Genomic DNA, 72,089 nt, shown 5'->3' with positions numbered 1-72,089 from the left:
GCTGATCACCCGTAGTCTTTATGGACAACATAATCACAATTACTGTATTTCAAACAAGGCCCTTTCAAAAATTAGAGGTGTTGATGACTTTAATGGGGACATAGACCATTTGTCTCTTCCATTATTGCAATTACTGTCTGGCTTGGTATCTTCTCCCTGACAGTGGCTAATGCTGTATACTTCAAAGGAAGATATAAACCCCCAATAATGCACGTATGGGCCTGTTCACATCTAGCTATTCATCTCCCCACTCTGTTTCCTCACCTCCCTGACACAGGCACATTTGCACCATTCTGAGCACGGGGCTCTAGTGAGGAAGGGTGAGTGCGTACTTGTGTTCCAGGGAAGGAAATAGACAGCAGCACAGGGACAGAGGGAAGAGGCCATAGGAGCAAGGGGTGTAGGGCTGGAGGGATGTAGAAAGGGTACCTCACCCAGTTTGCCCACTGACACAGAGATGCCCTCATAACATGTAGAGATCTAGGGAAAAAATATTCCTTGGATACACCTTGTAGTATTTTGGGGGGGGGGGCTTTGAAACACAAATCTATTTAAATAACTATCTTTTAATCTCTCACTTTCCCTTTCTGGTTGTTGTACACAGAGTTGGAAATATTGATCACATATATTATATGATATATATCTGTATCTCCAAATATCTTCACATTCGATACATACATAGGTATAGATATATGTAGATATATGCATCTCGTAAATATCCTAAATGTATATATGATCTATAAATCTATCTCCTGTGTTTCTAAATCTCCAAATGGTTTTCTTCTTGACTCCCAGATCACATGACTTTGAACTAAGTTGACTTTGATTGTATTGTAGAAGCTCTAATGGTTTTAATCCTATATCAATTTTAAGTAATGAAACTGAGCACGAACTAGTTTATTCACACATGGTCAAAAAGAAAGTGCTATCTAAGGTAAGGACTCTGTAAGACCAAGTGTCTGTAAAACTTGGTGCCCATTTTCATTCTGGTTTTCTGGAGAAGATAAGTGTTGAGCCCCAAGTGCAGACCGTCAGGAGCCTGCCTACTCATAGCCTTTCTTTTCCCCAGATCAGTCCTGTTACAGCTAGATTTTAACATAATGTTGTTTCCCCGATGGTCTGAGGTCCTCAGGCAGGATCCAGGGTTTCACAGTGAAAATCGAAAGTGGAACAGGAAGAAAAAAAACATTAGAAAGGAAAGAGAACTAATAATGAGCATAAAAGATTTAAAATGCTTTTTTAGCCGGGTTAACTGATTTCGTCATTGTGAAATTCACAAAAGGGAATAATTTATGTATGTATGTATGTATGTATTTATTTATGTTTATTTATTTTTGAGAGAGACAGAGATAGAATGCGAGTGGGTTAGGGGCAGAGAGAAGGAGACAGAATCCAAAGCAGGCTCCAGGCTCTGAGCTGTCAGCACAGAGCCCGACGCGGGGCTCGGACTCACAAGCTGTGAGATCATGACCTGAGCCGAAGTTGGACGCCCAACCGACTGAGCCACCCAGGCGCCCCTAAAGCGAACAATTTAACGTTGATGTCCGCTTCCACAGCGTGAGCTGGAGTCGATTCATGTTCCCTCCGATGAACGAGCTGATAAATTTATTGTTTAGATTTTGGTTAATGTCTCCATCCATTAGCCCTCAAGGCGAGATTTATGTTATACAGGTACCATCGAGTAACCCAAAGAAAAAGGATCCAGTTAGATACGGGAGCTATATAATGTAACTCATCATCTCAGTCTGCCTGGGTCTGAGGGGGTTCTTGGAAGAGGGGGCTTTCTGTTTTAAAACCGGTTAAGACCCAGGCAAACCAGATCACATCAAGTCACCCTCAACGGATAGGGGAGTGCCTTTTCAGGAACCAATTCCTTCCCCCACCCCCCCCAAATTTTATTTAAATTCTAGTTGGTTAACATATAGTGTAATACTGGTGTATTGGTAGCAGGAGTAGAATTTAGCGATTCATCCCTTACATATAACAAACACCCAGTGTTCATCACAAGTGCCCTCCTTAATACCGGCCACCCATTGTGCCCATGCCCCCACCCACCTCCCACTATCAACCCTCAGTTTGTTCTCTATCGATAACAGTCTCTTATGCTTTGTATCCCCTCTCTTTTTTTTCCCTTCTCTTATTTTCATGTGTTTTGTTTCTTAACTTCCACAGATGAGTGAAATCATATGGTATTTGTTTTTCTCTGACGTGTTTCACTCTGCACAATACATTCTAGCTCCACCCACATCATTGCAAAAGGCAAGATTTCATTCTTTTTGACAGCTGAGTAATATTCCATTGTGTGTGTGCGCGTGTGTGTATACACTGTGTGTGTGTGTGTATACATATATATGTATATATATATATTTATATATATATATATATATATACATACACTGTTGATAATGCTGCTATAAACATTGGGGTGCATGTACCCCTTTGAATCTGTATTTGTGCATCCTTTGGGTAAATACCTAGTAGTACAATGATTGGGTCATAGGGTAGTTCTATTTTTACTTTTCAAGGAACTTCCTCTGTTTTCCAGAGTGTCTGCACCCGTTTGCATGCCCACCAACAGTGTAGGAGGGTTCCTGCAGGTGCCAATTCCTAATGCTATGGAAGTTGGGTCCTTGCGTTGAAAGGCCTGAAATGATTGCCATAGATTAGATATATTCTACCTTCAAAGTAGCTTCCAAATATTAAAGATGATATGGAACCAGGCACGTCATAGATAATGTTCATTTACTCTGCTGTCTTATATCCTATGGTTGGGCAAACAAAAACAAATTACTTACCTATTAGTTGAGCTATTTTATTTAATTTTTTAAACCCGAGATGGCTCCATAAACTGTAATAATTCTCACAACCAAAATTAAACGATGTATCCCATGTTATGAACCATTTGCAAACCTATTCTTTGGGTTGGCTTCTCAGATGGTTTTCATCTCTCGGAACAGTCACAAACAAGGCAACCTTTTAAAACGTAAAGTACGATATGGGTCTGCAATGAAATTTAAAAGAGACTTTTCAATATCCAATATTTTGGATCTTTTTTTTTTTTAAGTTCAGAGGTGACTTTCAACAGAACTTCAAAACCAAATGGGAGAACAATGACCATAGAACTGTTCTTTTTCATCATGAGCAAAATCTATCACACATGTTCTTTCAAGTAAAGTTTATTAGAAAGAAACAGCTACTAGAGAACCACATGTTAACTCTGACTTGGCAAGGTCAGGCCAGGGCAATAAACCCTTGAACCTTACAAATATGCAAAGCTGACATAAATAACAAATTAAACCCAGCCAGGTATAACACTTTGGCCAGTTGGATGTGAGGCAGATACCAATTCCCAGGAACAAGAGCCTGTTGATTTGTAAGGAAAACCCGGTCTTACCCTCTTTGTTCGCTGCCCATTAGTTTTGCATCTGGGGGTCACTCTACCCTTCCTGCTGAGGTAAAACCTAATAAAAATGATTCTGCTATGTTTTCTGCCAGCAGCTCCATGTTCCAGCTCATGGCTTGTTGGTATGGTACATTGGACTAACAATGTAGCATGTTTTTATGGAGGAACAGAGGGCCTTGGGTGGGATTGACATGGCGCTTCGGAATTTTAAAATCATTTCTAAATGATGGCGTCGGGGATGTTCTCCAGGAAGAAAGTGAGCGCTGCGGTAACTGCAGAATCAGCACCATGGTTGAAGGGATGCTCTTTGATTTCACCCGGTCTAGAAACAGGAATAAGCAGCTGTGAAAAAGAAAACAAAAAAGCAAAACAAAACAAAACAAAAACCAAAAAAACCCAAATAACAACAACAACAAAAAACCCAACCATATATTTTGTGTCGAGAAGACATCTTTGCCTATTCTCTACGATAAAGTTTATTAAAGGCATTCAGAAGCTAGGGAACTGGAAGAAGGAAAGAGGAAATCTCGAATATTGTTTATAATTTACAGCAGAAAGTATCAATGGTGTGATAGTCACTGGTGTGACAGACACATTTTTGTTCATTGAACACATACTTTTTGCTTACTGAGCAACGTAGCCATTTCTAAGATCATTATGATGCCCAACGTTAAGTTATCCTTCCACCGATCTTCTTAAGGAACGTAGGTTTTGACAGAGCTAATCTATAATGTATTTAATTAAGCAAACACAGCCTGTCAAGCTCAATGAGTTGGAATTCAGGGCTTTTAAATTTTCTTTGAGTTTTTTTGTTTGTTTTTGCCATAGGGTGTGACTCTGTACTCCCTACAACCACGGTTGGTGATATACCAGGGCCTGTCAGTGTGAAACAGCCCTTTGGAGTAATACTGTCGACAGAGAAAAATGGTCTTTGGTAGCCATATTAGAAATGGCCCGTGATAGTGATTCTCTTGTGTCTTTGCCAGTAGGGAGCCATAGATGGTTGACATGGAACTGTTTCTTGGCAGGGAAACCATTTGACTGTATGTTGGGTTCAGTTTGCATGTCGATATCCTATCACATTTTTGAATTTTGAAATTTGAGAATTACCTGTGGAACAGGAAGTGGGTTTGTAGGTCACTGATGACATTCTTAAGCTTGAATACCTTTACAATTTCGATTTGATATATTTTAACCAATTTCTAGTTTGGTGAATAGGGGTAAAAATCTCTTCGACCTTTTTTAAAGCGTTTATTCGTTTGTTTTGAGAGAGAGAGAGAAAGAGAAAGAGAGAGAGAGAGAGAGAGAGAGAGAGAGAGAGAGAGCAAGTGGGGGAGAGGTAGAGAGGGAGACAGTCCCAAGCAGGCTCCATGTTCATTGAGGAACCTGATGTGGGGCTCGATCCCACAAATTGTGAGATCGTGATCTGAGCCGAAATCAAGAGTCGATTGATCGCTCAACCACCCAGGCGCCCCTCGCTTTACCATTTGGAGTGCAAATTTACACAGCACCATGACGACCTAAATGAAATCTCATCCAATACCTGAGGTAAATTCGGAAACAGTTTTTTCCTAAGACACCGAGGACTGCAGACCTCATTGTGGAAACTCGGGTGATAGATGGATTGAGAATTTTCTCTGCTGTGCCAACTCAGTTGTAATGAGGTGGTGTACTCTTTTAGCTTTAGGAGAGAGAAAAAGCAAGTGTGGGTTTTTTTGTGTGTGTGTGTTTTTTTTTTTTGCAATTGGCCCAATTTAAGGACAGGACGTTTGGCAGAGGAGCTTGAGGGGGGTGAACACCGTTTTGTAATACTATAACATCGAAATACCAATAATGAGCAAACAGCATGGGGTGAAGCCTGTTGAGAACTTCAGACAAGTGGATGACAACAAATGATATTCCACGGCCATCTTTTCTGGTTCCCATATCTCCCTTTTATTTTAAAAAAGCACACACAGACACACACACACATATATGTTGATATACATGAAAGCACCCACGAAGCTGCTCCACCTCTGACGTAGACAAAAGTGTAAATCTGGTCTCTGCTCCATTTTTTTTGAATTTTATACAAGTCCCTCCTTGGTAGCACAGAAAAATAATGAATCAATTGTACAAAATTCTGGCCCATCCAATTCTCCGTACGGCTCATTTTTAATATCTTTTATGCTCTTGATCGAGCCAAGTGAGCTGCATTTTACGATCAGCCGTCTAGTTTACATTCCTCACGAAGACCAAGGTCTCTTGCTGGCAGACCAAATTCTGCCTCTGTTCTTCTCTGATTGGTTGACACAGTTATTTTAACATCTGTGGGTTTTCAAAAAAAATTTTTTTTAATGCATTTCAGTGGTGAGAGTGTAAGCATTCCAGTTTGCTAGTAGCCTCTCCCCTTCTCCATTATCTTCTCCCTGGCCCAGGCCACACAACGGATGTTACCACCCCAACCTCAGCCGGTTGAGATTTTCTGACTTGGTGCACACCATCGAGCTGGCCTCCCATCCTCAGGTCTGGTGTGGAGGATTTAATCCACCAATCCAACCTTGACCCAGCTGGGATTCTTGCTTCTGGGAAGACTGGACACCTGACACGTTTTTCCTTTTGTACGTCAAGTTAATCGCAAGTTATTTTGGCACAAATCGAATAACCTTGCTCCGTGTCTCTTTGCTGATTCTGTGGGTGGGAGCTGATTAGAAAGAATGGAGGGAAGCAATTAACAGGGTCTTGCACAGGAAGTTGAATCATACGCATATTACTACCTTATTTATTTTTGGATTCTTGTGGATCTAAGGCTGTTGGCTATAAATCTCAAGGACTAAAGGATTAAGATGTGTAGGTAATATATATATATATATATATATATATATATATATATATATATGTTACTTTTGTCGACTCGTCTTTGGCCCCAGGGCACGTACCCTTGAATTGTATTAAATATTATACACAAATGTTTATTTAAAGTTCTTTCAACTGACAGGTTATTAAATGCCAGATCAAATGACAAGAAAGTTCAACATAAAACTTGTTATTGGGTGAGTAAGTGTGGGATATGTTGATTCCTGTACAAACAAACAGACATGGAAATATTCTCAACTCCATTTAACCTGATGAACAGTGATTCCAATGAAGAAAAAAGGAGGGACGCGATTTTTTTTTTTTTCAGCCATCCAAGGGCAATCAGTGCTGGCAGAAGTTCACATGCTTACGAATATACCGAGACGGTGAAAAAGAATAATTTTTATAACAGATGTTTAGCCACTACTTTAGGGTGGTTGCTTTAGTGTGTAACCCGAGTCACTCACCTCAGACCTCAGGGTAGTCTGAAGTTCAGCGTGGACATTTAGAACAAAATGGCAACGAAAAGATCAATAGCAAATAAGGAACAGAAAGCAATCCTTTCAACTGCTTCTTCCTACAGAGCAGCTAGCAGTGTCCACATTGGGGGTACTGTTCTCTATTTGTTTATAGTCCAATCATCTGGGTTGTTTTTTTTAAATTTACATTTATTCATTTTTTAACGTTTATTTATTTTTGAGACAGAGAGAGACAGAGCATGAATGGGGGAGGGGCAGAGAGACAGGGAGACACAGAATCGGAAGCAGGCTCCAGGCTCTGAGCCATCAGCCCAGAGCCCGACGCGGGGCTCGAACTCATGGACGGCGAGCTCGTGACCTGAGCTGAAGTCGGACGCTTAACCGACTGAGCCACCCAGGCGCCCCTACATTTATTCATTTTTGAGAGACAGGGCACAAGCAGGGGAGGGGCAGAGAGAGAGGGAGGCCCAGAATCCGAATCAGGCTCCAGGCTCCGAGCTGTCAGCACAGAGCCCGATGTGGGGCTCGAACTCCCGAACCGCGAGATCATGACCTGAGCTGAAGTCGGAGGCACAACTGACTGAGCCACCCAGGCGCCCCTGAGTTCTTTTTTTTTTTTTTTCCAAGTCCCTCTTTAGTTCAAAAATGGGTGAATAGAAGTGACATGAATGCCAGAAAGCAGTCTCCTAGCAGAAGGTCAGTAGAGAAGTGTAATCAGTTTAGAACTTGATGTTGTAACTGACTTGAATGAAAGACTTTTCTTAAGGTGACATTAAGATGAAATATTTAAGATAAACTGGAAGATTTGACTGGAAATTCACAATGGCTCTCTGAAATAGTCTGGCCTGATTTACAGATCCTCAATTTTCAATTTATGAGCTGAGACCTGAGTATACCACCAGAGGATGAGAATACAGTAGTCATATTAGAGGCAGCTCATATATCCTAAAGACAGACTTTGGAAGAATTAGAAAGTATAATAAAGTGTCTGTCCCTTTAAGACAGGACCTGGCTCACCGCCAATTTCCAACCTAAAGCATTAGATATTTTTAAAGCCCTTAAAACTGTCACTTTTTCCCCAGACTTTTTGTCATCTCTAAATGAAAAAACAGTACCAGAGAGATTTGCCCATATTGTTTCAAGTCTCCTCAGGATATTTTTGAAAAGTAAATATTTATTGCTGACAATAATTTTTTGCTAAGGTTAACTGGCACTCCAAGTACAAAGTGGGGCATCTGAAAGACGGAGAAAGAACTCAGCTCCTATCAGCCACACATTTTTACGGGGAGCTTGCAAATAAGACTATCGAAAATGCAAATTATTAAAATGTCCTTACCTTTGCCCAAAGGAGACACTAGACATTATTTGGGGAGGGATGGGCTAGATGTCTGGTACTCAAAAGAACGTAGGCTTTGGCTAAAGGACATCGGGACATCAAATATAGAATTGGCACCGCTGATGGCCTTTTCCCCGCCTTTGTTCTTGAGCTTCTTGAATGGATTTTGACAGTGTGATCACCTTGAATGTTCTTCCTCCCTGAATGTCCCTTCTCCTTTGGCCTCTGTCGGAAAACTTCCAGAATTTGGTGACTTGACCGCTCAGTCTGTGCTCTCCCATAAGACATTCAAAGAAGTCTAAGTGCTTCCCCCAGATAGTTTCCTGCCAACGTGCTCTAAGGGACGTTCGGGGTTTCCTTAGATAGGTCAGGAAAAGGCAAAGTTAACCAAGTTTCTCTAGCATAGATTTCCTCAAAAATTTTAATATATACCACGAAGCTCAAATCCTAGGAAACCCATTTAGGTTTTGGGGAACGTTCAACAAGACTGGTAACCAGTGGATCATATTTTGTTGTGTGCTGGCTAAAAGTATCAAGAGGATAAAACTGCTAAGGTCCTTTGGGGTTATAGCGTTTCTATTAATTGATTAACTAATTAGATAAATAAACACGGAGTGGAACAATGAAGATTTTTGGAGATCTCACAATGGCCTCTACCACTTTTATATAAATGTAAAAGATGATTAGAGGGTCCGAATAGACTCTGAATACCATAAGACTCTATCTATCATTTATCTATTGATAGATGCGTGCTAAGATCGACATTCACATGCGACGTCCCTCACACAGATACACACACAGTCTAGAGTTTGTCAAGATGCGTTAAGATGGGTACTTGACTTCAGGGCGCCTGGGTGGCGCAGTCGGTTAAGCGTCCGACTTCAGCCAGGTCACGATCTTGCGGTCCGTGGGTTCGAGCCCCGTGTGGGGCTCTGGGCTGATGGCTCGGAGCCTGGAGCCTGTTTCCGATTCTGTGTCTCCCTCTCTCTCTGCCCCTCCCCCGTTCATGCTCTGTCTCTCTCTGTCCCAAAAATAAATAAAAAACGTTGAAAAAAAAATTAAAGAAAAAAAAGATGGGTCCTTGACTTCAATAACACAGACCTTACAATTTTAGTGGTTTAGCCAATCTGATATTTTTTTTGCCTCACAACATGGTGCTTCCATAAAATCTAGAGGGCCTGGCTCTGGCTTTCTGCTCCAGATCCTTAGCACAAGGTTATCTTATGGTTGCAAAATGATTTACGGCAACTACGGCCATTATACCTCCATTTTAGGCAGGAAGAGTGGAAAGGAAGAAATCTTTCAAAGGTACATGTCTGTTGGGTTGGATCCTACCACCAAGCCTTACTCAACAACTGATTTTGGTATTTTATGGGCCAGAAATTTGTCTTCTGGATGTCTCTATTTGTAAGGACGACTGAGAAATGTAGTTTCTTCAACTGGGAACCTGACTATCAGAAACAAATCCAAGGTTCTTTTGGCAAGAAGGGAGAGGGGAATGAACACAAAGTAGACAACTGAGCTGTTGCTGTATTATGTTCTTTGCCACGGGCCCTGCGGATAAAGGTCCTTGAATGACCATCCAATTAAAAACCTAGTGTCTGGAGGAAGGATCCGGAACTGGTGATTTTCAGTAGAGATTGTCAAGGATCACAAAAATATATTTCCAGATTTTCAAACAGCAAAAAAGCTTCAAGGTCAACTGTTGGGAAAGCTATTAGGGGCGGGACAAAAATGTGTGTATTCCCAGATGCTTTCGAATCGGGGTGAAGAAGCAAGAAGACTGTCATGGCTGAAAGTACCTAAGGAGGTTTCTGAAGAGGCAGTGAAATCCCGAAAATAACACAAAATGGCTCAACTTGGAATAGGTTTCCATTTTATTTATTGTCATATTAAATTAATACTCTGAAATCCTTAGGAGCTTTATAGTCTATAAAGGTTGTCAATACTTGGGGAAATAGCTCAATAAATAATTTTATTTACAAAAGCACTCTTGGCTTTTAAAAGATCTCTAGAAGAATCCTCAACAGTCATTGTCAACAAGACCCCCTGCATGAGGGCTCTGAAAGGTATAGCGCCATCTAGTGGTAATTATCTTGATCTGTAGACACAACATCCTTGGGATTTGGAAATAGGGTCAGGTGACAGAATCCATATTAATAGCAACAAAGGTTAGAGTTGCCATGATCCCAAGCTATCTTGGTTTTCTATTTCTTTTTTCCTTCCCCTGATTCTTTTTCTTCCTTATGCTCCCAAATTATGGCTTTTCTTAAAAAGCATAATCCTTTGTTCTTCTTTTTTTTTCTCAATGACTCTATCTTTCTCTCACACTTGGCTTCTACACAGACATGCCATCTAGGAAATACAGGAGTTGGAAGGTTACTTTCTAGGGCTACTGACAAACATTAAAATTCCATGATTTTTATTATTATGATTTCATACTTTATGTATCTGGACCTGCTATTACCGAACTCTGATGATAAATTTCCAAATTCCCAGTACACACGTCTGCTTGAAGGTTCTGCTGTTATACACATCAGTTCTAACGACAAGCCTAACACAAAGACTAATAAAAAGTTTCCTTTATTTCTGTTAGTGATGTTCCTTTCTCTCTTTCTACCCACTTAAAATTAGTCTTTAGGGGCACTTGGCTGGCTCAGTGGGTAGAGCATGCAACTCTTGATCTCGCGGTCATGAGTTCAAGCCCCATATTAGGCATGGAGCCTACTTAGAAAAATAGTATTTAAAGTCTCATGATTTTTCTTTTGTATTTTCTCTTAATGATAACTAGAAAGAGCATGGGCGTTGCGACCAGCCTGATGAATAGTTGAGTACTGGTTTTGCCAATGAATGATTTGGGGAAAGATAAACTCTGTTGGTTGGAATAAGAGATCATATAACAAGGTTGAAAATGGAAAAAAAAAACCGATTACTTAGTATCTCATAAACAAAACAAAACAAAAATCCATAAGAACACAGAGGACAGGTTATTCCCTCCTGGAAATTAGCTTTGCAATTTCAGTTTAGAAGCTTGGCAAAGATAAAGGAATGGCAGAGAGAGAGATGATGATGGGTGGATGACGGTACTATCATGAAAGAAGTTCCGGGGGGCTTAAGACAAAATAGTTGGGAGAAAATAAGGAGCCTCTAAGGCTAAATTGGAAGAAAATTACCTCGAAATACCGTTGGAAACTTGAAGTTGTCTTAGTTTGAAAGGAGCCTTGAACCCCAGATGTTTGCATCTTGATTTAAAGTCAAGGATTCTGGGCCACAGAATAACTATACATGTAATGTATTGCTACCCATGCATGATGACTGGGTAAAAAAATCCATTGTAAGTAAAAAAAAAAAAAAAAAAAAAAATTAAAAGAGAAATTGAAAACAAGAACAAGAGATAATGGATGCAAAAGCAATCGAGGGGAACAGAACAATGAGAAGTGGATAAAGGATGGGAATAGGAAAAGGAATTGGACAAGACTTAAAATTTTTTTTTTCAACTTTTATTTATTTTTTTGGGGACAGAGAGAGACAGAGCATGAACGGGGGAGGGGCAGAGAGAGAGGGAGACACAGAATCGGAAACAGGCTCCAGGCTCTGAGCCATCAGCCCAGAGCCTGACACGGGGCTCGAACTCACGGACCGCGAGATCGTGAGCTGGCTGAAGTCGGACGCTTAACCGACTGCGCCACCCAGGCACCCCAAGACTTTAAAAATCTGGTAGGAGACTTGAACTACATCAAGTTAGTTTAGACTGGAAGTCACTAACTTAACTAATACGTATCTATTTTCTGCCCTGAGAAAGGTAATAACTCTAATTGGCTGTCTAATGTGTGGACTGCAGTGATGTGTTGGTAAAGTTCAATAAACCCTTCTGGAATAAATGAGTGGGCCATTCAGGCCATGATCAGATCCAATCAGTCTGAGCTCAGCAATGTGCTGAATACACATCCTCGCACATCCAAAAGGTAGTTAACGTGACACTTTAAAAACAAAGTACTGAAGAGTGAGTTAGCAAAATCAAACGAGTATACCCACCGAGAAATGGTCCGCAAGCGGAACACAGGAATAAAGGCAGAAAGATTTTATCGGGTTATGCAAATCATCAAAATTGGGAAAATTTGGAAGAAGTCAGCTTGCTTCTACGAGGCTAAGGGAGACTTTGCTGCTCTAAGAATGTCCGGTGCCATCTGCTTGGGTAATCTTTAAAAAATTTCCATGGAACCTTAGCACTTCATGATTCCATCTTGCTTCGCTTTTCGAATCAGGAAAGATCGGAGCTGTACCCAGGTCAGCATCTTGCACAATGTCATTGCTCAGTAAATCCTGAAAATCAAATTGGATAAGAACTCAAAGGGAGCTTGGAGATCAGCCTGTCCCCCCTTCTCTATTCCTGTTATTCTGAAGGTGAAGAAGCCAAAACTGAGGAAACCGTGAGACTCACTGATGTAGTGGGTGTGAAAGTCTGTCCACTAGATGATGCTCTCCCGGAAGACACGCGTCGGCTATTTGTCTTACACTTGAATAACTTAGGACATTTATCAAATTTACTTATTTTCCCTAAAACGTCTTCGGTAAAGTTACAGCCCGCATGATTATAGGAACCTTGAGTACAGGAACCATGGCTGCCAAAGGCTGGCTTTCGAGAAGATCTTGTTGAATGAATGGATGTTCTTTTTACTTTATAGATGGCAAGACTCCAGTGACACAATGCTAAGAATTATTCATAAAGTAGCCCGCGGAATCTTTGCTGTTTGAAAACTCTTTGCCCACATATTACAACCTCTTCTAAATGGCAAATGGCTTTTGCCATTGATTAGTCTATTTTCCTAAATACCCAGTTACTCAGATGATTAAGTGAATCAGAGTTACTGATTATATTCACATTCCCCAAGCCATGCTCTTTTTTTTTTTTTTTTTTGGTTATTAGACTGAGCGCATTCCCGCACCTTTGGAATTTAAAATTGTTTATCATTTTCCTTCTGGTACCATAAATTCCATTTTTAATCACTCAGAGATGAATCATATTACTGGCGTTACTCTGCAGTGTTTTAAGAATTTCAGAGGAATCCTGGTTCTTGCCCTGACATGGAAGGTAGGTGAGCTTTCTCCTTGCCAGGCAGAGCAGGGATTAGATATGGTTGCTCCCGCTTTTTCAAGGAAGGTCCTTCCATGCTCAGGGAATGAGCCTCTTCCTGAAGATGAGGAGACAATGCATCTGGGACCACATGAGCTCATCCAGCTTCGTGGTTTATCTGAAAATCGAATCCCAATCGTCACATATTCTATCTAGCTGCTCATACATTTGGGTGAAGTTTGAACACCGACTGTGCCACGGGGCGAATGAGTTTCGAAACAGGAGAGTTGCATTTTTAAGTGCAGGCTAAACATCGCTTTGCCTTTGGTGGTATGTTTTTCTTCCAGCAGCCCGGAGAATGTTGTTGGCAGAAGCCTCTTCAGTGTGTTTGTTTCTTCCATGGTCATCTGTGCTCAGCAGGCCCTTGTAAGCGCGAACAGAACCCAGACGTAGCCCGTGCCCTGGCTGAAGCAAAAATGTAAAAGGTGTGAAAAACATGAATCTACAGATTGAGTAGATTAGCCTTTCAACATTCATTCTAGAAAAAAGCAGCTTTATCCTGGTTATGAGCCAGTTTGTGGACAAGCCAAGCAGTACGGTAGAGCAAAATGGTCAGTATTTGGTTCATCGGGAGTTATCAGTACAAGACAGAAGCAGGCAGGTTAGCATTAGTTAAGAGCTTGGAGTTTGAAGTAAAACAGATCACGGTTCAAGGCCAGGCTTTGATACATGGTATATGTGTAATGTGGAGCAGGCAGTTTACCTTCTCACATCTCACAGCCTGGGAATGAGGACAGGATGTTTGTCATGGGGTTCTTGTCTGTATCACATTAGGTGATGTATGCGAAATAAATGGACAGACAACTCTACCAAGGAGTAAGCACACAATTAATAACCATGGATCAAACGTAACTGACAGCCTATTCTGTTGAGAAGGTATTTCTAAAGCTTTCGCAGGTTTCTTACGAAATGTACAGGTTTTGAAAAAGCCCTGTGTGGACCAAAATGCTTTCCCACATCTTGCTGTTGGGCATGAAAACTGGGGCAGGACCACATTTCCAAAGGACCGTTTGTCAAAAGGAATCAAAAGCCTTCAGCAGGTGCGCATGCTTTACCTAAAAATTCAAATTTTTATACTTATCCCGAGGAGATAATTACAAGTACAAATAAAGATTAAATGTAAAATTTCTGTTACCATGTATTTCCCCACTACATGGTGTTCTTTAGAACAGCGAAAGCCCCTCAAACAAAGCCCAACACAGAATGACGGATTTCATACCTAAATGGAATAGGTTTATAGTTATTAGAAATCCTAGTTCAGAAGAATCTTTCATGATAAGGTAAAGTACTTTTGATACACCATTAAATTAAAAGAAGCAAAAACTGTTAGCAGGAAGCATATGCTCTATGAGAGCAATGGTTCTAGAATCCAGATACATATATACCGATGTACAGTTCTCTGGGTGATGGGATTACAAGCTATTTTTTTTTTTTAATTTTTTCAACGTTTATTTATTTTTGGGACAGAGAGAGACAGAGCATGAATGGGGGAGGGGCAGAGAGAGAGGGAGACACAGAATCAGAAACAGGCTCCAGGCTCTGGGCCATCAGCTGAGAGCCTGACGCGGGGCTCGAACTCACAGACCGCAAGATCGTGACCTGGCTGAAGTCGGACGCTTAACCGACTGCGCCACCCAGGCGCCCCTTTTTACAAGCTATTTTTATCTTCTTAGTTTGTCTTATAAAAAAGTTAACAAATTCTATACAGAGACCCTTTCAAATGGAACATAAAAAATTCTATTTATAAATTTCTCAGGTTCAGTCACCTTCCTAAGTCCTACCTTCTACTTCCCCACACACCCCTGCTCACAGAAAATTGTTACCACTTGGACGTTTTTTTGATATAGCTACGTTAAAATGTAAAAATACAGAATCCTCTCCTTTAACTTTTTTAATTTTTATTTCTGAGAGAGAGAAAGAGACAGAGTGTGAGTGGGGGAGGAGCACAGAGAGAGGGAGACACAGAATCGGAAGCAGGCTCCAGGCTCCGAGCTGTCAGCACAGAGCCTGGTGCAGGGCTCGAACTCACGAACCGCGAGATCATGACCCGAGCCTGAGTCGGATGCTCAACTGACGGGAGTCCCCCAAGCGCTGTAAAAATACAGAATTCTTAACAGCTAGGTTACCTAATTCACAGTACGGTTGTTGAGATGGCAAAGAAAATAATAATTATTACAAAGCTTGTGATTTTGTTTTTTTGTTACTGTAATGAAGAATTGGATTTCTATTTCAACTAAATGAAATCTCATAGAGGCACCAAGTTCAACACAGATAAAGTCTTGGCACGCATTTTAAAAACGCTTCCAGGGGCGCCTGGGTGGCTCAGTCGGTTAAGCGTCCGGCTTCGGCTCAGGTCATGATCTCACAGTTTGTGAGCTCGAGCCCCGCGTCGGGTTCTGTGCTGACCGCTCAGAGCCTGGAGCCTGCTTCGGCTTCTGTGTCTTCTCTCTCTGCCCCTACCCCGCTCGTGCGCTCTCTCTCTTTCAAAAATAAATAAACATTAAAAAAATAAATAAATAAAAATAAAAGTCACAAACAATTTTATGGGCAAATATGAAAGTCACAATGATCTGATTCTTTAGCTGTGAGTTAGAAATGAGATTTTCATGATTTTAAGAAAGGTAATGATTCATTGCCTTTATATGACCAGAAGATAAATTATTTGGTTTTAATATAATTGGAGAAACCAAAAAAAGAAAATCTTTTAATCTTGTTGCGCACCCTACCATAAAACGAGTTGAGACAAATCATTCTCAGTCATGAATTACCAAAAGTAACTCTGTGCCTTCAGTGGCCTATCTACCTATGGATTAAATCTTTATTTCTTCTAGTATTGGTTCTCTAGATACAGGTTTTTAAAAACGAGGCTCTAAGGTTTTGTCACCCCAATTGGCTCTCAATTGGTTGTTTATTACGGTTTTTGGCTTCGTTGTTCATTATGGTTTTTTTTTTTTTTTTTTTTTTTTTTTTTTTTGGCCAATCAGCAGAGGAGTACTTGCTGGATGTGCAGAATAACATTTAATTAAGTTTCAACCCCTGTATAGAATCCACACGGATAAAATATGAACAAACACAACTGCTGAGGTTCTGTAGATCACAGCCTGTGCCACCTTCCACCAGCCAGGGCAAAAAGATAAAAAGGAATGGTAAAGCCCAGACGAGCACGAAACATTTGGATACCTGCGGCGGAGCAAAGGGCTGGTGTTTTTCATGGACAACAGGGACAATATGGCTTGGTAAATGGACTGTGTCGGCTTTTCCTGATGTTGTGGACAAGTCTCACCAGTGCTGGGCAAGTGGGTTACCACTCACAACGTTGAGGCCACTTACTACAACTGGAGAGATTTTGTGAACCTAGAAGGGTTCAGGTGCCTGATCTCGGCCATGTCTTCCAGTGAACGTTACGTTCACTTGTGCTGATTTTACTTCTGATGCTTTAATGACGCCCAGCCTCTGTTCCAGAGTATTCAAATCTCAAATGCTCTCGGCCTGCCTGGTCTGTTTCTGGGTTACAGAATAAGGCCCTCGATGCTCTGCCGAGGCACCCAGTGGCCTCGTCCTTAGGAGACGAGTTTGGTTTGGGATGCTCTCGTACGCTGTTCCCCTTGTTGACCTTGGTGGGGTGACAGCAGGTTTGCGACTACAAGCAGGGTTTGAACTCCTGACCTCGACACATGGCTTTTCAACATCACGTGCCAACGTATCACAATAAAAACACATGAGCTGTCTAGGTGCACTACATGAGGTGCAGACCACAGAAATCCTGACGCTTAACAGGAATACACACGCCGTGGAACATTGCAAGATTATTTACCGAATGCAGTTGCGTGACCGCCAATCCTAAGTGTTGAGGGAAATCAGGCCAGACATCCCCTCCGAGGCACGAATCAGAAGATAATCTAATGCTGGTACACGCGAACGGATAACACTTGAGTGTCCCGGGCACGTCTGAAACACCATTCCCGGGGCCCACGCCTAGCGACCACGTGGCTGCGATCGGCGACCGAGTCGCACAGAAGTTGGTTCCCTGGGACCATCTCCTGCAGGGAGCCAGGGCGATCATCACCAGTTCGCAGATCTTGGGCTCCCTTCCGTAGTCCTGTTGGCCTTTAAAAACCTCGCAGTCCGGCCTCTCTGCCATAAAGTGGGAGAGCTGGCATTCTTTAGGACCTGGGGGAGCACTTGTGTTCCACTGGAATGTGTTGAATGGCTTGTAAATTAGAGTCCCTAATGAAAACTCGCTGGTGTCGAACTGCAACAATCATCTGGTTAAAATCAGGCAGTAATTCCACTAATTTTACTGCCTTCTCTCAGCCCTCAACGCCTCATTTAGGAAAAAAATGTTTATGTTCCCCTCAAAACACCTGCGTTTTAACTTCAGTCCCCAAAGCAATTATAGTTTTGACTTTATTTTATCTTATTTTATTTTATATTTGATCTCATTTCTCTTCCCCTCTCTCTCTCTTTTTTTTTGTCTCTGTTGTGAACGAAGCATTCCTTCCTTTGCACGATATAAGCAGAAACCCCCCCCCCCAAACCTTTCACCGTGGGCATTCTAAGTCGTCACTTTTTGTGTGTGGAAAGAGCCCAGTTTCACAGCTGTTGCCAAGACGCCTTCAGACATTTTTCACAAAACAACAGAGAAGTTTACATTGTGACCAAATGTGTTCCATTTTGAAGACAAGAATGGTGTGACTGCCAGTTATCCAATTAAAAGCCTTATAAAAATCGAGTCCCACGGAGACCCTCCACACTTTTATCCGTTTAACATCACTAAAAAAAAAAAAAAAAAAAAAAAAAAAAAAAAAAAAAAATTGTTTCGATCCCCAAGGAAAAGAGAATTCCATGGCAAACATTGAGAATACGGTATGGAAATCGGTTCTCCTCTCTTTTAACTGTAGGCCTTAAGAGAACATTACCTGGTGGTTAGTTTTTCTGGTTTCCACTTGTTTAGATGTCCTGAAATCAGAGTGCACATTTTCTCGAAGCGAGGTGAAAATGCCTAACTTTGTATTACATTATGTCTCTTGATACGAAACAGAGGGAGAAGAATGTTGAGTAACATATACACAAATCGCTCTGTTTCCACACCATCACCTTTACCCCCGCTCTCTTCCCACCCCGCGTCTGGGAAACATCTGTGGGCTGGGTAGGCATTCTGGGTAATGACATGCAAATGAGCCCGCCAGTTAACAGAATTTCCTTGTCCAATAATGGAATTGGACCAACATGTAGGTTTTTAAATTGGAGCCAGGCTCACCCAGGCCAGATGTGCAAACAAGAGCACGTGTTCCTGGTTTTAGGGATTAGAGCAGCAAGGCCCCATGGGGGAGGGGAGGAAGAGAAAACCACGTGACAGCCTATCAAATGAAGAACAAGAAATGGCTGGAAAGGCTCTCTTGGGATGCCTGCCTATCGGTCATGTTTAGGCACTCGTGACTATCTGCTAACTGGGGAACTTGGCCCAGGACGTCCCCCCAGGCCTGCCAGCTTTGACTGACTGAGGGTGACTGCCTTCCTCTGGCCCTAAGATTATCCACTTCTCAGGGTCCTGACTGATGCACTCACTTTCAGACGCAATCTGAGGGTTATCAAGCAACGAGAAAGGTTCCTCTTTCCCCTCATGTACCCTAAGTATTAGTCCTTCTGAAATGCAGAGTGAAGGGTAAAAAAAGACGACCTCGCAGGACCCGTGCTATCCACGGGGCACCCTCAGGAAGATGCGGTTGCCAGCATTGGCAGTGACACCCCCAGATCACAGCCGTCGCCCCCTGCTCCGCGAGAGGCGAGTCAATACCTGATGGCAAAGCAATGCCGTTAACTCCGTAACAGCAAAAAGTCGTTATAGAGTCGGAAGGAGCCTAAAGAAACCGGACAAGACAAACCAAATGAACTGAAGCCACATTTTGGGAAATGGCTTGAAGTAAGATTTCAGAAAGCTTTCCTTTGGTGAAGGGAGAAGTTCTACCTCACCATTCTTTTTAAAAAATGAGAGCCGAAACGGATTACATTAGAGATGTCACAATTAATGATCCTCATGTGACCAAGGCTCGTTGAGGATCAGAAAATGAGCAAACATTTGGATATACTTCTCAAGGATGATGGATATATTTAACTGATGGCTATTGAATTTATCAGGGTCAGTTAGCATAATGAAAACATATTTTATTAGGCTGTTAAAGGGATAAATTGTTTTCATATTTATTCATCTGTTCCCAAGGCTAATTTGGGGGTTTTTAAAACATGCTTTTCATGTTCCTAAAATGAACAGCTAAATAAATAAAGCATTAGTTTCAGAACAGAAGTATCCGCTGTAGATATAACATCCTATTTCTCAGTACAGGCCTAAGTAATGATTTTCTGATTTAATTTTCATCAGTCACAGTAAACAGTCACCGGAATTCCCAAGCCAATCACAAATAAATAAAAGAAGAAATACACATCAGAAAAAAAAAAAAATCCCAACAACTCAGGTCCAGTTGCTGTTTGTTAACATGAAACACAAAACCAGTAATATGATTATTTAAGCTGGGGACACTTTTGCTTCAATTCACTGCTGAGCACCTTCTCAAGGACTTAACCACATCTCAAGGACTGGAAAAAAAATCCCCATTTTATTTTGCTTGTTTAAAAAGCAACAACCACCCAAATTAAAACGGGAACTTTTAAATACCGACTCCCAAAGCATGTCTGGGGTTGTAGTAGCTTTTGGAGAGAAAAAAAAGAAAAACAAAACACGTTAGAAAGTTAGAAGGGGTTATGTGCTCATTGCCATTTAGCAGTGGAATCTGCATGGGGTGTTTGTTTGTTTGTTTGTTTGTTTGTTTTTTTGGCAGCCTGAACTCCCATCCCTCAGCTGGCAGGTTCACTCTTGGGATGTTATAGCAAGAATCTTGCCCCGATTTTCTCTTCAATTAGTTTCTTCTCTGATTCACTCATTGGTGCCCCTTCCCCCAGCCCGACCCCCAGCTCCTTAAATGCTGGTGGTCTTGATGGCTCTGTTCCCCGTTCCGTTCCTCGTACACTCTCTTTCTCTTTGCAGGCAATTCCAGTAACTTCTGATGGTCACCGAACGTCTTTCTTCAGCCCTGACTCCGCTAGGTAAAACCAGGCTGCGTTTTCAACTGTCTACAGGCATCTCTTCTTGGAGGATCCCTTAAGAATTTCAGATGCATTATAGCTAAAATAAAATGTAGAGACTGTTTGGCAACATCTGTTCTTTTCTCTGACCTCTTTGGGTGACAGAAGCTATTATGCATCCACTTTAAACCCTTCTCTACCGTCTATCACATCAATAGAATGCTAAGTACCGCCATCCCTTGGTCTCAGAAATGGTACCAGACTAAGTCTCCTCCTTGCCATTCACATGCTCCCACTGCCTTACACTAGGTCACATCACCTCTTGTTCTGATGAGCGCAACGGTTTTCCACTTTTCGTCGGTTAATTTTTTTCTGTCACATCACCGGACCTTGTGTGTGTGTGTGTGTGTGTGTGTGTGTGTGTGTGTGTCTTTTTTCTTCTAAACAACAAAGTGGATACTATCTCTTGACAAAAATGTCCATTGATTCCTTCCTGCTGCTTGCTGGATGAAATCCAAATCCTTGCTGCCTAAGAGCTATCATAATTGGAACACAATATTCCTTTCGTAGCCCATCTCCTGCCACTTCTTATCCTGCACGATCGTAAACCACAGTAACTTACTCCTCATCCTCCAGGCACACTGGGTCCGCCCGGCTGTGTCTTGCCTGTGTTCTTCTCTCAGTAGTTTTCAACTTCAGAATAACTCAACCACTTCTTTGATAGAAAGTTCTCGGGGGCGGGGGGGGCCCCTGGAAGTTCGTTAAAGTGCATTATGGCCGTCAGTCGTGCCTTCGCAGTTTGGGGATGACCCAGCAAGATAGAACGATCGCTCCCGCCGGAGGGAAACGTTGGTTAAATTATGCGTCAGCCTTTATAATGAGAAGGAAAAGAAGAAGGAAATTTCAGTGCGAAGTAAGTTGGCTTGGAGGTCTCAAGCACACAGGCGGTCTCTTCCCTGCCAAGAAAAAAAACGCATGTGAATTAGTAGGGGAAATGTACGCGATTGGCCAAGAACAAAACTGGATGAGGATCCGAAGGGGAAAGTGATGGAGAAGAGAAGAGTTTGTCAACATACAAGGATGCGGAAGTCGATCCTCCGTACGTCTAGGCTGTTACGGAACCCGGAGTCTCTCTCCACACTCTGGTAGCAACAATCTAGGCCGCAATTTACATTTTACATTTGTGTTAGCGCTTGGAATTGGGTAGCGAAGGTGTTAGGGGCAGTAGATCAGAGAGAAACAGACCGAGCACCAGCGGCGGAGGAACAGGCAGGCATGTAAAATGTGCAACAAAGGGCAGATAGAAGCATTTGTTTCAGCTTTAAACCAACGTGTGTGTAATTAACAGCTCTAATTCATGATTTAATTTCCCCAACATATCACTCTTTATTGCAAACCCTTCATGGTACATTGTGATCCGGCTGTGAATCAGAAAGATGCTGCAAGATAGGCCTGACACAGTTTCCTCCGGTGTCTTGGGACTAAATTTGGTGCTGGTGACAGGTGGCACCCCAAGAGCAAAGCTCGAATCCCCTCTTTACCCCAGCAGTAGGTCTAGAGAGGAAATTAGCTGAACATTCCAGTACATTCTTGTTACGATGACGCTGCTCAGGGACTAGTAGGTCCATTTCGGGAATTGTGACTTCTTTCCCGTTCAATTATTAGTCTCTCTACCAAGACCACCCAAAATTGCCAATTAGCACGAGTTGTAAAGGGATTCATGCTAGATGGATATCTGTATTTGGCTTCACTTTCTCATCCCTAAGTCCAAACTTTCACACGGCAATAGCTTCTAGTCCCTTCTAAGGAAACTAGACGTGCAAAAGAAAGGGAAATTAACTTCTCCATTTCTCAGAGGGAAGACAAGAAACACACACACATCCAGCCAACCCCCAAATCCCGAATTTCTTTAAATTCTACCAATTTGGGGGCACAGCATATGATCCAGGCTGAGAGAGAGAACATATCTTGTGAGGGAAGAAAAAAAAAATACTGGGATATCATGAAATTCATTGAACGAGCCTTCATTTTTCCTGGTCACGTGTTGTAGTTTCAGAATCTATAATCATCTGCAAAGTACATACGAGCAAAGGAAGAAAACTTGGTCATAAGGAAGCATGAATTATTTAAAAGATGACTCTACTCACACAAAAACGAAATTAACAGCACGCAATTCTCTTAATAATTCAAACAAAATTCTCTACTTTCCCTTAATCAATTACACGTTTTAAATAAAGTATTTTTTTTTTTGCCTGAAATATTCAAGTGATTTCTTCAAATGTCCACTTTGTGTACACACAGGCAGAGGTACACATTTGAGTATGTTCTATAGTTAATTTTGGAACGAGAGAGCAATGTCCCGATAAGTAAAGTAGTGAGTCCATTATCTGAACAAATGGAACCTCGATGACAAACGCGGGGGAACTATTTTTCCCTCTTCTTAAACACCCATCTATTGCACAAGCAGAAAAAAGATATTTCCATTCGTAAAAGAACTTTTTTCATTTTGTACATCTGCAGGCACGAAAGAAGGCCATACTCAACCACAAATTAGGTCAGGGAGCTGAAATAAACTCAGATTCTAACAGGCCATAGGTCTGTGAAAAATATACTGTCATTTGGGGTTGGATTTTTATTTTATTTTTTTTTACCGTAAAGCAAAGGAAAAGTCATTTTATGATAAAATATCATACCATCTGTTCTTGTATGTAAGAAAATTTGGCTGAACTGATCCAATTTACAACAAGTTAAAATGGGTAGGTCTGGAATTCCTTTATCCTCAACCTTCAGTGGTTCAACGTTGTAAGAATAATACAGCGAGGGGAAGAGGAGAAAACATAGCAACTCTATGTTAAATTCTTGGCCCAATTTCTACCGCTTTGTGGCTTGTACTTGCTATGTTCTGGGGGAACCACTGTGATTGCATGCTTCTAGAAGAAATCACCTCCTATCTCAAGTTAAGTGGGTACTGAAGCCAGGTGGTCCACAGATGCTTAAATTTGAGTCTAGAAAGTAGGTCTAACTTGGAAATCCTCATAACCACAACTTCAAAATGGCAAAGGGTTGTCCTAAGTCCCGAATTTCTGTGATTCTGAAACTGAGTAACGCTATTAAGATAGCAGGAAATCGCACTTTTATTTTGCATAAGACATATGTTTGTTGGGTCTTCCCGGCTTTGATTACGGTTATACCCAGTGGTTGAAGGATACCATATATACAACATCCCCATTGTATTTATGAATGTATTTTGATTTTCTATGACATGTTTTCCAGTCCAGGGGAGTATTAATATCCATGTACCTATTACTTTTCTATTAAATGCAGTATATGTCAAGAATGAACAAAATATCTAAACATATAATTCAAGGATTTGGTGGGGGAATAGAACATAATGACGATGAGTCTATAGGGAATTACTTAAATTTTTATTGCTTTATATCTACTTTGTTTTTTCTCTTCTATAATTGTATTACTACACTTAGCTTTAAATTTTTCTCATGGTTATTTATTTTTGAAAGAGAGAGAGAAAGAGAGCGAGTGAGCAGGGGAGGGGCTGAGAAAGACGGAGACACAGAATCTGAAGCAGACTCCAGGCTCTGAGCGGTCAGCACAGAGCCCGACGCGGGACTCGAACTCACGAACCGTGAGATCATGACCTGAGCTGAAGTCGGACGGTTAACTGACAGAGCCACCCAGGCGCCCCTACAATACTTAGCTTTAAATGAAACCTTAAATTTGCAATGTCATCTACAAACAAGACTCTTTTTCATATTTTAGGTGGATGCCCCTTCATTCTTAAATATACACACACCTACCCTAATTTTCAATATAACTGCAAAATACTTCTTACTAAAGTTCTCAGTCTTTTAGGATCCTGGAATAATCCTACATCTAAACCTACAGAAAGTCCTTCGGCTCAAAGCCCTGAAATGTCTGACATTGCATATCACTCAAAAAGGCCACTGCTCTAGTTTTTAAAACTTTAGAAACCTTTGCTTTGCCTCCTTTTGATCCCAAGATGAGATCAACCAGGCAGAGCGTATACTCAGGGTTTTATGGTACATAGGTTGTCTCATTGTAGGCAAAACCCCACACATAAAGGCGAACAGAAGTGGGAATATTCTTTGAATGTCGGGATAATTTGAAAGATAATGTGAATAATTTAGATCTGAATTATCTGGTTGAGCTCTAATGCCAATTAAGTTAACCGAATAAATTATCCTAGGCTGATAATTTACGGTGAAGAAAAAGAAGCAGAGTTAAGGTAAATACCTGAAGGTTCATTTACAAACTCAGTTAATAATGTTTTCAGTCCTAATTACTGAGTTTGGCTATATAAATAGCTGATCTATTCGCTGGCTAATTATATAATTGCTTAATTCTGCACTTCAGGTTGTTGAAAGAATTAAATGAAATAATATATTTAAAGAATTAAGTAGTCCTTTTTTCACACACTTCCCTTCCCCCCCCCCCCCCTCCACTCCATCCTTACCATAACCCACCGGTGGGTGGGCAGGTCTCCGGTAGGAAACACAAAAGAAAACAAAGCAAAAACAAACAAAAAACCACCTGTGTCACAGCATCATCTAACACCGTGCCATTTCATCCCGTGCACATTACACCATCGTTACTGTGGTCACAAGCCGGTCCCACAGATACAGTTACAGGCCAGCACTCCATCTGGAAAACCAAAGCCGAAGAATAAGCTTCTGGGACATCCGTGAGTTAAAAATGTCCGGTACCGTATTTGACAAAGAGGCTACCATTTTGCGGATGTATCACATACGTGGTCGAGTGTAATCCTCCTAAAAATCCTCCCAGATGAAAGGAACGGTTTTATAGAAGACACTAAGTTTCAGTGAGGTAAAATAACACGCTCAAAGTCACATAACTGTGAAATGGTAGAAATAGATACTACCCCACGACCACGCTGTCGGGGCAGAGCCAGGTGCAGGGTCGAACTCACGAACTGTGAGATCATGACCTGAGCTGACATCAAGAATCCCACGCTTCCCCAGCTGAGCCACCCAGGCGCCCCCACACTGGCCTTCAAATTAAATTGCTTTTCTGTTTTTGCAAATTAAATTGCTTTTCTGTTTTTGCAAAAACTACCGATCGGTGAATTTAGTGCTTTCAGTCCCTACCGAACAGTGGGTCGGCCTCAGATGAATTGCTCCCTGCGGCATAACTGGTAGGTTCTGCATGATTCTAGTGGTGCTCTTGGGACCACGCACAGACTCCCCTGTGATTGTGGGGAGGGAAGCCCTACAGAGGAGAGAGGAAAGAGGGTGAAAAAGAGGACTGGGGGTAGTTATCCCACATTTGAATCTCAATGAACACTTCTTTGGCTGAAGGGTCGGAAAAGTGGGTTTACATTCCACCAGTAATCCTCGTTAAGTGTGCCCCTCATCTCTCTTAATTTGGTTTCCCCATCAAGAAAATAAAAGCAGCCTGGTCCACCAGGCTGGGGAGGAGGACCTCAGCCTGTGGAAGGATATATACGAACGCCGCTCGAAACGTGAAATAAGAAAGCCCTGTTCAAACGTGCAGATTATTAGCGCCTGTCTGTTCCATTCGGGTTGCCAGGCAAAATCCTTGGCCCCTTGCCCTGAACCACAACATCCTCAAGACAGGCATGGTGCGGGGTAGAAACCGGAAACAGGGCACTTTCACATTATTTTAAAATTTGTTATGAAATTTTGCCAAAACTTTATAAATACCAGCCAGGGCGATGGGGTGTTTGTACAACATTCTTTCCACCTCATGAACCATTGTTTTTTGTTCTGAACGCAGAAGTTTAAACTGCACTGAGTTGCTGTTGCCTGGCTGGGGCCAGCTTGTGAAATGCCCCAGATGTAATGCTTGATTCTAGCCAATTATCTTTAGTTCCTCTCGTTTATTAGTGTTAAATTTGAATTACAAGGGGAAGGGTGAGAGAGTGGAGCCCACACTATACTCGAGACCTTTTAAGACAGTGAATTCATTTGTATTATTTCGTTATCCCTCTTTATAGTTACCATCGGCTGGAGGCCGTTGGTGACACTTTGGGATGACTTTAGACCCACGCTTCTTTTTCTCTCGCTGTGCATTTGTTTCCCAAAAGCAGAAGGTGAACTTTCCCGTTGCCACGTTCGAAACGAGCAAAAGAAAAAAAAGAAAACAAACAAACAAACAAAAAAAAACCTCGCAACAATCTAAAACTCGTAGTTAACAAAATAAACTGCAGACAAATCCCCTGAAGGTCTTGGCAGCAAATGTTTCCCACTAAAAAAGGGACTCTGCACTCATAGTCTGAAACAAATTAGGAAGGAGGGGGAAAATCAACAGCTCTGGGGTGAAATTGGGGTTGGTGCTGCCTCATCATTTTTTAACCAAAAATAAAACAAGCAAATTTTGTTTAACTGCAGGTCAAAATAAAAAAAAAAAATTAAAAAGTCCCTCATCTGTTCAGTGTAATTACTAACAGAGGACACTGTTACCAGCTGCAGGGTTCAGGGATAAATGGAGAGAACCATAATTTTCTCTCCCTGGGGTTAAACCTCCAAACTTTGAGTCTGTGCCTCTATAGTATGCTTTTAATATACCATGAGAAGCCAAGTCAGAATGTTTTTAGAGTATGTCTCTATCCTTCTGCTCCAGAATGAAATAATTGCGTGTACATACAGGAGTTCAAGTTCTGGAAGGAAAAAAAAAATTATTTCTCCAACATCCTCCATCATGACGCCCTACCCTTGCCCTAATGATGACAGTATGGTCCCCAGGCTTTTGTCACCAAGAGATGGGTGAAATTGGCTATACTTTAAACTTGTCAAATGTTGGCAATTTCTTTCCAAATGTTCTCATTTCAGCACAACGAGAGAGAGGTTTTTTTTTTTCCCCTAGTACTTTTCCCTTAATTTTTAAGCCCAAGTGTATATTAAGGAAAATTTGACCCATATGTTTCTGATTCATTTAAACTGAACTCAATGAACTTTTTTTTTTTTAATAAAACATTTTTGGTGTCCAAAAAAACCCCAATGCTGTTCTTTAAAACCATCTTTAAAACCTTATTTTTATCTGCAGAAGAATGTCAGATTTGGGCTGAAAAGGAAATGGAATCTGAGCTTAAAAGTCTCACCTTTGGTTTGAGATTGAACTCATCAGGTTCCTGCGGGGTCTGACAGGGAAGTAGGAAAACTGTGTTTTTTCACTTTTTCACTAGGCTTTTCTTACCGGGTAATTTCCCCTTGTCATCAGGATCGAATCAGAGAAATACGGATTAACCGAAGGGTGTAAGTACTCATTTCATAGGAACGTGAGCGATCATCTGGATTTGTGGAGTAACACGAACTGTCCAAAACTCTTACGAGTGTATCCTGGATTGCCTTAACCTCCTCACTCTCTTTTACACTTGACCCAGACAGAAGAATAGACGTGCCCAAAAAGGACAGCTTGCTGGAGACTGGACACGGGTGGATCGAACATAGGTGAATCTGAGACAGGAGGAATTCACAGAAGAGCCACATCTGGGCAAGCTACGTTCTTCCCCTTCTGAAAATGAATGGCTGGGGAGTGTGCTCTTGGGGTTCAGACCAAGGTGGGCTTCTTGACAGCAATGAGAAGGGTATTTGTCCTTCTCTAATTCAACAACTCCCACCGAGAAAAGTCAACCATATTTTACCGGCTCAAATGCTCCTTCTGGGGAGCGTTTAGAATCCAGATCTGAAATGTAGGTGACATTGTATATAAACATAGATTTGGATTGCATCTATGTCGATCAAGTGAAACAAAGAAACAAACAAAAAAAACATTGAACAATATCCCCGGTCTTCTCCAATTAGAGTAGACAAACGCCCTCAGTAGCCTCGAGTTTCACTTTGCCACAAGTAAATGGCTTACAATTACTGTAATGTTTCAGAACTCGAGGTATCAGGTGCAGATCAAGGGTTTACACCCAGATCCACGATTCTGATAAGGCGTTAACTTCTGTTTCCTCCTCTGCGCAGTGGAGACAGAAATAACACCTAACTGGGCTTGTTACAAAGTTGAAATGAGTTAGTATGCGACGATTAGTTCGATATCTGGCCCGAGTAAGGACTCAGTAAATACTACTACCATATCATTCAATTCCAATATCTCCCCACGTTTCAATAGTCTTGAAATCAGACTGTGTTTTACAATAGATGGCATCTTGAGATGCCTGGGTGGCTCAGTTGGTGAAGCGCCTGACTCTTGGTTTTGGCTCAAGTCATGATCTCCTGGTTTCATGAGCTGAAGCCCTGCATCAGGCTCTGCACTGGCAGCATGGAGCCTGCTTGGGATTCTCTCTCTCTCTCCCTCTCCCTCTCTGCCCCTCCCCCACTCATGCTGTCTCTGTCTCTCTCGAAATAAATAAATAATTTAAAATCAAACAAACAAACAAACAAACAAACAAAAAACCTCAGACATTGACATCCACGATTTGGAGTAAAACTCTGATTCAGCAGAGCCTGGCTCAGAATGTAAGAAGCGTTAGCATTCCGGAACTCATTGATTTTGAGTATATATCCACGCATACACTCCCAAGCACGACAGATGATCAAAACTGGTATACTTAGGTCTAAAAGTGCCTGCTCAATAAGTACAAAATAAACATCTCAAGTGAAAAGAGAGGGCGGGGCGCCTGGGTGGTCCAGTCGGTTGAGCGTCCGACTTGAGCTCAGGTCATGATCTCACGGTTCGGGAGTTCGAGCTGTGCTGACAGCTCGGAGCCTGGATCCTGCTTCAGATTCTGTGTCTCCCTCTCTCTCTCTGCTCCTCCTCCGCTTGCGCTCTGTCTCTCTCTCAAAAATAAATAAGCAAGTAAAAGAGATTAAAAAGCAAACAAAAGAAGGAAAAGAGAGGGCTCGGGAGGATGGAGGGCTGTGTTGAATGAAGTGTCCGGAATGAGATCTGGCATGCTTGACTATTTAGTGGATACTTGCTAAGTCTGCTCTACAGGATGCACTCTGAGTGGTCTAGCTCCTACCTGCCGGTCTCCAGGTCTGCTCCTGGTCTGCTCTAGACCTGTCGTCCACCCTGCTTTGCAATCCTGTCCAGGCTCCATGCAAGAGCAAGGTCTTCGCATACGATGACACCTACGTCTGGATTATTCTCCCCTCCTGAAATATCGAGGCAAGCAGTACACTTTCATATTTGGGGGATTCTTGGTAGCAGAGCATAACCTTGCCTATCTTGGCTGAGCGCATCCCAAGTTCAGCTCTCGACTTGAGAGTCTCTGCTTCAGCCTTCTCATCTCTAGAGTGGGAATAATAATAGATGATCCCTGTCTCATGTGGCTGAAGAGAAAAAAATACGTCTAAGTGCTCTGAACCATAGTTTGTAGTGAGTTTTCAATACGTATTGCTTTTACTATTTCTTGGGACATCTTTCTTTGGCTTGATCCTATCCCCTACTTTAAACGCTCACAGCTCCTTGTATTTCTTCACAGCACCTGCATCAGTCAGAATTTTCTGTTTTGCTGCGTGCTGATGCGATGGATGTGTGTTTCGCTGGCTTGATTTCAACTGCATGAGGGCAGACGCCACGTTCACTTTTACTCAGGGCTTTGTCCTCAGAAGACAGTCCAGTGCCTACAGGTAGAACATATTCAGCGAGTGTCTGTTGAGGGAATGATACTGAAAATTACAATACAGCTCCTAGTTTCCGGTGGGTTTGGGATGCGAATCCATCATCCAGAAAACGGACGTGGACACGTTCCAGAGGTATTGGACAAAACTGTGATAAAAAAAGAAGCATCTGTAGCCACCAAACAGCACTTCCCCCGACTAAAGCAAAGTTAGAAAAGGATTCAGGGCCAGAATTAGGAACAAGAGGTTTTCTCCGTGGGTTAATGAATTCATCTGGCTTTCTTTGGTTGCTCTGAATGTATATTTTTACGCTCTTCAGTTCAGCCGAACTCCAACCTTTCTCGAACAAAGCAAAGCTGATGTGAAGTCCCCATCGGTAGCACCTCAAACAACTGTGTCCCGTAAAACTGTTGACATAAAGACTTGAAAATGAAAATCAAAACAACACGACCAGCCACAAATAGCCCTCCTGGATTCTCCTCACACTTTTTTCCAGCCCCTGTGTCTCCGCACTCGGCTGAACCTTTTGCCATGAGCAAAAAAAAAAAGCTTTGCTCTGTCCTTTTAACAATAATATCTTAAACTTTTATGGTGCCTTATAGCTAAGCATCTCTAGACATTTTACAATAGCTTTAAAACGAAAGCCAGGTCTTCTCTCGGAATTGCCACCGGGTCCACACTAAAAGCCAGCAGTTTGTGTCTTTGTCCTGAAAACCAGAGGCGGCCTGTGGGCGATGGAAGAGAGGACAATCCTTGTCTCCCTTTTCTGGCTGGAACTCGCCCTTCACCTCGTGATAGCAGGAGGCAGGAGAGGGAATGAGTATTCGCTGGCGTGGAAGGCTTGGAACCCAAGGATCTGTGCAGAACAGCTCGGGCTTGAATCAGAGCTCTCGGTTCCCATATCCCACATCCCTCAGTCTTAGCTGTTTTTTGTTTTTTTTGAAAAAAACCAGATTCGTGGTGGAACACTAGATTATTTGTAAGTGCAATCAAATATTTACATAACAGAAAACTAATTTCCTTATTTAAGCCGTTTCAAAATTTGAGCTTGCATATGTGTGAGAATATTTCTCCCTTGGAAATCTGTTTTCACTTCATGTATATGAGTGAATATACATGGAAAATATATACGATTCTATATTTTATATAAATCGTACATAACTTTATATCTATGTATATCTATATCTATATCTGTCTATATCCTCCGTGTATCTAAATCTCTACCTTTCACAACATTGTTTAAAAAGCCTAGGCTAGGATTCACTGGGTCATAACCTAGTTTTTTTTTTTTTTTCCAATTACAATGATCTAATGGATAAAACATAAGATTCAAAGCCAGAGCTACATTAGCAAAGTGAAGAGAGAATTAAGGCAATTATCTCAGTAATTAAGGGGACCGGCCAAACCTTTTTTGGCAGTGATGTCTAAATAAGTTGAGGAAAATGTGGGCTGGGGGAGGTGGAAACACTCGCACTTTCTGAATAAAAGCCTCCTTTGGCCAACACGCTCTGATAATCGAACCCGGAGTCACAAATTTGAACTTTTTCCTCTTAGCCAAAGGAAGGCGGAGGCTTTGGGTCATTAATAATTGATCACTTAGGCAAAACTCTCTCTGCGCAGCAGAGAAGTAGTAGAGCAGAAGAGGGCGGGGAGGAATCCTGTTTAACGACCCCCGGCTTTCTGGAACACACCAGCACATTCCATGAAGCTTGGCCATATGGAATAATAAAGCTTACCTTTCTGGTGGGGCTGCAGCCAATCCCCGCACAGGGCGGTTTAGGGGCGCTCTCTGTGGGGTGGTGATGCGCTCTGTAGCCCCGGCCGATGGGGATTTCTTAAACCCCTTTTACGATGCCTCTTCCTCCAGGGCCCCTGCGCTTAAACCCACACCCCGGGGGTGATGCTCTCCTCCCCGGCTGGTGCCAAGCTCCGAGAGGGCAGGCCCCGGGCACAACTGTTTGCTTTGCCTCCGCTTTTACTGCTGAGCTCAAGTTCAGTTGTGGCTGCCTTTAAAAACGACAAATGTGTTCTAATTTTAGAGCATCATAGCAATAATTGTTTTTATTTCGGTGGTGAGGAAAAGTGAAGGAAAAACAGCTTGGGACTTAATAACCACCCTAGCCTGCAGCCTTCGACTTTATTCATGCGATTTTTTATTTTCGCTCTCCCTCCCCGTGCACCTTACCATCTTCTTTAAGGCACGGCCTTAAATTACCTTTGCAAAGGTTATATGTTTATTTACAAAGAGCTGGCTATCAACGGGCCTCGCCAGGCGAGAAGGGTAGCTTCTGGCAATAAACATCTTCCGCTCTCTTAACACCGCCGAGGCCAACTGAATAAGGTAATGTTTAGTACTTCAGACATAGTATAGTTTATGGCTTCATTAACCACCTGACCCGGATTGTGTGCAAATTTCATGAAAGTATGATGTATATTTATTCCCTGAGGTATGCTGCTTGGCGGTATTTTATTCTTCCAGGGAAATTGTAATAATGATCCTTCAGGGTAAGAGTTTTCACTTTCAACAAATTAGAAATTCAGTCACATATAGGCAGTGTATTTATGGAGGACACCCCTATGCACGAATTATATATATATATATATAGACACACACACATATATACATATATATGTGTGTATATGTGTGTGTGTCTATATATATATATAATTCGTGCATATATATATAATTATATATATACATATATGTGTGTATATGTGTGTGTCTATCTATATATAATTAGTGCATACGTATATAATTAGTGCATATATATATAATTATATATATATGTGTGTGTATGTGTATGTCTATATATATATGTGTATATATATATATATATATATATATATAAAATCATGTCTGAGATGTCATTCCCATGCCAGCTTACAAAGACATCTAAGTGAAATAAAAAAACAGGAACAACAAACCACAAAACAAAAACAAACAAAAAGAATCCTGATATGACAAGCTACCTCATGAAGTAAAAGTGTTATTAGGGCACCAGATACCTGGTCATTTCAGAAAACACTGTGTATATATAAATATATACATGTACATTATGTTATATATATGTGTGTGTATATATATATTTATTTATTTAATGTTTATTTATTTTGAGAGAGAGAGAGAAGAGAGAGAACGAACAGGTGAGGGGGTAGAAGGAGAGGGAGAGAGAGAGACTCCCAAGCAATCTTTATGCTCTGTGCAGAGCCAGACTTGGCGCTTGAACGCATGAACTATGAGATTACGACCTGAGCCGAAGTCAAGAGTCAAATGTTTAACTGACTGAGCCACCCAGGCGCCCCTGGATATATTAAAAATTTTTTCAATGTTTGTTTATATTTGAGAGAGAGAGAGAGACAGTGAATGAGCAGGGGAGGGGCAGAGAGAGAGAGACAGACAGAGACAGAGACAGAATGTGAAGCAGGTCCAGCCTCTAAGCTGTCAGCACAGAGCCCGATACGATGCTTGATTGAACTCACCAGCCATGAGATCATGACCTGAGCCGATGTTGGACGCTTAATCGACTGAGCCACTCTGGTACCCATGGATATATTTTTTTTAATTGAAGATTTCTGGATAAGTACTTGAGTTTATGTAGGCAAACAATAAGGAGGGAAATGGACAATGATATGATTAGTTTTATTTTTGTACATAGCCAAATGTGGAAAACAAAACGAATCCTGGTTTTCTTTGGAGGAGGAGGGTTAAAATTAACATATCTCCGAAAAGTAATATTTTTTATATGGTCAATATTGTATGTGTGTGTGAAAATGGGAACAGCATGAAAAGTGGAGGGGCAACTGGGTGGCTCATTCTGTCAAGCGTCCAACTTCGGCTCAGGTCATGATCTCGTGGGTCATGGGTTCGAGCCCCGAGTCGGGCTCCGTGCTGACAGCTCTGAGCCAGGAGCCTGCTTCCGATTCTGTGTCTCCCTCTCTCTCTGCCCCTCCCCCACTCACAGGCGCTCTCTCTCCCTCTCTCTCTCTCTTTCTCAAAACTAAAATAAACATTAAAAAAATTTTTAAAGTGGAAATTTGAGGTCTGGGCTTTGCTTGTATAGATAAATAGATGTGAAAGCGGGACTCCTAGTAAGCAGCACTGGCCTTTGCTCTCTGTCCTGACCTTCCATAATTATTTTAGCCTTCTAGAGGTAGCACTTGCCCAACTGCATGCTCACTGCAGCTTACTTAATTTTCCTCCTAGGGTTCTCCAGTGTAGAAGGTTCTCTAGACTGGCCAGCCCATCCTTCCAGACCCCACTCTCTGTGTCCACTGTCATTATCACTCGATAACATATCAATTTGTATTTTTTCCCCGTGTGTGCCCTTGCGTATCTGATTCCCCCCGTTATGCCGACAAGATTTTATCTACCTCCCTCATAGTAGCTTCTCAATAAATATCATTTGTTTGACTGATATTAATTCAAATAACGATTGCCCAGTGCCCACTGTAGTGTTTGATGCTGAGTAAGTGTTCAGTAAATGTTCCCAATTTCGCCAGGTAGTTAACAAAGCAGAGGCCAAAGAAACATTCCCGTATCGTACTTGCTTTATGACCCACATAAATGAGAATTTGATGTAAAGCCTGCTTTGTCCTCCGCAAATAGAATGATCACTTAATCTTCCCCGTGCCTTTAGTTTTTTTCCTCTATCATTCAACACTGAGGACTTCTTTGCCTAGCGGAAGCCTTGGCGATCCTTCCAGTTCTTTCTAGTGATCTCCGAGGACAGATTATACGTTTTCCAGATTGCTGTCGAGAAACCTGTCACTTTTTCAATCTCCCACAGCTGTGCGTGGTGCTGAAGGATCTCACTGGGAGCCGCTGGTGCCTGATGCTTCCCATCTGTAGGAGGCCCAGTCGGACGACACTTGGAGACTTTTATGGCTCACAGCCTCACTTAGTGGGGTTCTGTTTAACTATACCTTCCTAATTATTGCAATGAAAAAAAAAATCATTAGAACCTTTCGACTGATGTTGGGATATAGAAAATGCTTGTTTGTGGAATGCCTAGAACAAAACGCTAACCTGACAGGTTTGTTTTATTTATTTATTTATTAAAAAAATTTTTTTTTAACGTTTATTTATTTTTGAGACAGAGAGAGACAGAGCACGAACAGGGGAGGGTCAGAGAGAGGGAGACACAGAATCTGAAGCAGGCTCCAGGCTCTGAACTGTCAGCACAGAGCCCGACGCGGGGCTCCAACTCACGGACTGCGAGATCGTGACCTGGCTGAAGTCGGATGCTTAACCGACTGAGCCACCCAGGCGCCCCTGTATTTATTTTTTGATGTGGATAGATTCCCCCGCCCCTCTCCCCATAAATTCCCAATTCGTTGCAAATGGGGGCATGGCCAGAATGCCCTGAGGGTAATTATGACCAATGGGAACGTTTCCAGAAATTTAGTAGTGGGCCAAGTCTTCACAGGACCGTCGGAAAGTCGGTTGTCTTAGAACACGAGGTGACGTAACATGGATCTGTCATGCCTTGGTGTGTGTCGTTCATGTTTTTGATAATTGAATGGGGACAAGTTTGCTTTTAAAACTTTCGCTGTGCTGGGGTGCCTGGGTGGCTCAGTCAGTTGACTGTCCGATTCTTGATTTCAGCTTGGGTCATGATCTCATGGCTCATGAGATCGAGCACCACATCCGGCCCAGAGCTGAGGTGGAGCCTGCTTAAGATTCTCTCTCTCTCTCTCTCTCTCTCTCTCTCCCCCCTCCGTCTCTCTCTGCCCCTCCACCGCACCTGTGTGCTCTCTCACTCTCTCTCTAAAAAAAAAAAAAAAAAAAAAAAAAATCATTGTGGTTTTCTCCTACAAGCTCTGCTGCCTTTAACAGATCATTATTAGATTATATCAGAGTTATGAATAACTCCTCTAATTAAATCTTTGCTTTGGAGAAAGAGAAAATTCTTTTATGGCTAGAATACTGGGAAATCCCATTTCCCAGTGAATTGCAGGCTTTTAAAGTGGCATCAGTGGTAAACAGTCTCTATATGGGAAGAAGATTGTGCCCCAAAGCTCATTAAAGCGATTGCAACTTCCAAGGAGTGAGAAATTCCATGAAATAAAAGGCAGAGAAAGTTGTGTCAGGAACCAAAGCCTGGAAAGATATCATGAGGAAGAAATTGATTTTCTCTGGATGCTGCCTATCGATTTACGTTGGGTTTGTGTTAAGTCGCGCCCTGAGCAAATTGAGAGAGGCTCGTTCATATGTGAATCTGTGTGAATCGTGCGTCCTAGAGATTTGCCAGGACGCGAGCCTTTGCCTTTCTTCACCTCGCCGCACTGATCTTAACATGAGAATCAAGAGGATCTTGGGAAGACTCTGAAAGTGACTGGAACGGAGCAGGGACTTTATTTTTATTTGTGTTATTTTTAAAATTTTTATTATTATTTTGAATGTTTGTTGGATTTATTTATTTTGAGAGAGACAGCATGAGTGGTGGAGGGAGGGGCAGAGAGGGGGACAGAAAGAACCCCAGGCAGGCTGTGCGCCATCAGTGTGGAGCCTGATTCAGGGCTCGAACTCACGAACTTCGAGATCATGGCTTGAGCCGAAGTCAAGGGTCAGAGGCTTAACCCACTCGGTCACCCACGCACTCCCAGAGCAGAGATTTAAGAAAGTTATTTCCCTTTGTGCAATGTGACAGATACCGGTCACCAAGGTGAGTACCTGGCGATTCTTATACCACCGGGAGACTGGGGCGTCTAGAGTCGTTCAGATTCAGATGTCCCTGGGACTCAAGCCCTTGGGTGGTACCAAAGTGAGAACAGGTGAGGAGGAGAGTGGGAGAGCTCTCTTGCTTAAGGTGACGATGACGGCTGTAAATCTCTCTCCCACGTGTCGATGGCTTCAGACAATCGATGTTATTTCCCAAGCACATATATTCCAAGTGGGTGTTTCTCCAAGATGGTGTCATCCGAGAAGTAAGCCAGAGGCCCAGGTTCCTTCCGTCTTGTGGCTCTAACTTCTTCAGCATGTGGCTACCACGGTGGCTGCAGGAGGAGACATGGGCGTGAGGATTGTTCCCGAGAGCCCGGAGGAGGTTCGCATCACTGTGCGGAAGCTCCTTCAGTGGGCTGGCGGTCCGATGTCCGCCCCTGTCGTTGAGGGGGGTAGAGAAATGTGGATGAGCCGTGTGTCCAGGAGGAAGAAGAAAGGGCTCTCGTCTATGCTTTTGTCAGAACCACCTGGATTTCATCTTCTTTATGCTGGTAGAAGACCCTGGATTGTCATCCCCAGATTGGGTCTTCTGGATTTAGAAATTGGACCACGTTCACACAGGAATCTTTGCTCCTTCTCAAATGACTAGAAAGAAACTAGTGAGAAGAGGAGAGATCGTACATGCACAGGTACACATATGTGTGCCTACGCGTGCATGCATGGTTTAAACCGGAAGGTGGGATGTATTCTCAATGAAATAATTTTTTTTTTTTAATAAATAGATTTAGTTTTATTTTTTTTTTTAATTTTTTTTTCAACGTTTTTATTTATTTTTTTGGGACAGAGAGAGACAGAGCATGAATGGGGGAGGGGCAGAGAGACAGGGAGACACAGAATCGGAAACAGGCTCCAGGCTCCGAGCCATCAGCCCAGAGCCTGACGCGGGGCTCGAACTCACGGACCGCGAGATCGTGACCTGGCTGAAGTCGGAGGCTTAACCGACTGCGCCACCCAGGCGCCCCTCAATGAAATAATTTAAAGTCATAGGATTTGTGTCTGTGTCTGAGTGTTTGCTCCTTATAGGGTTTAGAATTGGTGATTCTACTTCTTTAATGGGAAGAAGTATTGCAAAGAATTTTGACGAGTACTGATTTTTCAACCTTGCTTAAAAAAAAAAAAAGAATGCTTTTGACTGCCTTCTTCTTTTCCACTTCTCCTCCCCCTCCTCTTCCTCCTCCTCCTTCTTCACATCCTGATCCAATTGAAGTCTACAGGAAACGTCCATTGGATTCTTCCTCTCCTGAATCTTCACTCTTTTAAAACTACATTGGGCAGGAAGGGGGAGGTAAGTTACTGCTCAACTGCCTTTGTATTTGCAAAGAATTTCTTTTACCGCCTATTTAGTTTTGTTTACTAATAGATATAAAACTTAAAAGTCCTTTCTACCTCATTGTACTCACCACGTGTAACGAACACTCTGAAAATACACACAGCTTGACAGAAATGTAACTGACACCTCTCTGCTCTGTCCACATGTCATTTACCTCTTGCCTTTGAAATACTAGCAAAATGATCCTTGAGGAGGCAGTAAATCTGGTATATTAATCCAGAGGGCCTTTTAATCAATCTCTCTCTCTCTCTCTCTCTCCCTTTCCTTCCTTCCTCCCTCCCCCTCCCTCCCTTCCTTCCTTCTTTCCTTCCTCCCTCCCTCCTTTCCTTCCTCCCTTCTTCCCTCTCTCCCTTCCTTCCTTCCTTCCTTCCTTCCTTTTTTCCTTCCTTCCTTCTTTCCTTCCCTCACTTGCTCTTGCTCTTAAGACTTTGAGAAGATAGATTTCTCATGGCTCATGTTTTATATTTCCATTTATGGCTCCCTTAAGCTTAAGACTGTGACTCACACAGGCAACACTCTGTGCCCAACCTCACCACGCTGGTGCACACATGTCTTGTCCTCGGCAGCCATAGTACCCAGCGTCTTGGTCATTTTTTTTTCTGCGTGGCTTTGTGCTTTCATTTCTGCTTGTCCCGCACATCATCTCTCCCAAGGGCAGCTTGGATGTTTTATTTAAATTCCGCTTGTTTCCCTTCTCCTCGTCTGGAATTTTCCTAAAGAAACGCAACATGATCAAAATCAAAGAACTTGCCATCCAGCTTCCAGTTTACGGGCCCTGCACACACACCTTGGAAAGTTTTACACCTTAAAGCACCGAAATATGTCACACATTTAATTACATGTGGTGTTTGCTGTCATTTCTGTAAGTCATCAAGCAACAGACTTTGGGACAGGCACAGAGTCCGTGAAAACATTGCTGCAATGGGAAAATCAGATTCCCCTGACATCATTTTCAACTGCAATGCCTTTTCCAGGAGCATTATTCGGAGCAAATACAGGGACTGCCTGTAACCTTAGCGAGCTCTCTCTTCCCCCACAGCCGTGAAGTTTAAAGCGCTGGACATGTTCCTGCCGATGCAGGACCGTCGGGAGTTCCTCTGTCAGGCAAGTCCCAGGCCACTTTGAAGAGATACTGCTGGGAAAAAACGCATCCTTCCTTGCCCTGTTGATTTGTGGTCTGATCCCAGATTGGCCTCTCTGATAAGTGCTTCAGCAACATCATTGACGCATGTTTTGGCTTAAGTAATAATAGCCTGCAAATGTCAGCTAAGCGCGAGCTGAGCGTGGTGAACCTTTTGGGAATGGAAAAGTTCTGGAATAACTTTGTGAATGTGGGCCTGTCTTTTTGGCTTGATTCAATTTGAAAGACGTGGCCCGCGCTCCATTCTTGTTCTACAAATACTCAGGAGACCGGTGCCAGTCGGAAATTATCACAGGCGATCCAGCCCGTTACAAAGTTGTGGTCGACTTCGTCTGAAGCACATTCAGTTAAAATTGCTGAACTCTTCTCGTTAACATATGCGAAGATTCAAGGATCTCAAAGTCAATAAGACAGTTTCTGCTCTGGGGGTGCCTGGGTGGCTCCGTCTGTTGAGCGTCCAACTTTGGATTTCGGCTCAAGTCATGATCCCAGAGTTGTGGGATCAAGCCCTGTGTCAGGTTGCACCGTGATCTCGGACCCTGCTTAAGATTCTCCCTCTCTTCTTCTCTCTCTCTCTCTCTCTTTCCCCTTCTCCCCCTGCCCCTCTCCCTGGCTCGAGCACTCCTTCTCTAAAATAATAATAACAACAACAACAAAAGACTGTTTCTGCTCTGAACCAGCTCATATACCTAAATGGGAATGATTTAAAAGAGAAAACCACGTAGGCAAACATATACACGTAAAGTGAGAAAAGGGACTAAGACAGGCTATGTCAAGTATAACTCAGAATATTCTCTAAAAATCTGAGTACACGAGAGATAACACCTGGCTGGACAAAACGGACCCCACCCTCATCATTCGGTATTTCTAGGGTTACTCACAGGAAAATATGAACACTAGGGTGGAGAGAAAGTTTTGCCATTATTACACCGGATTAGGAAAATGCATCCAGTGGGTGGGAATGACTAAGAGGTCTAACTGAGCCGTGGCTCTGCGAATGATCTAGGCTGGGGAGCGGCCACCGGCTGCCTTTAGTCTAACCACAAGTAGAAGTTAGCAACAGCTAATAAGCCTCTCGTGTCCAGACCCATTGATGTCTACACCTACACCGCAGTTGAACCCACACAGTTCCTTTCTGCGTCCTTCCTAACCTAGAGACTGCCCATGTAATAATACTTTGCGCAGCCCCGTTTTACAAAACTTGAAAAGGGATCCTGCCTTTCGAACTCTGGAGTCCATTTCTACTCAACCCTCTGAAATAAATCCGCCTCCTATGTGCATTCCGGCTCCCAGGGCCCTCTCGCTTGTGGATGCCACATTTTGCACTTGGCACCGTGCCTTACACGTTCGGAGGCGTCCCTCCAGCGGTTGGGGAGTGAATGGATAGGTGAGCGAACACATGACCGGCTTCATCAACCCCCAATTCTCATCTCTGCATCTCCCCATTTCCCTGGTTAGCCTGCGGCCTCCTTGTAGTTGACTAGCTGGTTGCATCCCATTCAGTCACAGGCAGGCCATCCAGCCCCTGAAAACAGATTCAGCCAAGTCTTTTCTCTCCTCTTCGCCAAAAATCTCTAGGAGGCCAGTAAGAGGACAAGGAGAACGTCAGGATGACGGCCAAACTCTCCACACGCGCCGTCGATCCGCCTAGCATCTGCGTGGCTTACTTTTTCTCTCCTTCCGAGTACCTAGACGCATAAAGAATCACGTTTTGAGTCTTCTGCAGGGACGAGTAACCTCCGTTTAACCTGAATGGTTCAATGCGTGTCTTAAGAATTGTGTTTACAGAATTAATTCGGTTATAAATATGAGAACAAATTTAGGCTACAAATGTAACTCGGTTTTCCCCTCAGGCAAGCTAATTCATAAAATCTGAAAATATTGTTTTGCCCATGAAGTGATGGTCCCTCTAACCTAATAAGTAAATGGAAGGAGAAAACATAATAAAGCCCAAATCCCCAGCAGCTAAAAAGTTAACACCTTCGTGGTGAAGAGACCGAATAAGAAAGAATGGAGTGTTGCCAGCGGGCAAAAGGTCTCAAACCCGTTAAGCCTCTTTCTTAAAGCTGTAACCCTGTCCTTTCAACTCGTTCACCTTTCACCCAGTAGGCCCCTTTCCCTGACCCTTGAACTATAGTTATTTGTTTAGCATTGTGGTAATAGAGTTTGGAAATCTGAAAAACATTAAGTTAAATGCAAGGGTGTTGAGAAGGTGGAATTCTTCGAGTGAGCTGAAGAAATTCTATCTGGAAGATTTAAACTTTTTTTTTTTTTTCCCCCACATTGGAGTAAGGGATGGGGAAAAATATCGGGGGTCTTTGGAATAATCAAAGTGTTCAGTTTTTTTTTTTTTTTTTTCCTAAGTAAAGGAAAAGAAAGAACGTTATCAGTGGCATGTATGCATGAAGAGTAAAGAAAAGTCGTTTTCTCTTCAGGAGCAAATTAGTTTTATGATTATTACAAAAGGAAACATTTAACAGATCCACCAGACTTTTGACTGGAGTTGGATGCGTGGCCAGTGGCACAAAAGCTGAAAAATGTGACGTATTTATTCGTGCGAATGTCCTCTCTGATCTGCAAGGTTGCTGAATGACGAAAGCACACGATTCCCACAAGAGTTTATTTTTCTTTGCGGAGCTTAGCTTAATGAATTTGTTTCTGTACTCCTTCAAATGTATTAATTAGAAACAAATGAAGACGTGATATTGTGAGTCCTCTGAAATAATATTAACAGTATGGGAGACTTGTGTGGGTGTTTAATTTAATAATATTTAATTTTTTATTTTTTTCTTTTCTTAATTTTTTTTTAACGTTTATTTATTTTTGAGAGAGAGAGAGAGATAGAGAGTACAAGCTGGGGTGGGGCGGGGTGGGAGGGAGACACAGAATCTGAAGCAGACGCCTGGCTCTGAGTTGTTAGCACTGGGACCGAGGCAGGGCTCGAACTCATGAACCGTGAGATCATGACCTGAGCCAAAGGGGGATGCTTAACCGACTGAGCTACCCAGGTGCCTTATTTTTTTATTTAAAAAAATTTTTTTAAGTGATTATTCATTTTGAGAAAGAGACAGACAAAGAGAGAGAGAGAGAGAGAGAGAGAGAGGAGGAGGAGGAGGAGGGGCAGAGAGGGGGAGATTGGATTCAGGCTCCAGGCTCTGGGCTGTGGGCTGTCAGCACAGAGCCCGACGCGGGGCTCGATCTCACAAACCGTGAGATCATGACCTGAGTGGAAGTCAGAGACTCAACCGACCGAGCCACCCAGGTGCCCCTAATTTAAATTTTTTTTTTCAACGTTTATTTATTTTTTTTTGGGACAGAGAGAGACAGAGCATGAACGGGGGAGGGGCAGAGAGAGAGGGAGACACAGAATCGGAAACAGGCTCCAGGCTCTGAGCCATCCGCCCAGAGCCCGACGCGGGGCTCTAACTCACGGACCGTGAGATCGTGACCTGGCCGAAGTCGGACGCTTAACGACTGCGCCACCCAGGCGCCCCCAGGTGCCCCTAATTTAATAATATTTTAATTGAATAATATTAAAAGTATGTGTTGGCTACCCTCAAACATCATGATTAAAAAGTGCAAAACGCGAGTCGATCTCAGTAGCTTGATTAGAATAATTATAATGACGCAGAATGTTGCCCTTTCCTCCACATCTTTAGCTTTATGCATTAGATTAGCCTTTTTCTGCCAAAGAATTTCAGTGCTAAAACTTTTCTGGATTTTCTTGATAATCTGAGTTTAATCTCTTTTTTTTAAGTTTATTAATTTATTTTGAGAGAGAGAGAGAGAGAACCAGCGGGAGAGGGGCAGAGAGAGGGGAACAGAGGACCCCAAATGGGCTCTGTGTTGATGGCAGAAAGCCCGACGCAAGGCTTGAACTCACGAACCGTGAGATCATGACCTCAGCCAAAGTCTGACACTTAACTGATTGAGACACCCAGGTGCTCCTGAAGTTTCATTTCTTTCTTTCTTTTTTGATTAAAAAATAATTGTAACGTTTATTTATTATTGTGAGACAGAGAGACAGAGCATGAGCAGAGAGAGGGGGAGACACAGAATCCAAAGCAGACTCCAGACTCCATGCCGTCGGCACTTAGCCCGACGCAGGGCTCGACCTCACGAACTGCAAGATCCCGACCCCAGTCAAAGTCTGACGCTTAACCGACTGAGCCACCCAGACGCCCCTCCTGAAGTTTAATTTCTAGGTGACAAGACAGGCCCTCCTAATTTTTTAGTTGGGCAATGGCATTGGCAACAAGGTTAAAACTGACCAGTAGATGACAATCTACTGTCTTGAGTGAGGGTAACAAAAGAAAATATCATCATACCTCTAGTTGCACAAACTTTAGAACTGCTTTTCTGCAATAATCTGAGAGATAGTAAAAGTATTTCTGGGACACCTGGGTGGCTCAGTCGATTGAGCATCTGGCTCTTGACTTGGCTCATGTCATGATCTTACAGTGCGTGAGATCAAGCCTCACGTCGGGCTGCACGCTGAGTGCGGAGCCTCCTTGGGATTCTTTCTCTCCCCCTCTCTTTGCCCCTTCCCCGTTCTCTCTCTCTCTCTCTCTCTCTCTCTCTCTCTCTTAAAATAAATAAATAAACATGAAAAAAGTTTTAAAAAAGTATTTCTGATCTCTATCTATATATCCGTATCTATGTTTATCGATCTACCTGCCTACCTTCTCATAACCTTGCTTTGTGCCCACATTCCCAACCCTTCATTTTATTCATTCAACACACATTCACTGAGCATATATTTTATGACTCGTGCTATGCCAAGCATTGGGGATAAAGATGGAAGGACAAATCTCAAGGAACTTTGGGTTAAGGCTCTGTAGACTCTGGTTAAACACAAAATCAGACATAGATGATGGAAAAAGACTCTCAGTCCTTTTGGACCCGTGTGGCAGTAACGCGACACCTGATGTTAAGATACCTGGCTCTTGGACCTGGGATCCAGTTCTGTTTTTGTCACTCACTCTCCTGTGAAATAGGTAGGGTGGGTCTCTTCACAACCTTCCGTTCCACCATCCACTCCAGCCTTGAACACGGCGTTCATACCGTCTTCAAGGTTCTGCAAGGACCCCTGGGAACACAACGGCATCCCGGCACTCCCTGGCACTCAATCATTCTCTCCCTCCCATTTCGAGCTGGCCCTCGGTGTGAACCATTTTGGTTAGATACTTGTTTCGGTATCGTTTGCCCTCCTGTTCTTCCTGTGTGCCTATCCTCGGCTTGAGATGTAGCGTGTGCGAATAAATATTTCAATAAGTGGATGAAATTAACTATAGTAAAAAGGAACTGTGGAGACAGAGAAGCAGTATGAACCTGGCAGTGATTATAATCTCACCTAAAGAATATGCATTATGTAACTTGCATATTTTATTATATAACAGAAATCGTCAGTGCAGGGGGTATTTAGTACAGAAGGCGGCTTTCACCTGCCGTATGGCAGTGTGTGCCTCTTAAAGTGTGTTGTACCAATGGTTGGAGGGCACGTCAAAACAGAGAAGAACTGGGGTGCCTGGGGGGCTCGGTCGGTTAAGCGTCTGACTCTTAAGTTCAGCTCACGTCGTGATCTCACAGTTCATGGGTTCGAGCCCCACGTCAGGCTCCATGCTGACAGTGCAGAGCCTGCTTGGGCTTCTCTCTCTCTCTCTCTCTCTCTCTGCCCCTCCCCTGCTCATGCTCTCTCTCTCTCTCTCTCAAAATAAATAAATAAAACTTAAAAAAAAACCCCAAAATCCAGAAAGGACTAATGTATGCCTGCCCAGCCACCAGTGGCATATATTTAAGAACAAACATCTCTCCAGGTCCCTACTCCATAGTTGATTTATTGACGCATTATTACATCAGTTGCTTTCAGAACAACAAATAATCTGGAACTTGTTTGATCATCTGGATAAAATTCGCAGATCATTATGTCCACTGACATTAAACATCCAGGTCTTTTCAGATATTGATTGCGTTGCTGTTTCTACACACATAGTTAGCTTAACCATTTTTACAAATCCCTCCAGTGAGTTTGGTCAAACAACCATGTAAGTCATCTAAGAGATTAATTTATCTGATGTGCTTTATATAACGTGTGCCCAATAAATATTCGTGGAGATAGCGTTTTTATAGAGTGAATGAATTTGAATAAACTAGTCAGAGTCTGAACATCACAAATTCTGTGGAAGGAGTGACTGCATTGTCAACTGGCTACATAGATACTCTTCAAAGAACACCACCTACAAATACATAGGGGGCCAATGGTTATGTGTTGAACAAATGCAGTGTCTATTTAGTAATCCATGAATGCACATGTACAGAAATAGAATCTACGAACACGTCTGAGGAGGATATTCAGTACTCAATCAGCCCTTTGCCCTCTAGGAGAATATAGTCCTTCTTTTCAAGTTTTCATTAGCGTTATGACCTTCTTATTGAGTTGGATTCTGTAGGCTTGATAAAACAGAGAGAGAATTTTTTTTAACTCCACATCAGCTTTAGGAGTTAATGCTTTTGATTCTGATGACGTCAATCACCACAATCTGTACACAGAAGTTCTCCATACATCGTATTTACTGATGGCAAAGTTTTTATGCATTTCTATATTCCCGCTTAAGAGACATACATACACAAGCACATCGAGTTATCTAAACTAAACACTGCTCATTCTTATCAGGAAAAACGTTACCAACCAAGCTCTTTTCTTCTACTTTTTGTTCAAACCAGTTAGGAAACGATGTTGGAGGAATTGATGCGCTTGTTGTATGGGGATGATAAATTGAGAAATGAAAATTTAGGCATTACTGTGTTACTATAGTAAGAGGCGTGCATCTATTTACGGATTTGTTGAGGGTAAGTTAAGGGCAAGTGTAGTTTTTCTTTCTTAGATGAAAAAAAGAAAGTTTATCCTAAGCTTTAAAGAGCCATCTGTCTGTCCCATTTGCCTCTCGGGGTTTTAAAAATGTGGTACCAAGGAATTTCATTGATCCTATTTTACATCCCCAAGGATTTGCTTCTCTATGTTCTTTCCCATGTATCGGCCATTTCCCATGACTATATCCAACTGTTATGTACGTACCGTCCCTTTCTTGCTCAATCCCACCGCAAGCCTAGAACTATTCTTAGCCATAGTTGGATTTTATTCTAATGACTGAGGTTATATTTCCCCCGCCCCCCTAAGTCAGCATCATTATAGAAAACAACCAAGATCATTTCAAAGCATCCTACAGTTCATTGTCTCTAGGTTGGTTCTTAGTTGTAATTTTTTAAAGCGTTCAATCCTGGTCCCAAACAGAGTTAAGACCTCTCCACTGGAAACTTTTGGTTTCCTTATCTCATACTATTTTCACCTCCGTTTCATGGGTATGTGGTCTCAGAGGTCCTCTTTGTTCCCTACATATCTCTTAGCCCCAGTGTTTACTTTGTCACTGATTCCTATCAGTAACACCTTGGTAACTTGTTTTCATTTGTCATAAAATTTTTCTTCCCATCAAGATGACTCGGGTTTGGATCTACATGATTGCTCTACTGTTCAGACTAATCTCTTAATTGAATCTGCAAAGCTTCGGTTCTCTAAGCAATTCTATACACAGCTACCTAAAACACAGCTCGGCAAGTCTCATTTTTCCCAGGCACAATTCGAGGAATCTTTTGGATCCACAATATGTATGCTAAAAGCCGCACTCTTTGTTCTTGATCTCTCAGTGAAATTTAACTCATATGCCCGCCTTCAGCTGCACCGCACCCCTCTCCCTGCCCCTCGCCCAGCACCCACCCCTCCCACGAAGACTGTTTCAATGGGAACCTCAACTATACAGGAAAGATGAAAGGCTTTGGGGTCAAACAGACCTGGGTGTGAAACCCCACATCTCGCCATTTTCAGCTTGTGTCAGTTCAAATACTTCACCTAGAAAATGGAGATAATCCAGCCTTTGACAGATGAAATAAATGTCTGTGCGAAAGTACATTCTGGGAGGATGGAAGTATTTATTAGTGAGTATTATGCGTATAATAATCAGCTGGAAAAAAAAAAAAAAAAAAGGTTCCCGGTTCTGATATTGACTCTGATGTGAGGGTCCAACCAACTGTGTTCAATGGGCTGGGTGTGGTAGCCTTTAAGCCCCCTCTGTAGAGAAGCTCAAAGCCCTGGTCTCCTCTCCCCAAAAGGTTCCTGTTGAGCAAGAGTTTTGCTTGTGGGCGGGGTTTCCACACCCTGCAAATGATTTTCCCTGGCTAGTATCTTCTCCTTAGTTTCCTCTTCTAAGTAATATCTCACTTCAGATTTGCTCAAAAAAGCAGATCAAAGAAAATGTGAGAACTTTGGCCGGGGAATAAGGCTACAGAAGGAAGAGCAGTGACAACGTGAAACTTTGTTTCCAAAGCGATTTTGTCAGGGCTGAAGATCTGCAAAAAAACCAATCCTGCCCATCTTTTGATTTTATTTTTTTCCCCCCCACTCATTAAAGTCTGCTGCAATCTCAAAAGAAACTAATCAAAAATCGAAACAGGGTAACATTTTATTTTAATGCTTCCTATGAGTGTCAGAAAACCTATTGAAATTAATCAGCGAGGTGGGTAATTTAATCAGGATGCGTAATAAATATGTAAATCTGATTGGTTAAGAATGCGTGCAGAAGTACATTAGTGGTTCCGCCTACAGTGACTGTATAATAATAATAATACTACGCAGTGTTTTGCTTTTCTTTTTTTTTTTTTAAATTTTTTTTTCAACGTTTTTTTATTTATTGTTGGGACAGAGAGAGACAGAGCATGAACGGGCGAGGGGCAGAGAGAGAGGGAGACACAGAATCAGAAGCAGGCTCCAGGCTCCGAGCCAGCAGCCCAGAGCCCGACGCGGGGCTCGAACTCACGGACTGCGAGATCGTGACCTGGCTGAAGTCGGACGCTTAACCGACTGCGCCACCCAGGCGCCCCGTGTTTTGCTTTTCGAAACAACTGACATGCTCACCACGTTTGGTCCTCATGATCAGCGCTACCCATGAAGTGGGGCAGGGACCACGTATTGAAAAAAACAAAAAGGTATTTTCTCCAAACATCAGTCTCTCCATTTGTGGTTTTGACAGGTTGATTTGTGATATTAGCAACTACATGGGAAAGTTCTCATTTTGATAATTACTTTCTTTTGAGTAAATGTGATTTTTAGAAGCATGACAAATATGGTTTTCAGAAGTCCATAAAACTTTTATTAGGGGGAAATTTTCAGGGTGTTCTTGTTCAAGAGAAAAGGTTTAGAAAATGTGTTACCTATGAAAACGCAAGCTAAAGAATTTGCTCATTACCCCTAGAACCATTGTTCGGTTATCGGTACATTTTCTTCTGCTATATTTTGTGTATGTGTATGTGTTTTGGCAATCAAAGTGTACATGGTTCTTGTTTCCTTTTAACATCATGTTTTGGAATATCATCTCTTAAATATTCTTTGAAAACAAGATTTGTATGGACTTCTGGTTACAGCACAGCAATCATATAATTAACTTCTTCATGTTGAAAGTTTAGATCTTAAAATATATTTTTTTTACGCTTATCAAGTCTTCTGGTTGTATTAAATATTTACTTCTAACTCCAGAGGACATTTTGTTTTTTTTGTAGATCTCTTACTTGTATCGGCAGGTGTAAACTTAAAAAAAAAATGTATAGGCCACGTCTGAGAACATTTTTATTTACTAAATGAACAATATAAGGAATCTCATCAGCATCTTGAACGGCGAGTGTGTTTGTATTTTTCACGCAGAAGGTGTACCTGTGGAAAAAGAAGAACGGAACTGAGAAAATAAGTGGGTGTCTTTGATCATCACTACTGTCCGAGGACCAAGAGCTCCTTGAGAGCTGTCCCTCGCCATCATTACGACCCAGACCGGGAGAAGAAAAGCCAGACACGTTTCCAGGAGGATTGATGGGCACAAAGTATATGGTCACTGCTGAGGGGGAGTTGAGCACTGGGGGAAGTACGGGTGACATGATACAATTGGAGAGCCCTCTTCTTTTCTCCTCCACCTTCCTCAGATTCCCCATAACCAAAGGGCTTTTCATCCTCCCAACTCATCACCTCCTTCAGACCTGGGTTCGGTCTTCTTTTCTCTGCCTATGTGGGTATATTATGCTCAGGAACTCTTTGAGATCAAGACATTTGTCAGATTCAATTTGCCAAGGTCAAACTACAGTACCCTAATTATAATGAGTGTTCAGGAAGCTGTTTCCTCACCCCCCCCCCCCACCTCTTTCTCTCTCTAGATAGATACCTAGATCTAGATGGACATCTAGATCTAACAGGCTCCGCACGGCACAGAGCCCCACATGGGGCTTGATCCCACGACCCCGGGATCAGGACCTGAGCCGAAATCAAGAGTTGATGCTCAACCGACTGAGCCCCCCAGGTGCCCCCCAGGAAGCTGCTTTAAATGAATAAATGTATTTTCTGAGTTCTTAGTGAGTGGGGAAAATTTCTGATGACTAGAGTGAGGTGATGAAAATTTCTCACCTCCAGTATAGTCCCCGGTAATACTCTGTGTCATTTCTGAAAAGGGGCAATGGGTACAAAAAAGACTAGATACAGTATAAGCATGCTTTCTTATTTGTCTATAGCATTTCTCTTTTCTTTCTTTTCATTTTTTAATATGGCAATTGAGTTTTCTTAACTTCCTAAAAAGTAAACTCCATCCCCAAATGGTGCTCGACCTCATAACCCAAAGATCAAGAGTCTCAAGTTCTGTCGACTGAGAGAGCCACGTACCCTCGGTAATTGAGTTTTTAATTAATAAAGGTAGTAGGTTTGGGGTTCCTGGGTGGCTTGGTTGGTTAAGTGTCCAACTCTTGGTTTCAGCTCAGGTTATGATCTCATGGTTCATGAGTCTGAGCCCCGTGTTAAGCTCTGCACTGACAGGGTGGAGCTTGCTTGGGATTCTCTCTCCCTCTCTCTCTGCCCTTCCCCCCCCTCCCCCAGTCGCTGACTCTCTCTCTCAAAATAAATATAAAAAAAAAATAACAGGTAGTGTGTTTGTATCCCAACTTCCCTCCTTTGGTTATAATAAAAACAGAATCTATTGCAGAGAAGAATTTCATGCAAGGTTTTGTGGATCAAAAGGAAGTACAGCTTGCTTTGTATGTGGTAAACATCTCATTTAGAGAAGTAGCTGACTGGTCCGGAAGGTCCTCTCACGAACAATGGATTGATTGGGTAACCATTAAAAAATTGTTTTAAGTTATTTTTTTATTTATTCAGTAGAGAAAAAAATAGAGCGTTTCACAAGGTTAGCCAAGGGAAAAAACCAATTAATTCCATCTTTTGCTTGGAGAGAGTGAGTCCTCATCAAATTTCTTGTAATGTTTAGAATAGAAATTTATGGAAAAATTGAAAGGATACTGTAGAGAGGTCCCACCCGGTTCCCCCAATGATTCACATCTTACCTTCCTATGGTAAATTTGTCACACTTAATGAACCAATATTGATACATTATTATTAGCTAAAATTATGTTTTGTTAGCTTTTCAGAATATTTTCGCTAATATCCTGTTTATACAAGCTATGGTCTTTTTCTCAGATTTTCTTCCGTTTAAAGACAGTAAGTTTGAGGAGTACCACCCAGATATTTCATAGAATGGCTTTCAGTTGGGATTTGTTTGATTTTTTTTTTTTTCTCATAATTAAACTGGTGTTCCAGGGTTTAGGGAAGAAGACAACAAAGGATAAGTGACCTTCTCATCACATCTTAAGGGAATCTACTGTGGACATGATTCATGAGGTTTCTCTGTTGTAAAGTTAGTGTTTTTTTCCTTCTTTCCATACTTTCCTCTTTGAAAGGAAATCATCATGCGATGCACAGCAGACACTAAAGCAGTGGAAAGTTATAATCCTCATTGGGAGTGGAGTATCACATTTTTGGAATTCTTCGTGGGAGATTTGTCTATTCTCCCCTATTTGTGGTGGGTTTTGTTTTGTCTTGTTTTGTTTTGTTTTTGTTTTGTCTTGTTTTGGTGTATGGACCTTCAAGTATTCTCATGCCATTTTTTGAACAAACCCATTCTTTCTCCTTTGAATTTCCTTTGCACCTTTGTCAAAAACTCAGTTGACTGTATCTGTTTGCTTCTATTTCTCATCTTTCTATTGTTACATCAGCTTATGTATCTATTCCTTTCACCAGTACCATGCTTTCTTGAATGCTATAGCATTATATTAAGTTTTGAAATTAGATCGTACGAGTCCTCTAACTTTGTCTTTCTTCAGAATTGTGTTGGTTATTGTGTTATTATCACTGTGTTGGTTCTTTGCCTTTGCATATAAACTTTAGAGGCAGTTTGCCAATATCTATACAATAGTTTGATGGGATTCTGATTGTTGACTGGGATGTGTGGATCCTGCCATTATCGAATCTTTCACCCATGAACATGTAATATTGTTACACGAATTGAGATCTTATTTGACTTCTTATAACATGTTTTGTCATTCATATATAGATCCTGTGACTATTTTGTTAGCTTAAGTACTTTTTGTTGTTGTTATAGTGCTATCATAAATGGTATATATATATATATATATATATATATACACACACATACATATGTATATATATACACAGACATATATATATAATATGTGTATATATATATACAGGTAGTGTATAATATGTATACATATGTATAATATGTATATATATATACAGATATATATAATTTCAAATTTGATGATTCATTTTTAATATATAGGAAAGAAATTGACTTTTGTATATTGACCTTGATATTCTATGACCTTGCAATCTTGCTATCCTCACTTAGCAGCACTAAGAGTTTCTTGTATTTTTGTTTTTGTTTTAGTCTTTGTAATTTTATACATAGATAATCTGGTCATCTACAAATAAAAAGTTTTATTTTTTCCTTTCCTATTTGTACTGTTGATGTACTGCTTCTAGTATGATGTTAAATAGGAATAGTGAGGGAGAATATCCTTCTTTTATTTGATCTTCAAAGGGACGGTATTTTGTCTCACACCAGGAAGAGTGATGTCCATTGGAAATTTTTGTGGATTCATTTTTATTAAGCTAAGAAGTTTCCTTCTGTTCCTAGTTTACTGAGAGTTTGTATCATGAATGATGCTAGATTTTGTTAAAAGCTTTCTCTGAATCAGTTGATAGGATCGTGATTTTCCTTCTTTAGCCTGTTGATGTCATAAATTACATTGGCTGATTTTAGAATGTTGAACCAGACTTGTATACCTAGAATAAATCTCACTTGGTTGTAGTGTATAATTACTTTTTTTTTAAAGAGAGAGAGAGAGAGGAAAGGGGCAGAGAGAGAGAGAGAGAGAGAGAATCTTAAGCAGGCCCCATGCCCAGCACAGCCTAATGCAGAGCTCTATATCATGAATGTTTGATCATGACCTGAGCCAAAATCGAGAGTTGGACACTTAACCAACTGAGCCACATGGGTGCCCCTAGTATATAATTAGTTTTATACATTATTGGATTTGATTTGCTGCTATATTGCTGAGATTTTTGTGCATGTGTTCATAAGAGATATCAGTTGTAGTTTTCCTACATTGTAATATCTGGTTTTGGTATTAGGGCAAATACCTAATTAGGATCAATTCGACACCCTAGAATGATGTGGGATTTGTTCCCTCTGCTTAGACTTTCTGGAAAGGATTGTGGAGAATTGACATCTTTGTCATTTTAAATATTTGCTAGAACCCACTACACTAATGTTTATTGTCTTGATTTATATTTATCTGTTTTCTGCCTGATCTATTCTAGAAAGGTGAGAACCCTTTTGAGGTAAGCTTATGTTATACCTATCTCTGTGTCCCTTACAATATCTAACAGGCACTGTGTGATTGTGTGTGTGTGTGTGTGTGTGTGTGTCTGTTTGTTGAATAAGTACGAAGATGACCAACTATATGATGTAGTTAAATATAGAGTTTAAGATATGATAGTCCTCTCTCTTCCAAAGGGGGTGTCAATCATAATAGTAGGGTAAGAGTTGCGTCCAAATTAGATTTGATAGAAACTACGGGTGCACAAGGGACAAGAGAAGAAAAAGCCAGAGAAAAAAGGGGCCTAGCAATGGCATGTGCCAATGGAGAAAGGAACTTTATGTCAGGACACCAGAATAGGAGCCCATTTGCTTACGAGAAGGAGCGGTAAAACAATGATGTTCTCTCAGCAGAATGCAGTGGAGAATATGGGTCATGGTAAGTAAGAGCCTTTACAAAGTGTGTGTTCAATCCATCAATTTAGGAAGATCGGGGTCATGGGTCCTTAGGGAATGGATTTTTAGAGGACTGGTCTAAAACAGTGGTCTTGTTGGTGATCCCTGTCAGTGGGACTATCCTGCTGGCAACAGCTGGCTTATCAGTCTGAGGAGACATTATTCCCTGGGGTTTCTCTTTTTTTCCAGAAGCATGAGCTGTGAAGACAAACAGGAATTTGTTCCCAGTTAGCTCTTTAGAATTGAGAAGAGGGGAGATATGATCGGATCTTTACTTTTCTGTATTCCAACAAGGAAGCCTCTCGGAGTTAGAGGAAGAGAAATCTTGTGTGAGGATTTGAGCTAAGTGTGGAAGCCCTAACTGACAACTCAGTCCTTACCTTGTGGTTCCAGGAAGATCCCCCAGGTACAGGGGATAATTATACGGGTAGATTCTACCCTGAGAAAGAACACATCATTCAGTCATGGCGGTGCAATTTAACGGTGTGTTGTTCTTTAGGGAGGGGAATTTCAAATATAGCGGATGACAGGAATCACCTGGATAACATACTGAATACACTTATGCCCTAAAAAAAAATATCCACAGACACTCTTATTCCGCAAAAATGGGATCTGGCCAACAATTTGCATATTTCAAGGGTGTTCAAGTTCTCCTGATGATGACCTAAATGGAGAAGTCTTGAGTTAGTCAACACTCTTGTGTCAAGAACCATCAAAGAAGCAAGGGAACCTCATCGTTAGTGGTTTGATGTTTGGAGGTGAACTCCTAAGAGCTCGGACGGAGACCGGAAAAAGTCACAGTAAGAATGGAGACGAGGTGCCATCTTGGGTTGCTTTATCCAGTAACAGACGCTCTACCTGGTTCCCTCACTTTCTCAGTTTATATTTTTAGGTGTTAAGATCTAAAAAATAATATCCCCAGCCTTTTGTCAATCCCCGTGTTTCCCCGCCCAAAGAGAGGAAAGAAATACAAGAAAAACAAAACAAAAGGGAAGAAAGGAGAAGGCAAGAAAACAGGAGCATATTTGTGCACAATTCCTGGTTTTTTGATTTTGCATTTTAGCGAAAACTCATTCATTTGAACAATTTGGCGTTAACAAAGGCTTACAGGAGGCCGATATTGAAAAGCTCTGATAAAGACGAGTGGAAGCAAATATTTTTCTGAATGCACATTATGCCGGGTGCCAATAGCTTGTTCCGTGGTTGCTTTTTGAATTTCTTGACATGGCGAAAGAGAATCGTACTGGCTAATTTTTTGAAGACCTGGGTATTTGAGGCACTCCAGCACTGATCTCGTAGAGCTCCGTTTAGAAACCTCCTTTGGGTTCCTTTCATTTGGGGGGGCCCTACGAGTCAGCTGGGTCAGCCCTGCTTCCAGCATTTCAATGGTCTTCAGGGATGTTTCCAAACCCTCGCCTTCCTGTGAGGCTACCAAAGCCTTCCTGAACGACCTCAGGTAAAACCCATCCTGCTTGCACAGGAAAAGTGAAAACAAGAGCTTTACAGGAAGAATAGGGCAGTAAGAAATGAAATCGATTTTAGGTATTTTCGCTAGCCAGCCCAGCTTCCAACCCCCTCCCTGCCTCCTGATTCTATCTCCCGTTACACAATCCTCAAGCCTGGCCGCAAGTTCTCGCTCTTTCCTTCTTGTTTATTCCATCCGGGTCAGTGAGACCTCTCTGTCCCCTCCTCTTGTCCCCTCTTTCTGTGGTTCCCAGAGAGGAGCGTGAGTCTTGAAAGTGTCAGAACGGTGTAAATGCTGATGTATAGGCCACAGTTGTTTCTCTCAAAAGGCCCGCGGAGCCCTCCCCGCTCCTCTGTTCCCTTCAAGTTGGGAATGATTCATCAGCTGGCCTTTAGCAAGAAAAGAGGCCGGCCTGAGGTCTCAGGCCTTTGACCTCCGTGAAGAGAAAGGTCACACTGAGCACAACTGTGCAAGCTCCAGGCCAGGAGCCACAGGCATAGAAGCCGAGGCAGGGGCGCCCAGCCGGGTGGAGGGGGGATGGTGGGAAAGAGTGGGAATTTAGGAAAGTTAAGAGTATATTTCTAAGAGACTCAGCGGATCAGCTGACAGCTGAGGGCAGGGGTCATATTGATGCTTGATTCCCTGTGCATGTTACAGTAACATCTGCTTGTTAAGAGTCTTTGGGGAGTAGGCATGGGGACCAACCACTTGTGACCTCCTTCCACAAAAAAAAAGGGACAGGCTAAGAGATTAGGGGTGCCTGTTAACATTTGTTTCAGACTTGCTGACCCCCCCCGCCCCCCGTCTCCCGGACCTGGTCTGTCAGTGTCACCCCATTTCTCTTTTCTCACCTTGCTACCTATGTAAATGAGCCCCGTGATCGTCAGTGGGATAGTTGGAAATTGCAGAGAAGAAAGATTTCAATCAGGGGAAATCTTGGTGAAAGACACAGAATGCGAAAGATGAAGCGAGAGTGAGAGATCAAACCCAACCACCCAGGGAATTCTTTGTGCCCTGGAACCGAATCCTCTCGCAGGAACATCTCAACTTTTGACATCATAGGAAGAACAAAAACTCAGCTGTGATTGCGGTCTGCCACCCCGGCAACCAGCCTCCTTAACAGGAGAGGTGATTTGGCCATTCGGCTCCCCGGAAATTGGAACTTCGTATAGTATTTGCTGCAGAGATTGGTATCTTAAGTTCAGAGTAAGGACAGAACACTCCCTCAGTTGGGAGTGTTTGCTGTTTTCTCTTTTTTTCGTCCTTTTCGTTAACTTTTTTTTTTTTTTTTAATTTTTTTTTCCAACGTTTTTTATTTATTTTTGGGACAGAGAGAGACAGAGCATGAATGGGGGAGGGGCAGAGAGAGAGGGAGACACAGAATCGGAAACAGGCTCCAGGCTCCGAGCCATCAGCCCAGAGCCCGACGCGGGGCTCGAACTCACGGACTGCGAGATCGTGACCTGGCTGAAGTCGGACGCTTAACCGACTGCGCCACCCAGGCGCCCCTTTCGTTAACCTTTTTTTATTTGAGTCACTTTTATGTCCTTTCCACAATTTTCCCTTAAAAAAAAAAAATCCTCGTTTTTCTCCTCCCAACACCAAAGAATCGGAGCTTTTATGCGTGACTCTTCCCCGCTTTAATTTTTCCGGCCAAATTCATAATCGATGGAGGCATAAAGCAATTTCTGGAAAAGGGGTTGAAGGAAGAAAACAATGCACCAAGGTGCTGAATCTTCTTTCTGGTCTTTTCTGAACGAACGCTTACCGCGTGTCTGTTGGCTTCTAAAGGGGACACTGTGCATTAGTTGCAATTATCCAGAATTTTGTGTTTGCATTTCCCATGCTTTTTCCTCAGATGTTTCTGGAAGGACTCAGTTTGGTTTTGTGAAAGATCTCTTGGTGCCACTGCAGCCAGGAGCGTGCACGATTAGTACGTCACGATGCCTTAGCCACTTACACGGCATTTTGTTTTAGCCCGGAGCCTTTAGTGAATGCAATAAAAACTCAATAGTTGAGGGAAGAGATTAGAGACGGAGGACACTGATTTTAGCCAGAAAAACAAGAGTTAAAATAAGCAAATGTGCGATATCAGGGAAGGCAGCTCCTTTCGGCTTCACGTCCACAGCGAAGTTCACACGGTCCAACCTTCCGTGTGACTGTATGAAGACAACACGTTAGCTCCTTATGGAGGGTTGGCTTGGGGAAACCAATTCTGCAGAGAGGAATAGATTGTTCTGAAGCAAACTGGATTGCCTGGATGGGACATCCTCAAAGGTAAGGGCTGGTGTATGTGTGTGTGTCCGTGTGTGCGTGTGTGCGTGTGTGCGTGTGTGCGTGTGTGTGTGTGTGTGTGTGTGTGTGTAGTTGGTGGTGGGATGGCTGATAGGAGCTGTTCAAAACCACTTTGTGATTATAAATAATAATAAAAACAATTCAGTCGGAAGTCCGTTCTGACAATAAACCTCCTAGCAGGGCATTGAGATTTTCTTAATCAGGGTCAGACCCACAAGCACAAGGCCAACGAGTTCAGTGGGAAAAACGACTCTTCTTCCCACTTTTCTCCCCTTTCCTTTTTTCTTTCATTTGGAAGGGACCCCCTCATAAACATGCAGAGCAATTTTCCAGTACATTAACCCAGGAGGGATCCTCTCCCCGTCGGCTCAAGAGACAGAAAAGTTGAGAAGCAGGGTGAGGGGGGGATACGGATGGGCCTGGGATATAAGAGGGGGCAGTTTTTCCACTGTCTTGCCCTGTACACCTAGGACAAAGACTTCATTGACTCCAATGCTTGACATCAGCCTCATAAACTAGTAGTCAGGCACAAAAGGTCTGACACTTGAAAGTACAAGTCCCTGCCTTCTTTCTATCGCAGCTGTGCAGGGGGGTTGGGCCTGACAGTGGTGTCCCTTTGTCAGCCCATAGGACAAGAGGTGAAGATAAATAGTGTTGACTTTAATGTAGTCACACAATTTTGCTATTTCCCCAAAGACAACATTTCCTCCCAGGCCTCTCATCATGGCCCCAGGAGATATAACTGTGTCCCCTTTCGCCAGGGAGCAGGGGGAGAGACAACTTGGGAGAGCGGTGAGGGTACGGAGCGGCCGTGTGGCCAGAGGGGAGAGGGGCAGACAGGCATAAATACGGAGCCGTGGGATCTGTCCCTTGTCCTCTGTAAGGAGTGGCACGGTTTTCATGCATTCCAGCTTGGTCACAGTGGTTTCTTTCATTTTCTTGAGATCCTGGAAATGGTCCTGGGGGGGGGGGGGGGGGGGTGGGGGGGGGGGGAAGCAAGGCGGAAAATCATGAACAATTACATGATTTAAAAGCTTTTTTTTTAAAATTTTTTTTCAACGTTTATTTATTTGTGGGACAGAGAGAGACAGAGCATGAACGGGGGAGGGGCAGAGAGAGAGGGAGACACAGCATCGGAAACAGGCTCCAGGCTCCGAGCCATCAGCCCAGAGCCCGACGCGGGGCTCGAACTCACGGACCGCGGGATCGTGACCTGGCTGAAGTCGGACGCTTAACCGACTGCGCCACCCAGGCGCCCCTAAAAGACTTTTAAAAACCACTCTAGCATCTTTCTGATTGTCACAAGGCCAGGCAGTAAAATGCTTTCCTGGGAACGTTTTGTTATAAGACTAAGACAAACTCTTGCGGACGCAAGACTTCCAGAATTCTACGTGCTGACGGAAGGAACGCATCAGGGGTGTGGTCTGTTGCACTGGGGTGTCGTCGTCATTAGTTTTTTATGTGACTGGACATCAGCATAGGTAAACCTTTTGCATCATTGCTTTTTTTGTGTGTTAGGGAAGAAAGAATTTGAAATATGGAACACAGGACCCATTTGGATTTGAGGGCTTATGAACTAAGCTCAGTCGGCTGGAGAGGATCACCTTTCCTGAATCTCATCCTCAAACTGCTGGCTGTAGAGGGCCGTTTTCGATCTGTCTAAAGAGGTTCATTGGAGGATAATATCTGAGCCACCCCTAGTTTTAAGCACCCGTCTCTCGTCGGACCTCCTCGTCTTCCCAGTGGACTCTGGAGCCTTAGAGCACCCAGGTTCTACAGAGTTATCTAAGAGTATTTTCCGTGCAGAAAAAGGTGTGGTGGCTGAAATACCTACTGGTCCCTTGTGTTCAAGTTGAAGAAAAGTTAGAGACGTGAATGCCAGAGGAAAGCTCTATTTAAACACCAACAGGGGAACTCAGATCAATCGTACATTAGTGGAATTTTGACATCTGGCTGAGTTTTCCTTCCCAAGTCCCTCTCATGTTTCTGAGTGTAGGGCCCTCTTCTACTTGGGGCATTTGTTTGCATCAGTTGAGCGTATATTTTGGAAATTATTCATCCAAGTTATTTCAAAAGCTTTATTCTATACGACTCTGCTTTTTAGAGAACATTGCATTTTAGAGAACATTGCTCGAGGCTAATATTGAAAGACGTCTTCCTTGATGGGAAAATATTTGAGATTAGATCCTTTCTGTGAATTTTTGAAGTGTACAAATTTACTCTAAAACTGTTGGCTGCAAGTTGGAAGACACGTGTCTTGAAAACAGCATGTGTATTGACGGGCTTCCCCTTGCTACTGATTTAACCTCTTCTTTGGGTGAAGGCTGTAGCTTATGTATTTCCCCGTGAACTTAACAGAACCTGTTTTGAACTTACCATGGGTTGCCTTTGAACGGTTATGTGTCAATAATTTTGACTTGTTGGTGAATACACCATGTTTTGAAGAAAGTGGATTTCTCCAAATGGCCTTTTCTTTTGACTTCTGGCATTCCTGAATTCACCATTCCCAGTTTATACTTATGATCCTTCCCCCTCCGGTAGAGCCTTGATGGTTTCCAGAAATCATAAGTTATGCCAGAATGCAACTTCTGTTGTCACCTCCCAGATCTGGTTTTAGCGGGAACCTAATTATGTCCCCTGCTTAATCAATTGCGCCCTGCCTCTTTCTTGAGCCTTTGGGTCCTTCATTCGTCCGGACTCCTGGGCATTTCTCTGGGCTTTCTTCACCCTTCTTCCTCTGGGTTCTCAAATGGAAAATGTCATTTGACAGCTTTCAGACACGAAGTGCTGAGCTTTCTGTAGCAAAGGAAGAATCTGAATATGAGCAAACAGAAACCCAGTCTGTAGCTGTAGGAAAGAGAAAAGTTCAGGCTCTATCTAGAGTGCTTTCATGGGTTGATGAGCTCTGAGCAAGTGGAAATGTGCTCTGCTTTTCTGGGTCCGTGGATGCCTCTCCTAGTCTCTTCTTTTCGAGAGCGTATGTGGTCCCACAGGTTTTTGATGCCGAGAGATGCCTGAGACAGAGTGGGCATTCAGAGCAGATCCTCTCGCAACCGGGAAGTGACTGGACGTGTTTCACTTCTCTCCCTACTCTATTTCACTTTTATCTCCTGGCTCCAAACGCAGGAAGAACTTTCCACGAGGAATTTTCTGGCAGACCGTAGGGTTGAGAATGTCTCCCGGTGTTTTCTCCCAATGCTCGGGATTCCACATGAGCAGAGTCAAGAAGGCAGTTGGAAAAACTCACGTGTTGGGTCCTGGTAAGACCTCGGTGCCAGTCTGTGCTGTCCTAACTGCACATGGACAACCATTTTCTCCCCCCTCAGTTTTCTTATCTGTAAAATGGGCAAACTACCCAACTCTGGATGATTTTTTTTTTTCATCTCTTCTTCTCTTCCTCCCTATGTTCTAATAGCGAGCTGAGTTATAAGTAATCCTGGGGGGAAAAAGACAGTGTTTAAGAAGACAACTGGACATTGAAGAACGTAATCAGTTAAAGGCACTGTCGATACCGCATCTAAAAAAAAAAAAAAAAATCAGTGAATTTGATGGACATATACGACCAAGCATTTCTTCTCCATATTTAGGCCTGGGTCCCAGAACTGGAATCGATATATCTTTGCAGCTGTCTTAGTCCTACTTGAGGACACAAAGTTGTGTACACATCCCATTAAAAACTGACTTTCCAGGCAGAGACCTCTGCCTGTGGATGCCCCCATGGGATTCAGCCCCTGGCCTGGATCTCCCAGTCCGAATCAGAGTTTAAGAATTCTTTTAAATAAACATTTGTGGTCTGGCTTATCGAAGGTCTTACTATCTGATGCAACCCTCTTTTCCTTTGTAGGCTATAAAACCTTTCTTTGCGGTAAAATGCGTATAGCACTCCATTTGTATTTATGCAAACACGTACATTTGGATTGAAGTCACAGTGTGAAAATGGCAGGCGTATTGCAAGCTGGACTGAGCCAGCAAAGGCCCGTCTTTGCCCCTCATTCACTCTGTCTCCATCACCGCAGAGGCAACGGAGAGATGTTGTCTTTCCACCCAAAGACCGAAGAACTCCCTCTGTGCAAATTGCAGCGGCTTCCCCCGGTGCCCGGGCTCCTTGCAGAACCAAGGCCCCAGGAACAAACTCAGAAAAAAGAGGGGCCGTGTTTGTTTTGTCCTTTTTTTCTCCTTGATGTTGGCACCAAAGGCTTCTGCTGAGGGCGTCTGATTACTTGGGCACCTCGGTTCCCAAATTCACGAGGACCCAGGTCCGTTGAATGAAGGAGTTAACCATCGTGTCTGACCCTGTGGCTTTGTTTTGCCCTCGGTGACTTCACCTCACGTGCTAGTCAACTTAGTAAATATGTTCAATTTCATGACCTGTGAACCTGAAACCGGACAAGGCTCAAACTCAGTTCCTGTCTCCCTTTGGGAAACTGGCTTCTTATTTCTCGTCCGTTTGCCCGTTTGCAGGATTATCATGGTCTTTGCTGTCCAAACTCAGAAATTCAGTCGCACCTCCGAATTTTGTCTTCTCTTTCTCTCTCGGTCCCTATGTGTTAGCAGCCATCCAGTGCCACTGAATCTTTTCCGCTTCTATGTCCTGATTCTATCGTCTCTATTTCTGTTGCCCCTTTTATCGAGGCTCTCAGTAATTCACGTCTGAATTACTGCCATGACCCTCTAACTGAGTGCTTTCTTCGTCACTACCAGTATGATTCTCTGCTCCGGCCACCTCTCTTCTCCTTGTGTGTTCTCCTCAACCTTGTGTGTCCACCCAGGACAAGCTGTCTTTTTATTTTTCTCATACATTCCAGCTCACATTCTTTAGCAAGCCTGCCTTGACCTCTCTAGAGCCCCGTGCATGCCTTCCCTCGGATGTTAATTAGCATTTACCATATCCTTCGTTATTCTCAGCTGAAAAAACCCATAAAATACCTACTGCCGCCTTCTAGAAGCTCTTAGGATTATGGACAAGATTGTAAAACCTTATAAATCTGGACAGGAAGTTAGGTAGAGAGATAGGTATAGTAATAACAACCACTATAATAATTACTAATAATTCTATTGACACCGGTTATTATTGACTGAGTGGTTCTTTTGTGCCTGGAAATATTCTGAACGTTTTAAAGTTTATGTATTTATTTTGAGAGAGAGAGAGAGAGAGAGAGAGCGCGTGCGCAAGCACGCTGAAGGGGCAGAGAAAGAGGGAGAGAGAATCGCGAGCAAGCTTCATACTATCAGCGGGGCTCAAATTCACAAACCACGACCTGGGGCAAAATCGAGAGTCAGAAGCTTGACCGGCTGAGCCACCCAGGCACCTCATATTCTGAACATCTTGTTGCCATTGACTCTTTAATGCTGACAATAATCCTATGGAGTTATTCAGTATCCCATTTCTCGGATGTGAAAACTGAGGCCCAGAAAGGCTCAGTGCAACGAAGAACACGTTTTAAAGGAGTTCCAAAGAATTGTGAAAGCCCAGCGGAAGAGATGACTCCCATCTGTTTGGGAAAAGTTTTGTGAAACGGCTTTAAAAGGAAAAGGAAAACAATTTGTTATTTTCCATTTAATTGATTAGAAATGCTGCATCTGGGGCGCCTGGGTCGGTTAAACGTCTGACTTCGGCTCAGGTCCTGATCTCGCGGTCTGTGAGTTCGAGCTCCGCGTCCGGCTCTGTGCTGACAGCTCGGAGCCCGGAGCCTGCTTCGGATTCTGTGTCTCCCCCTCTCTCCGCCCCTCCCCTGCTCATGCTCTGTTTCTCTGTCTCTCAATAATAAATAAACATTAAAAAAATTTTAAAAATCATTAAAAGAAAAAAGAAATGCTGCATCTGTTAGCCTTATGTAGTTGTAATTCTGAATTACATGTTTAACTGGATGGTAAGCTCCTCGAAGAGGAATACCCATTCCTTTTGTCTCCTTTGCAGTGTGTAACCCAGTCCTTTTTTTTAATGTTTATTTATTTTTGAGAGACAGAGAGAGAGAGAGAGAGAGGCAGCGCGTGTGTGCACAAGCAGGGGAGGGGCAGAGAGAGAGGGATACCCAGAATCCAAAGCAGATTCCAGGCTCTGAGCTGTCAACATAGAGCCAGATGCGGAGCCTGAACTCACAAACCGCGAGATCGTGACCTGAGCCAAAGTCAGAGATTTAACCAACTGAGCCACCCAGGTGCCCCCTCTCCCAGTGCTTTTCATATAGCAGGTGTATGTGGATTGAACTACCTTTTGTTTTCTTGAGCACAGCGATAGCGCATTTCAGTTTTGTTTTGTTTTCATAGTTTCTGGTTCTTAGTCTTCTGTTTCGTTTGTTGGGAAGTAGGCTACTGAGTGTATATACTGTGTATGTGGCAATACGATTAAAATAATGTTTTTTTTTTTAATATTAATTCATTAGAAAAGATATCTGGACCTATTTCCTCCATTTGTCCTAAGGTAAGCAAGAATAGATTCATGACAGAAGGGATTAAGCCTGGTCTAGGTGAGCTGATGTTTGTTGCTAAAGATCTTCATAGAACCACCAGTGTTGTTCCCTAGGGTTCTCATTCTAGTAGTATGTTCTTTTCTTTCTTTCTTTCTTTCTTTCTTTCTTTCTTTCTTTCTTTCCTTCCTTCCTTCCTTCCTTCCTTCTTTCTTCTTTCTTTCTTTCTTTCTTTCTTTCTTTCTTTCTTTCTTTCCTTCTTTCTTTCTATCAGAGAAAGAGAGGACAAGCGAGGAGGAGGGGCGGAGACAGAGAGGGACAGAGGATCTGAAGCAGGCTCGGTGTGGACAGCAGAGAGCCCTTTGTGGGTTTCGAACGCACGAACCGTGGGACCATGACCTGAGCCAAAGGCCGTCGCTTAACCGACTGAGTCACCCAGGCTCCCCGTGGCACATATCATTTTGGTAGTATGTCCTTTCTAGTGTCAGTGACTTCCTCAAAATAAATAAAAATAAATTAAAAAAAAAGAATATCATGAAACACCAATGACTATTTAGGCAATTTTGATGGGAATTTCCTGACTGTGTGCTTGTTTTTCCTTAAAAACAGTGATTTTTTAATAATATAAATCATGCTCATTATCAAGCTGTTTTATGAATGAATCCATATAATGAATGGATTGGTTATTTCTAGTTTGAATCAAAGTGTGGTCAAGTTTTCTATGACACACAGAGAAATCATCAAAAAGGTCTACACCAACCACAACCAAGTCTCGTAAAAACATGAATTCAGTAGTAGGTTTGAAATGGATTGGAGCGCTTTAACACTCCAATTTGTTCCTGTTTGGAGGTTTAAAATAGACATTTTCTGAGTACTTAAAAATTATGAGTCCTCAAAATGGAAGTTTAAAATCTGGAAAAACCAGATAAAGAGGATTACTTCCTTAAAATATAGCCATTCAAGGACAACCTTGGTTAGCATTATACTTTAATTTCTTGTAGATGGTGCGCAGAGGTGATGTGCAAATATGTAACATGCAGTTCTGCGCAAGCATTGACCAACAGGAAACATTGCTGTATATAAACAATCAATCTGGGTGAATTATGTTTTGCTGAGGAGCATGTCTGTTACATGTGCATAAATATATGTCTATACATAATGTACACATTTAAGAGTTTGTATGTTAGTTGCGTGTACGTATACAATATCCAATCTTACAAATTATACGTTTTGAATATTATAATTGGAATGTCGATGTTTAGATTATCCTAACCATTGTTTACCTCTGACTAATCTGTGGAAAAAATAGAATGGTTGCCAGGCATATTAGAAATGTAAATTTCTCTGGGGAAGGATGGATTTTCAAACTATTTAACAAACACTTTCAAAACACCTGTCTATTAGCGATGACTATGTAAAGTGTGAATCATTCTTCGCAAGATCGTAGAGAAACTGAAGGAAGAACTTTGGCAGGGACAATATTTTCCTACCACTACCGGGCTACAGCATGGAATTTGAAATAACCCGCATGGCTTTTTCAGCTATTTGTTGACACTCTTTTCACCGATTAGGTTATTATTTTTTTTAGCACCCCTGCCCCAGCCCTTAGCCCCAAGAGGTAAATATTTTACTCGATTAAAATTTCAGTTGACTATCCAACTTCATCATTTGAAAACAAATGGAGCATACCTAGAATGAATTTAACAAAGTTCCTTTAAGAAGCAAAATTGTGTCCTGGATAAACCGTGATTGTGTGGGTACCAACAGTGGACATTTTACAAAGCCTCCCTGAGGAATTAAGGTCACCTTGAAGCTCACATGTTAAGATATCCTTCCCCCAAATGGGTAATCATTAACTTGTAAATCCATGATTGAGTCTTGAAGTATTTTTGAGACATTAGGGGAAAGGGAAGGACCTCCATCTTTCTGCTTAAAACTCCACAGAGTTAGTCTTGGGAAATCAGAAAGGATTCCTGTAAGATAGGTATATACGGGCATATGCCAAGAGTCGCCTCTTTGACATCAGGGTAACCGTTGTGCCCACCCGATTGGGAAGGAGGCTTTCTTTGTTTTAACACATCTACCTACGCTGGTTGGTGATTACAACAGTACACTTACCCGACCAGCCGCTGAGATGTGAAAAGCCTAATAAAGGATCAACTGAAAATTAGATTTTACTGCAAACATGCACTCCATCACACATGGTTAACAGATCAGAGTACCTCACAGAATAGCCTCGCCTCCCATTTGATGCGAAGCTGCTTCAGAAGCACACAATTTTTTTTGCATTTATTCGCACCCCAAAATGTCCTGTATCAGGGAATTCACTCCATCAGAGAAGAGCGATTTCCAGCCTCATTTGTGTTTGAAACATGAAAACAACGTAACAGCTGCATGCTGCATTGAATAAGGAAGATACACATGCATTTAAATCACTTATATCTTACTTTTTTATGATGCAATTGTGAATTATGTTCTTTTTGCATCTGTAATTAGAGGGCAGAACAGATGGCGAAAGCTTCGTTTAAAGTGATGTGTCCATTAAAATAACCTATGCCGCCGAATGATTGTTCACTATAACAGGGTATTCATTCACTATGGCAGGCACTTTGCTGTACTGAAATATGTTGCAAAGGCCCCTGGACTATACATGACGCTTATTATTTTTAAGGGCTTTCCAATAAAAGGGTTCACTGTAGCACAGCTAGCTTTGTACCTCATTTATCTTCCGAGCATATGTTTTACTATATTGTTCTAATTAAAAAGTGACCTTGTATATAATGATCAGAACTCAGTGCTGAAAATGATTCATATAGGAGCTGGGGATAGGAGAAGACAGTCCAAGCCATATTAAACTGGGCAGTGAGGTGGGGGGCGGGAGCAGTGGCTTTGAGGGAGAAAATCTTTTCTGGAGATCAGAGTGCAAAGAGTTTCAAAGGTTCTGTTTATCTCACAGAGTCGTGAGCCCCTTATTACACATTACGTGGAGAAGGTTTTGGAAGAGGAAAAAACAAACAAACAAACAAACAAACCCGTAAGGGTAAAAGGTCATCATGAAATTTGGTTCAACGATGCTCATGTAAAATTTAGCGATATTACATTTGGCCAAAGCCAAATACTGACTCCTGCGTTGTTGAAAACACTTCAAGATGCATTTTATTTTGCCTTGTTGGCCAAGATATGTTGGAACGTTTTGCCATACCAGCTTCATCAGCGCTAATACAAAATATTATTGAACTTTTCTTTTTATGAACTTCTGAGGACAAAGAACTTTCAAGTGTCATCTCGTCAAATGACTAGAACTCTATAAAGTAGGTATCATTTTCACATTATTAAAGAGAAAACGGTTTGAGAGATTAGGAAAGTGATCCTACTCATCCAGCTGGTAATGGCATTAAAAAAAAGATGGAAAACAATGGCAGAAAACATTTATAAATGAGTGTCTTCATGTAACTTTTTCTTTTCTTTTTTTTTTTTCTTTTTTTTTTTTTTTTTTTTTTTTTACCGTTTATTTATTTTTGGGACAGAGAGAGACAGAGCATGAACGGGCGAGGGGCAGAGAGAGAGGGAGACACAGAATCGGAAACAGGCTCCAGGCTCTGAGCCATCAGCCCAGAGCCCGACGCGGGGCTCGAACTCACGGACCGCGAGATCGTGACCTGGCTGAAGTCGGACGCTTAACCGACTGCGCCACCCAGGCGCCCCTTCATGTAACTTTTTAAATGTAGTTTGGGGGAGAGAATTTTCTAAGTCAAGATTTGGGGGAAAAAATCAAAATCCCACGTTAAATATATTACCAACAAAATTAAAATGCAAACGCCCAATTAGAAAAAAAAAAACATTAGTAACTTATATGAGAGGAATTGTGTTATCTTTAATATGTGAAGAGCTCATCCAAATCAATAAGAAAAGTGCTGAGATGTCCAGCAGGAAAATCTGCCCGGACAAAGCAGTTTACAGGAGGAAATGCAAATCGCTAATGAAAATAATAAATGATTCCACTTTATTTGTAGTCAGACTATTTTAAAATAAATAACCAAAAGTAATATTTTCACCTAAAACACGGGAAGCCATTCTTAAAATGTTCACTCATTCCTGGTGAAAATTCAGTAGTCAGGTCATTGGGTTGGAGGGAACATGTATCAGAATTACCTTTCTGAAAATTATTTGAACCGGTTATATCAGGAACACTAAAAATCGTGTGCGGTTTGGCCATTAATTCTACTTCTACGATGTAATAGTTTTTACAGTGACAGGTGGTGGCTACACCTGCGAGCACAGGTTGATGTATAGACTTGTCGAATCATTATGTTGCACACCTGAAAATCAGTGTGACACTTTTTTGAAATAATAGCAATTGGTTCCGTTACTTTTTTAAAGTTTATTTATTTATTTTGAGGAAGAGAGAGAGCGTGCGTGTGCAAGCGGGGGAGGGGCAGAGAGAGAGAGAGAGAGAGAGAGAGAAGGAGGGAGAGAGAGAATCCCAGCAGGCTCCACACTGCCACTGCAGAGCCCAACACGGGGATTGATCTCACAAACTGAACTCTGAGATCATGACCTGAGCCAAAATCAAGAGTCAGATGCTTACCCGACTGGGCTACCCAGGTGCCCCCCCCAAAACTAGCATAAGGTTGGGGTCAACCATACTTCAATAAAAATATTATATTAAATTCAAAACTGAGTAAATAAAGTGTTCTTAAACTTGGGGTTCTGTTTGCAAGCAGGGACGAAATCTTACATCAGAATGACTTACATGCATAGACACATTCCAAAATCCGTTATGAAAATTCACTTCCGGCAAACGGAATTCCATCTCTCAGGCATCCCTCCCTGACAGTTTGGTTCATCAATGAGAGATTCTCATACTTCAGCAGTTTTTCTGCACCAGCCTTTGTGTGAGTAGTTAATAATCTGTAAACACCATTTAAATGCACCAGGGGAGTTCACCATTGCGAAGAATTCTGTAGGGAGCCCTTTTGTAGAAGGAAAAGGCTTGGGATAACACAGATATTCACCCCCTGCACAATGCTTGATCGGTTTCAACAGTTAGTTAAATATCCTTTCCGTGGAGCTTCCAGTCATCGCTAAGAGTATTTTTATTTCTTAAAAAAAAAAAAAAAAAAAATCACTCCCATTTTAGTAGAGTAAATGTTTCCGCCTCTTTCTTCACTAAACTTTTAATCTGGCGTTGTACTAGAAGGGTGTGAGGAAATTTGAATGGCAGCGGTCTTCAGGTTTTCTGAACTGGGTTTTATGGAATCCCATAACTATTCTTCCAGATTTTTCGCGAGCGTGGTCAGCCTGGGGTTGGGCTGACAGGTGAGAGAGGAAGTGCAAGTTAAAGTAAGCAGCTCTGCCTTCTTTCAGGAGGAGCCTAGAAACGTCTGTGGGCTCGACACTTCTATGGAAATGATGTGGAAAGTTACAACTCTCCCTGATGTTGGATGCTCAGAGGAGAGACACTGAGGTTCCATGCCTGGACTTCCTACCTGACTCTCCTGTAACCTTCCAGCGTCCCCAAATGCCCTAGTGTGGACGGATGATAATTAACACCGGGTTCCTAGGACAATCACGAGGGTTCCGGAAATGGTAATATGGAAATGATTTTCAACCCCGCCCGGGGGAATCAAGCACTTAACACATTCTATGTTTTGACTGCTTTCTTGTCAAACTCCATTCCGGGTTGGAAACTTCCCCAGAGCATGTGTGAGTCCTCCGCCTCCATTTTTTCCCCCCGAGGGCTTACTCCGGACTGTGGAATGGAGTCCACACTTCCTTGTCTATAAATAGGTGGTTTCTTCTCTTTCGTTGGACTCCACCAAAGTAGAAGTTTCTGAGTGAAGTGTGGCTATATTTTAGACTCTTTGGAGGATGCCGATGTATTCCCAGGATCAGCGAACAACAATCCTGCCAGTGCTTCTATTATTTCATTTATCAACATCTCTACCAACGTCATTAACTACTTCACGCAAGGCCCCGGGGCAAAATTTAAAGATACTTTCCCTGTCCGTTAGGATCTCCCAACCTAGTTTCTTCATGACAAAAAAACGTGATCCATCAGTAATGAAGAGATTAAGTATTTGGCATTCAAGATCCAGACTTTTCACAAATGTAAAAATATTCCAGACGTATTCTTTATTGATTTAAAATGGAATCAGGACATACAAAGAGTACAGAATGAATACGGAATGAAGGATAGATGACTCTCTATTAAAATCTGGTTGCCAAACATACCAGGAGAAAATGGCTCTTTTGTGCGTTTTTTTTCTTTTATTGTGAAAACTCGATTTTAAAATATCAATATTTTATGCTCTAATTTTTGATCTCTGACCAAGCTATTTGTCATTGTTGGAATGGTGTTCTGCAGCCACTACTTATATGCTTTCTCGTTGTAAAATGGGTCTTTGGTGATCATTCTTTTTCACTGAGTGCATCTATCTTTCTAGGTTAAGACTTTCGGGTTTTACTTCCCCAAAGGTTACATCTATAATAATTGTGTTACCCTACCTGACAGTGGCCATTTCTCAATTATTCTAACTCAAGTATTTGTGGTTTCCAGACTGAGTACGCTTCTCATTTCTTCCCATACACAGATGTTTGCTTAATGAATGCCTGTGGTTTGCTTCCTCTGCCCCAGAAAATTAAGAGGCCATAGATCAGAGGAGAAAATGCTAATTCAAAGGCTAGGCATGGTTTGGTTGGTTGCATTTGTCAGCCTGGTGAAATGGTTTAGGTTTCTATGATTTGTTCAAGGGATTTCTTGAGCCTACGCAGGTTTTGATTCATTAAGTTCAATTCAAGAAGCTTTGTGGCTTTACCTATCTGCCAACCCAGGTAAGTTTTGTGTGCGTGTGTGTGTGTGTGTGTGTGTGCGCGCGTGCGCGCGTGCGCGCTCCCTGAGACCTTGAGCATTGTTCCTTCTGATTGTGAATGAAGGTGTTGACTGACGTGTTCTCACAGAGGACAGTGTTCAGGTCTTGAAGAGACCTGTTGGGATAAACACATTCAAGATAATAGAGTTGGAGCAGGACAAAAGCAACGTCATTGTGAAAATGCCTTCAACCTGAAACATTCTAATGGAACTATGCATGAACAATGGACACAAACTGCCTAATGTGGTATGTCAAGATAGCAATAACCCTTAATGGCAACTGTAAAATGAAGCATTATGTTAGCCAGCAGAAAGGAAAATGCAAATTGATTCTCTTTTTTGTTTAGATGTAAGTGCTTATCAAGGTTAGTAAGCATTCAAGGTCTGTGACACCAGAATAATTTGTTTTATCATAATACATGGAAAAGGAGGGTGCTTGGGGCTTTCAGAGTAACTCAGATGGCCAGACAGAATTCTGCTCTGGGCTCTTAACAACCCCATCTCCACGTATCTCCTAATCTGTTTGGTAGGGAAGGGTATCAAAACCGAGATGATAGAATTAATAGTTATAATGGATGATAGCTAGTCATACATATTTTGTTCCTTGGTGAGGTCATTGAATTGCAGCTTGCATTTTGTCGTGAACTGTTTTACAGTTGCCTATTAGGCAAAGGTTTTCCAAGTGCTTTATCTGAGGCTCTTGGACAGTACATGTCATTCGTTGTTTACTTTTCCTGGTCACAGAGGCGCATTGGACAGCAGAGATTAAGCTCTACATGAATAGGTGTGGCCGGACTGAAAACCACAACCAACCCAGCCAACAGGTCTCTATACTAAATCCAAAGTCTAGAAGACCCTTTTATACCGATCTTGTCGCTACTCTGAGGTAACAGCTTCATCTTGGGATGCTGTCGTATAGTGACACCTATTGTTTGATGAGGCAATTTTTGGCAATGGCTTCATGCATCTCTACCCAGATGGTCGCTCAGGAAGAGGCAAGGTGGGAGGGCAGAAGGAATCATACTGATGGGCAAACCTTTTCATTTGCAATACTGAGTCACAGTGAGAGGCTGCGGAATATCTTTCTCCAGTATAGGTTATCTCTAATGACAGGGCTAATTTGTGGAGATCTTGGCAATGGTCAGTATCAGCTACTCAGCAATCCCTTTCGGCTGGTCAGTTGATGCAAGATGCAACTGATCGTTCTTAAGCACATTAATGAAACACATGCAGTTAGCTCCCTATAAGTGGAACTGAACACAAAAAGGGCTACATTTCTCTAATTCTTAAGTAGGATTTTGGTATTTGGATCTTCTTTCCAGTAGGTTTCTGAGTGATATGATCTTAATGGAAACATTGAGACTTTTATTTGGTGGGTTGTTAACTGATGGGAATAACTAGTGAGTTACTACCCTGGGGAATTTGATGAGTTCAATACCAAAAATATGTAAGACACAATCACTTTCCTCAGGGAACTTTCAGCTGGATGTTTGCTAATCTCTCATGCTATTGCTCTGAAAATAAACGGAACACTTTTTTTTTTTTCCCCCCGCAGGAATAGCTCATTTTCTGTTAAGGAGAAAAATCACCAATGAGTTTTATACCAATTAAGAATACTATAATACTAAAAATGGAACTGTATTAATGGTTTCTTTGGTTTGTAATCAGCAGAAAATAACTTGAGTTACCTTATTGGGGGAAGAAAAAGATACTCATTGGGAGGACACTGAAATCATCATGAAGACATTGAATCCGATGGCCTCAGAATGCTTGGAAACACAGCAGTGTT

The 72,089-nt window shown here is 42.2% G+C and overlaps 1 long non-coding RNA gene across 2 annotated transcripts; it reads right to left on the bottom strand.

Moving 5' to 3' along the window:
• Positions 1–19,664: 19,664 nt before the first annotated feature.
• Positions 19,665–31,840, bottom strand: LOC121042461 (uncharacterized). 2 transcript variants are annotated; one of them, XR_005796223.1, is made up of 4 exons: positions 31,591–31,840; positions 29,254–29,386; positions 25,412–25,532; positions 19,665–21,223 (listed from the first exon to the last, which is right to left on the bottom strand). It is a non-coding gene; the product is annotated as an uncharacterized LOC121042461 (long non-coding RNA). The 2 variants fall into 2 exon arrangements; XR_005796221.1 differs by lacking the exon at positions 31,591–31,840 and having other exon boundaries at positions 29,254–30,010.
• Positions 31,841–72,089: the final 40,249 nt, after the last annotated feature.

Source organism: Herpailurus yagouaroundi, unplaced genomic scaffold, assembly GCF_014898765.1.
Source record: "Herpailurus yagouaroundi ecotype Mexico unplaced genomic scaffold, PumYag 185, whole genome shotgun sequence".
NCBI lineage: Eukaryota > Metazoa > Chordata > Mammalia > Carnivora > Felidae > Herpailurus > Herpailurus yagouaroundi.
Note: the sequence above shows the minus strand (reverse complement) of the source record. Positions and strands in the feature narration are given on the sequence as shown.